At 44.2% G+C, this 70453-nt stretch overlaps 5 protein-coding genes across 8 annotated transcripts; 1 reads left to right on the forward strand and 4 right to left on the reverse strand.

Moving 5' to 3' along the window:
- Nucleotides 1–1319: 1319 nt before the first annotated feature.
- On the reverse strand, nt 1320–21938 carry si:ch73-366l1.5 (FILIA-N KH-like domain-containing protein). Of its 4 annotated transcripts, none has more exons than XR_015719008.1 (5): nt 21554–21936; nt 13445–14111; nt 10366–10465; nt 5618–5794; nt 4559–4941 (listed from the first exon to the last, which is right to left on the reverse strand). XR_015719008.1 is itself a non-coding variant. In XM_087840177.1 (5 exons), the coding sequence occupies exons 1-4, from the start codon at nt 21800–21802 to the stop codon at nt 8721–8723; spliced, it is 1050 nt and encodes a 349-aa protein (XP_087696303.1). In that variant the 5' UTR covers nt 21803–21936; the 3' UTR covers nt 4559–4941; nt 8684–8720. The 4 variants fall into 4 exon arrangements, 3 of the variants coding, with proteins under 3 accessions (XP_087696302.1, XP_087696303.1, XP_087696304.1); XM_087840177.1 differs by lacking the exon at nt 5618–5794 and adding an exon at nt 8684–8754; XM_087840176.1 differs by lacking the exons at nt 4559–4941; nt 5618–5794 and adding an exon at nt 1320–2185 and having other exon boundaries at nt 21554–21938.
- Nucleotides 21939–24305: 2367 nt separating this feature from the next.
- jmjd6 (jumonji domain containing 6, arginine demethylase and lysine hydroxylase) lies at nt 24306–34101 on the reverse strand. The gene is made up of 6 exons (XM_087840179.1): nt 33687–34101; nt 32330–32718; nt 30997–31283; nt 28004–28139; nt 27716–27854; nt 24306–26596 (listed from the first exon to the last, which is right to left on the reverse strand). The coding sequence occupies exons 1-6, from the start codon at nt 33813–33815 to the stop codon at nt 26465–26467; spliced, it is 1212 nt and encodes a 403-aa protein (XP_087696305.1). The 5' UTR covers nt 33816–34101; the 3' UTR covers nt 24306–26464.
- A 150-nt stretch (nt 34102–34251) lies between these two features.
- Nucleotides 34252–38565, forward strand: mettl23 (methyltransferase 23, arginine). The gene is made up of 5 exons (XM_087840180.1): nt 34252–34530; nt 35228–35332; nt 35656–35893; nt 37150–37234; nt 37933–38565. The coding sequence occupies exons 1-5, from the start codon at nt 34426–34428 to the stop codon at nt 38126–38128; spliced, it is 729 nt and encodes a 242-aa protein (XP_087696306.1). The 5' UTR covers nt 34252–34425; the 3' UTR covers nt 38129–38565.
- A 3707-nt stretch (nt 38566–42272) lies between these two features.
- Nucleotides 42273–48366, reverse strand: LOC148103054 (GTPase IMAP family member 4-like). The gene is made up of 2 exons (XM_087840389.1): nt 48312–48366; nt 42273–43102 (listed from the first exon to the last, which is right to left on the reverse strand). Exons 1-2 carry the CDS (start codon nt 48364–48366, stop codon nt 42273–42275), a joined length of 885 nt encoding a protein of 294 aa, XP_087696515.1.
- A 4188-nt stretch (nt 48367–52554) lies between these two features.
- LOC102797206 (GTPase IMAP family member 9-like) lies at nt 52555–54324 on the reverse strand. The gene is made up of 2 exons (XM_006805309.2): nt 54267–54324; nt 52555–53300 (listed from the first exon to the last, which is right to left on the reverse strand). The coding sequence occupies exons 1-2, from the start codon at nt 54322–54324 to the stop codon at nt 52555–52557; spliced, it is 804 nt and encodes a 267-aa protein (XP_006805372.2).
- Nucleotides 54325–70453: the final 16129 nt, after the last annotated feature.

Raw genomic sequence — 70453 nt, forward strand, 5'->3', positions numbered from 1 at the left:
CCGGACGAGCCCCCACATTGTTACGTCCCCCCAAAGGGGTCTAGGCATGCGAGTGAGGGGACCAGTAACAAATGAGTCCAGAACAGAATGAAAGGAAAACAGACAGGTGTTTTTAGTAAATAAAATGGTCTTTATTATAGATAATCTTAACATAAAGAGCCGGCAACGCCGTTTTACCAATAACACTTGGAAAAAGGGAAAAAGGTTACAACAACAAAGAACACAACAACCAAACAAAAACTCCACACCACGAGGAGGCACTTCCAGGGGCCCACAAGCTCACCCTGTCACTAGCAGCAGCTACCTTTACTGCTGCCGAAGCCCACACTACTCACGTAAAGCAGCTATGCTGTTTCCACAACTCCACACTTCAGGCAGGATAACTACACACCAAGAACACCCCACACTGCTTATATGATCTCAGAGAGGTGATTGCTGACTGGGCCCAGGTGGTAAACGAGTCCAATGAGCAGCAGCTGTGTCCTGGGGAGAGAGAAGAGCAAGAGACAGAGGGGTGGAGCAAGAGAGGAGGAGGCGGAGAAAAACACCACGCCACACAAAGGCAGTATCAGGAGGCCCAGCTAGGGCTGTAACACCAAAGGGTTGGATTTGGTCCTTCAGTTTGAGATTTTTATATCAAACTCTTACTTGACAGCTTAAAAATACTCAAATCAAACGAATCACAAAAATATCTTTGTTTTTTTTTCGCCTCTATCATGGAGAGTCCCAGGTATTTAACCTGCTGTGGGGACGTCACCTTGGGCTGCGTCGTAGCCTAGCCTAGACGTAGCCTTAGATGCTGGGGAATCAAAGGCAGAAGGCTCTGCTGAAAAATGAAGTAAGGGAGGGTGAGAGGAAAGAGCAGAGAGCTCGAACAGGAAGCACAGCGTGTTTCTGCTACAGTCTCAGAGGTGAAGCCCTGAAGCTGTGTGGTTTAGTGAAATGCTGCCCTCTGCTGCTCACAGGAGGAAACACAGCCTGCAGCTGCAAACAAACAAGCCTCTGCTGCTGAGCCTGTTGTTCTGCAGTTTCACCATTAACCACTAGGTGGCACTGATGTTTCTCTCTGTGAGTTGATCCAGCTGCCCCGACACGAACTCAAGTCTCCTTTTCCAGATCAGTTTCCACACAGTGGGAAAAGGCCATGGAGTGAAGGAAAGGTGTGAAGGAGAGACTTAAAAGGACTTAGGAAAGGAGAAGCAGACTCCTTAATCATGTCTGCACTGCTGAAACTACACTGTCTACAGGATGGACTACAAAAGCCGGCCTTACGTTCTGTCGTTTCCTGCAGGAAATATAACGCTTCACTCAACTGCGAGAATTCAAACAGCTTTATTGTGACTGCAGATACTCCGGGGTCAGTGTAGAAAAACAGCGACAGAAGAAGAAGCAGCCAGACCTGAGTAGGAGGCCAATCACAGCTCGGGGGACACTTGGGGACGTTTTTATTATTATTATGAAAACTAATTAAAAATACTATAAATAAAAAATGAACGGTGGAGGGAAAAAAAGTTGTTTTCATGACAATCTTCATGCAAAAATGTTCCATTAATATAATTTTAAAATAACAATATTTGCAGCAAATATTTGAAAAATGTTTGTTAATGAGCACTGAAATGTTTTTTTTTACTAACAGAGGTTAACGTAGAAAAGAGTTCAGTGAGCTTTGAGGCTGAAATCCTCCCACACTGTTTCTTTGTTTAGTCTTTGGTGACGTCAGAAGCTCTCAGACGAGAGCCAATGAAGCGGTTTGAGGGGAAACGTCATGAGGACGCCGCCGCACTCACGTGTCTGCCATGAATATGAATCTGAAGCCTGCCAGCTTCCATTAGCGCGTGCTTCAAACTGCTACTAAAATTTAGCCTAGCATTACTTTGGCAGGAAGTGATGTCCCTAGAGTCTGACAGATGGCGAGCTGCAGTCTGGAGACTGGTGATGGTGGTCATGGTGATGGTGGTCATTGTGATGACGGTCATGGTGATGGTGGTCATGGTGATGGTGGTCATGGTGATGGTGGTCATGGTGATGGCGGTCATGGTGATAGACTTCCTGAGTGGACAGATCGATGGCGTCTCTCGTGGTTCAGAGGGAGTAAAGCTTCAGCTGCTCCTCTATGTCGGCCTCCGTCACCTCCTGGTTCGCCTTCAGCAGCTGGAAGATGGCCGCCAGCTGCTCCTGTTGCACCCTGGGATGTCAACACACACACACACACACACACACACACACGGTTAACAGTTTAGCCTCCAGGATCGTTTTTATTCTCGCTCAGGTGTTTTCAGATAGTGGATTTGGACGTTCACTGAATGATTTCAACATGAATGAACCAGATTCTTGCAAACAGCTGACAGTCTCACCATCTGCTAATGTGTTGATATGAGCCTTACACAGCTGCCTGCAGCTAGCAACCAGGTAGCACATCATTAGACAGTACTGCGCTGAAGTCTTCAGCCAACGAGCTTGACAATGAATGTTTGGTGTGAGCACCTTCATCCTTCAGCTCTCTGAGGATCTCTTCTCCAGGCTTCTTGAAGGACGTTCAGAGCTCTTCTTTGGATGTTTCTGCCTCCGGATGTCCCAACCAATGTTCCCTCTAATGTTTCATGTGTCTGAGCGACACACAAACTCCTTGAGCGGACACTTGGACCACTGTGAGCAACAGCAGACGTGTGCACTGTGGTCACGCCAACATCGAATCATCCAAGTTACATGTTTATTAAAGTAATCAAATTACAGCATTTATGTTAGACTACGTTTAATTAACTGCTTTAGCCCACTTACAATGAAAATTAATAAATAAATCTTGTTGATGACCTGTAGCATGTTAACACTATTGACTCCAATTTTGAAAACACAACTTTTCTTTTCATAAAGCTCTGACTTGTATGATGAGTCTGTGGTCTGGGAGAGAGTCTGTAACTCTGTCTGCAAAATACAGTAAATAATGACCAATGTTGGGAAATTAATTATGTAGTTACTTCTTCAAGAAAGTAACTGAGTTTTGCAAACAACAAAGTTTTTTGCAGCTGTTTACCTACAAATGCAGCCAAGACGTTTTTTAAACAAACATTTCAAACTATTTCCAGAACAATCAGCTGTTCTGCATCAAATCTGATGCCACACAAATTATTTGTGCCACTCCAAAAATAATTTCTGTCCACTATGAGATGAAGGAGAACAACAGCCTGATACCTGCAGGCCTGACAGCAGCAGATGTGTCACTGCTGTAACACCTGTAACATTCAGCAGTCGCCTCATTGTTCTGACACACAACACTATTAACTACACTCAGTTAGCAGAGCGATGCTACTGTGAACTGAGGAGCTGTTGTCTTGATGTGAGCTTCTACTCAGGGTTTTTTCTTCCAGTTCAGAGCAGAAATGTTTTTGTTGTGTTTTTCTCCACAAATTTAATTATAAGCTAGATATATTTCTACTAATGAAATCAGTTTGCTAACAGCAACAGGGATGAGTCAGTGAGTCAGTTGGGCTCGTGAATCATGATTCATGAGTCAGTAAAGTGATTCTCGAGTGTTGAACGATTCGTTCATGATCATTGCGCATCACTACACGCCACTTTGCTCGCCAAAACACCGGTGTCAGCAGATAAGGACGCTGTCATAGCTGCATTTATACGAATGTGAATCGCATCATTGGCTGGACTCTGGGATAAGGTGGCATCGTTCTGATCCCATACAGGAGCAGCCAGTCACTGACTAACACTGCAGAACAGAATTGTTAAAGTATTTATTTTAATTTCAATTCAGGTCAGATTTTCTTCTGTGTGCAGAGACCGTGCAGTTTAGAGGGAACGTTGGTCCCACACTGCTTCAGGAATGCTGAGGTCCAGCTCTGGGGAGGCCCATCCATGATTGATCGTGCTCCACTGTGTGCTGACATGCTTTGACTGTGCTGGCAGTGTGTATGGGATCATTGTCAGGCTGCCAATCAGAATCTTTCAGATGTTACTGCATGTGGATCAAAATCTGATTTTCTTCATTAATCAGCAGTTTTAACCCCAACACACATCCAGCTAATGAAACCAGTCCAAAGACTCTGGCACTGCAAACGTCTCTGTTTCCACTGATGATTCCCAGCAGTGGCTGTGAGCTGACATTGACCTAACCCTCCTCTGTGTTCGGTGTTGAGATAAAACAGGAGCGTTTCATCATCTGCATCTTGATATTTTGAAACCAGACTGGTCACTCATCACTTTTGATCCTAAATCCTCAGTGAGAGAGAGCGAGGAACAAAAGCAGCTCCTCCTGCGTCCGGCTCCTTTGCTACTCTCACGGGAAAATAAACGTTTTTATTGAAACCAGAGACTGAGACCATCAACCCGACAGGCTGGATGAGCTCAGAGATCAGCTGAGCAGCAGCTCTTACAGCCAGAGGAGGTCTTAATGCAGGTTTGCCATATTTGGAGGGACTTTTTATGTCGTCTGTGGTTACACTTTTAGTTTTGGCTCTAAACAACCACCTGATGGTGCTGTTGTCTCTGTCAGCTCCACCTCAACTTTGAAGCAAAAACAGGAAACAGGAAAGAATAAACAAACATCAAGAAAGGGCAAAAGTATTTTTAATAATCCAGAATTTACAAAACAAAGATCAGAAAGAATCAACAACATGTTTCACGCTTTTATTTCATGGTTAACTTTTAAAATCACAACTGAACACTGAAGCACGAACGTTTTATTGCAGCTTGTCGTCTAATTTTCTTTTTTCAGTTGAAACCAGCAGTGAGAACCAGGTTACACTGAGGTTAACTTCACTAACATTCACTCACATAAGTAATTTGTTTGCTTCAGAAAAGCTGGACACGGAAAGCAGACGGTAAAGAAACTCCTGAAGGCACTTTGGTGTGAAGACATTTCACAAGCAGCTCAAACCTCAAAACTCAACAAGAGAAGAAAGCAGGCAGGACTTCCTCATCCTCACAGATCAGCTGTAAGAACACAAAGAAAACAAGTTTGAGATCACAACTACAGGAAAACTTGTAAAAATGACTCAAACCGTCTGAAAATCTAAACCCGGTGACGCTAAAACGCCACAGAGTTAGCGCAGTTTAACGTGACGTTCTGGAGTCACCTCAGCTCTGAGATGCTAACGCCAACACTGACTCTACTCGAATATTCAGGTTTGTAGATGCTGAAGTTTTTTGGGCAGAAAGTAAACGGTGCTGCACCGAAAACCTCGTAGTTTGCATAGAAGTCGCCGACTTGCAGTGAGTCGTCAACGACTCACTGAGCTGCTGTGACAGAGCTCGCCTTCAGAGTAAAAGCTGCATGAAATGTGTTGGCTACAGCAATAAGGCACAACTTTTACTTTGAAAGCAAAGGTTCTGTTTCCAGTCTGATCCAGTGAAGCACAGGAGACTGCAGAGCTCTGCTAACATAAAACACAGGTTTTAGGTGCAGCACTTTGGGACTGATGTAACCTAGGCAACAGTCACCCTCCAGTCGGTCACCGGGAAGCCTGAGCTAACATTTCAGTGGAAAGTCCTTCATGAGCGACTCCAGCTGTTCGTCAGAGGTCAGTTAGGTTAACTAGTTCATGGAAAACTTTGCCTAACATGGTTAACAACGGCTGTCCTGACAGGTGAAGCAAAGGGCGGCACTCACCGTTAGCTGAGCGGTAGCAGGCAGCATGCAGGGTTAGCAGGCGAGCAGCACAGCTGGACAGAAGCTGACAGATGTGACGAGAGCGAAGACAGAAATAAATGAGGCGAGCGCTCGATGAGCAGCCGGTCCACAGCGACGCTTCACCTGCACAGGTGAGACAGCAGCTGCTGCCTCAGGCTACAGCGACAAAGCAAAGTTCTCAGAACACACCCGGGAATTATTTATTCACCTGGATCAAAATACAGAAAACTCAACAGGAAAAATGTTGATGACAGTCGTCCAGCTCCCACACCTCTAACCCACAGGTCACGATAAAGATGGCGAGTCCGCTGCACGTTCACCACGACTGAAGCAATGAAACTGTCACTACCCGATCCGTACCGGAAACCCGATCGGTACCCTGCATGCGCAAATCTTACGTCACTTCCTCTCTTTGCCAACATTGCGACATTCAGTATATTTGAATGACACGGTTAGCGCCCAGTTAGCTCCTAGCATTTCTCAACAGCTCTGCCTCCTTTTCGACTGCCCGGGACATTTAAACTATGGATAATCCGTATACAAACAAATTCATGCTTTTCTCCTCAACAGAGAGCGTTCCCCGATTGAACAACAGCACCATAAAATAAGAAGAATGGCGCCTAATTACAGACTTAATAATATTGACTTAGCAATGTGTCACATGAAGATTCATCAGCCAGATTAAGTGTTTACTGACAACTGACAGTGATAGCGGACATCATCATCACTATTCCAACAATCTTCTCCACACAGACAAGCATAAACACACTCGACTATCACTAAATCAAATTTAACACACGTTTGTAATGACGCCAATTCATTTTACAATAGGGTTCATTCGCTCGGTCAGCAGGTGGCAGTATCCTCGTACACTGGGGAGTACACTGCCATTAAACGTACAGAAGAAGAAGTGTAACTATCTTTTTATTTTTTGTTTTTGTCTACATTGTACTGAAATGCTTCATTATTGGAAACATTTTAAGAGATACTTATTATTCTTAACATCTTAACCGATACTCTGACCTGTAACTATCGTAAAACGCTTCGACCGGAAGTAGACACCTTTCGCGCATGCGGGGTACCGATCGGGTTTCTGGTACGGATCAGGTAGTGACAGAAACGACCCGCGCTTCATCCCCACAGGGTCGCGACAGGAAGCACATCGAACATGTGGAGCTTTAGGTGGAACAATAGAAAAAGTGAAGCTTGTATTCTATTTTAACAGCACCTGAACATGCGCCACTAACACGTTTAGAAACGCGTCACGGTCGGCGTGGAATAAAACACTCCATACGACAGGGGTGGGGAACTCCACAGTGTCCAGGCTGCCTCTGACTGTGTGACAGCTGATTATATTAATATGATGTTATTATGGTTCTTTTAAATGTGTGGTGTGTTTGACCAGAGGAGGGCGCTGGTGAGCTCCACGCTGCGCGTCATGTTTTCTCCATAACAGCAGCCGGTAATTATGGGCCACGGTTTCCTGTGCTTTGGAGAAAGCGCTCAACTGTTTGGCTTAAATGATTCAGCCTCTATTTTTGTGTCTGTAAGCGTCTGAATCATCGTCACGCTGCTCTGACGCTGCACGCCGAGTTTCTGCAGGAGGCTGATATGAAGTCTGGCAGCTCGCTGCTAGAATCACAGCAGCAGTGATATCAAATCCACACCCAGAAATTAACCTGCTCAGCAGCTGTGACGGCGTCTGCTCTCAAAGTTTCAGCTCCACTCGTCTGGGAGGCAGACGGACAGTAAAATCAAGTTACTGTGGCCTCTGCAACAAAGTGCTCCAGTAGTTTGTGCAGGTCAGGAAAATGTGTGAAAGCTGGAGACTGAACCAGAGATGACCGGATACTTGCAGGACAAAGAGACGGGCTGGCAGGAAACATGAAACAGGAATAAAAACCAAATGATTGTGATGATGCTGAGTCACAGCTCTGCCTCCACAAACGGGCAGGAGCCCTGAAGTAACGCAGATAATGGAAGCTGTGTCTCAGCGGCTGCACTGAAGAGGAGCAGCAGAGTCTGAGGACGTGTCCACGCTGTGACTGTCCCATCACACTTCTGTGAAAATGCTCCCAGAGCTCGTCCGACCCTGGAGCCTGGGAAACGTCAGTCCCAGCGTGGTCACGTGACCCCGGCGCTCTTTTCTTTTAGATTAAAAGCTTGTGAAGCCTCAACACTGAGCGTCTCCTTTATCCCCACAGAGAACATGTGACCCACATCGGCCGCCTTTTGTCCCTGCTGGGTCACACTCAGTTGGTACACTGGTGCATGCTGGGAGGTTAAAGGGGCGGGGCTGAGCTTCCTGTTAACAGACGCTGAAGGACATGATAAGAGGATAAGCAGCCGCTGTCTGGGGCGGTGGGCTGGGTGTAAACACAGACCATGTGACCAGCAGTGAGGAGTGAAACAGGGAGGAGCATCAGCCGCAGGGATAAACCAATCATAATCAGTCATCAGCACCAGCAGAATATCTCACTGCAGAGACAGGAAACGACTAAAAGTTGGGACACGCCCACCAACCAGCAGCTGGACTCGAACGTCCACAGGAGACACAAACACAGACCCTCCCCACGGAGGAGAGTCCACGGTCACAGTGAAAGAAACAACATGATGGCGGCAAACGCACGGCTTCAATATTCCTGCAACTCCTTTTAAATTTGTTTTCTTTTGATGTTGCAGCTGAAACGAATCACACGACTGCGTCTGAGCTTCCATGAAAGCTGATTCTCAGAGTTTATTTTCATCGATTGAATCAAATAATCAAATCAGATGTTTTGATTATGTTCCTCCACACATTTAACATGTTTGTTCTGAAGAAACCAGACTTCAGATGAGAGACGTGAACCTGCAGCTGCTGTCGGCTCTGCAGGAGACCTTAATCAGGTTACAGCTTCTTATTGGACGCTTCGGTCTAACTGGCTGCATTTGTCCCACCGGCAGCTCTGTGTCTGTGAACGTCGGCGTCAGTCTATCTGTGCTGCAGCGTTAGGGGTGATTAAGGAGGGGCGGGGCTGAGGGTTCAGGGGAGGATGTTCTCCTTACCATCTCCTTCCCAGCACACTGAGTCTGCTGAGGCTGATTACAGAGAGGTAAAATCAGACGTGAGCTCTATCCTGGAAAGATAAAGGTGGAGGCTGTCAGACACGGCACTCATACAGAAAAACCTGCAGAAAACAAAGGCTGGTGCATGCTGGGATACTCCAGGAGGGACGGATACGAAAAGAAGCTTAACCTCTTAAGCCCCAAGCCTACCTGATCTCCTGCTTTTTGCCCCCGTATCAGGGGGCGGTGGGGCTTAAGAGGTTAAATGAAAAGTTTTATGTCACTTAAAAAAAGCCTGATGATCACGATTCTGTGTATAACTGAACACGGCTGTCAGACATGCAGGCGGTGTGAGAGCAGCACATCACAGGTGTCACATGATGATCCTCCCAGTGTGCACGACATGATGAATAAGGATGCAACAGTCCCAGTACAGGACGCATCAGGCTGCTGCTGCAGGACTGAGACCAGTCAGGGATGAACTTTGACCCAAACCTGTGCAAAACAAAATCATGCACTAACGTAGATCATTTATATTGCTGATGAATGCACATGATCACATGATGCATGACAGCTGATGAAGAGGACAGAAAAATGACTGTTTGTGGTCAGTTAGCAGCTTTCGTGCAAACTGTGTCCCACAGTGAGGAGCGACCTTTCCACGCTTCAGTCTGGAGGGACTCGCCCTTTCTCCAGTTTCTCCTGACTCAGAAGGTTTTGGCCTCCAGGTGTTCGACACCCTGCCTCAGGCAGGACGAGGCTGCGGTCAGACTGAACACAAAGGTAAGGTCAGTGCGCAGCTGGAAGCAAACGTTCAGAGTTTAACAGATGCTCGGCGAGGATTCTGCACAGGCCTCCCCTCCTCCGCCACACAAAGCTCCAGTGTCCAATCAGAGCGCTGCACACGTGCACTCCCCACACCGACAAGAGTAGAAAATAAAAACGGTGAAATGTGCCAGACTTTCATCCGCAGGCTGCGTCTCTACTTAACTGTGATTCAACAAAGAAGAAACAGGAACTGCAGCTGCAGGCTCACAGACGGGCACAGACAGCACGCAGCAGCGGTTACGTAACACTGCGTTCAGACAGCGTCAGCCTCAGGACGTGTAGACAGACACGCATGTACGAACCAGAGCGCTCTCTCACTCCGGCGAGGACGGACCGAGGCCTCAGCAGAAGTCTCCATTTGAATAATCAGTTAAATTTCTGCTGGGATGGAAACACAGGAGTGAGCTGCTCCCAGCACAGGTACGACACAGGTGCACCTGAGGAGGTGCAAAGGGAGGCCATGGTTCTGGCTCCACGCCGAGCCCAGTCTACACGAAGCAGCCGTTTACTGTCGGTCTCCACCTTTCCTGCTTCTCCCATTCATGGCGTCACGCCCTTCCCTGTTCCCGCCCACTTTTAACCAATCAGCATTCACACTGAGCCGCGTGCCGTAGAGACAGCTCTCTAACCACATCCATACAGCTGGTTAATTAAACCCTGATGAGTTCAAATGAAACCACAGATGTTTGTTTTCTGAGCTCTTCCATCAAATCTTCCACGCCGAGTGTCAGAAAGCTTTAAGGAGCCAATCAGCTGCTCTGTGCAGCCGACCCGTCCATGCAGGAGAGAACAGCGTGATCACGGCACCAGGGTCAGTGTTAGCATGCAGTGAACCTATCAGCCAGGACACCAACCTCTGCTCCTCCTCCATGTCCTCCTGGGTCATCAGCGCTGCCATCTTACTCTGTTTCGCTCCCGGGGTGAAGCTCAGCACATCAGCAGCTGCAGCCACATCTGGAACAGCAGAGGCAGCGCAGACATGTTAGCGTCTGATGTCAGCTCTAACTCATCAGCTCAAACTGACCTGAAGCACATTTTACAAGATTTTTCTTTTTTTATTCTTTATTTTAAAAAGTTCTTCAGCTCAGGCGTCGCGTTCATTTGCTGCGTCACTAACAACTGAAGTGCATCTGTTTCCTTTCTTGAAATAACGAGAGCAGCAGGGCTCACAGCTGTGGTGAAAAGTTCTTACTGCAGATTTAAAAGTCCAAGCGGTCACATCGCTGCACTCTGGTTCATCATTTCATTATTGTGCAGCAACAACCTCAGAGCACAAACGCACCTGTCGCTCCAGCTGCTGCGTGACAGCTTGGAGGTCATATGGCGAGCCGTCAGCCCGCACGCCAAGAGCTTTGCTGCCTGTTCAAGATTAGGTATCATCCTCCTGCAGCAGATGGCTGCTTCACCTCTACGCACGCCGGCCGATACAGTAACCACGCTCTGGCTCAGCCGGCGTCGACAGAGCGCGGTTACGCATCATGCATGAACCTGGATACTGATCCAGACTTGCACACAGTGATCACAGGGAGCCGGATTTCCTCCTTGCTGATTCATTAACAGCAAATCAGCTGTTCTGAAATATATTCCTCCAGGTCACACGTTGTATTTCAGTAAGCGTCTGTGTTCACTCCTAATGTTTCCTGGAAGTGACTTATCTGTGACGCGCAGCTGCTGGCCTCAGTTTTCTGCTCAAAGATTGTCTCAGTGTAAACAAAGCTGACACATAAACCCAGAGCACGTATGTGAGCCTCAGTGTTCACAGCGAGTTCAAACTTTCAGCAGCAAATATACTGATCCTGAGAATCAGCATGACCAATGTCATTGTCACATACATGTTACACCACATGTGTAACATGTATGTAGAGATATGCAATGCCTCTCTTTAACAGGTGTGGTCCCTACGTTCTGTAAGCTGCTGTTGTTGAGCCGATATTAAAAAAGAGCAGTTTGGATCCAACTCAGCTTAAGAGTTACAGGCCTTTCTCTAAGCTCCCATTATTATCAAAAATCCTGGAAAAAGTAGTTACAGATCAACTTACCACTTTTTTAGAAAAACATGAAATTTATGACAAATTTCAGTCGGGTTTCCGTAAAAGTCGCTCAACAGAAAACGCATTACTTAAAGCCTCTGGTGACATCATGATGTCAGCTGACTCCGGAGCATCCTCAGTCATGGTTTTGTTGGACATCTGCCTTTGACACCATCAGTGTTGGTCAAGTTACTTGAAAAAAGTAATCAGTAACTAATTACTGATTACTTCCCCAAAAAATAATCCAGTTACTTTACTGATTACTTATTTTCCAAAGTAATTAATTACTTAGTTACTTAGTTACTTTTTAAAACCACGATTCACAACCTGAATAGGTGATAAAGTGATAGATCTTTCAGCCCAATTCTACATTTTCTACATAATCATCATACAAAATGTAATCAAATGGAAAAGTCTCTTTTTAAAACTTGTTTTATTAGTTTTAATCTTTTAACTTTATGCATCAAGCAAACATTTAATTATCTGCAACATTCTCTGACTGGAAGAAATTAGTTTAACATTTAAACCTATTTTCTGCACATTCCAGCACATAAAATAAAATATTTTGTGTGTTTACACTCAGTCTTTCAAATAGATGCAAGTAAAACACAGCAGAAAATAAATAAAGTCAAAGACTAGCGGTCCTGTTGCTCTATTTTCACCTGTAAAGCAGGAGTGGGGTAGGCGGAGGGTTACCCTGGTGCAGGTGTGCAGCGGTCAGTGGAAGAATCCGCGAGTTTCTCTGTGAGTTTCCCATTACGTCGTAGCTACTCGGTGCTTGTTTGGAAGTTTAGGGGTTTTTCGCTGTAAAAAGAAGTTTTCTTCCCACGCACAACGGACACTAATGTTTTTGTCACTTTTTATGGAATCAAACTCAAAGTAAGGTCAGTACTTCCACGCTTTAAACGCTGCAGCTCATACTCTCTCTGCACTCGATATATGATCCATTGTTGATCTGCACACAGCTGTTGTCACGAACGTCGCACTCGCTTACGTCACTGTCATGAGACATTCTCGCAAAAAATCACGGTTTTAGTAACGCAGTAACGCAGCGTTCCTACGGGAAAGTAACGGTAATCTAATTACCGTTTTTGCCATAGTAATCCCTTACTTTACTCGTTACTTGAAAAAAGTAATCGGATTACAGTATCGCGTTACAAGTAACGCATTACTGCCCATCTCTGGACACCATTGACCATCCTGATTAACAGGCTCCGGGACGTAGTCGGTGTGTCCGGTCTGGCTTTGAAGTGGTTTCAGTCGTACGTCTCCAACAGATCTTTTAGAGCGGCGCCCCCAGGTTGTGGAAGTCTCTCCCTCCATCATTACGTTGCCTTGATTGTATTTATTCTTTTAAAAAGCAACTTAAGACTCATTTATTTAGATTGGCTTTTAATTAGATTTCTGCTGTGTGTTTTATTATTAATGTATTTTATGTATTTCTGTTTTATGTTACTGTGAAGCACCTTGTGGTTTTTATCCTGTGAAAAGTGCTATACAAATAAATTGATTTGATTTGATTTGATGTCACTGTTCAAAGATGTTTTTGAGGTGTTGGCATTGAGGCGTTCAGGAGTCTTGAGCCAACGGTTGTCGTGATTTGGGCTAAATAAATAAAGTCAAATTGAGGAACCATCATTCTTCACTAAAGAAATCAGTTCACAGGCTGTACTGAATTATTTAACAGGTTTGGCTTTTCAAATTGATGTTCAACAGAAGAGGCCCCAGGATAGAGCCTTGGGGTGCTCCCAATATTTAATTACTGGAAACTTAGACACCTGGCAGTCCTTGGCCAAAAATAAAACCAGTTCTGGACTCATGTGGTCCACCGAGGTCAACTGAGACCAAAACCTCTCTGAACAGAGACAGAAGAGTAGAAGTGCAGTCCAGCTAGCAGACTTACCATCATCCAGGATGGTCTCTGGTTCTGGTTCCTGCTTGTGCGATGGTTCTGTCAGACCTTCATTGGGTCCGGGCATCTGCTCAAGCAGTTCTTCAGGTTCAGTCGCGAGTTTCTGGGCTGCCACTTCAGACACGAGCACAGGTTCTGGATCAGTCACAGGTTCTGGGACAGTAACAGGTTCTGGGACAGTCACAGGTTCTGGGACAGTTTTGGGTTCAGATACGAGTTCAGGGGACATGTCTGGTTCTGATAAGGGCTCTGCTACAGGTTTGGACTCTGGGGTAGGTTCTGCAGCTTGTTCTGGGCCCGGTACCAAGCCTGGTATGGGTTCAGACACTGCTGCTGCTTCTTGTGCTTCATCTGGTTCGAGAACAGGTTCTGGGCCTGATACAGCTTCAGAGACAAGTTCTGATACTGTGACTGATTCTGGAACAGACTTTGGTTCTTTGGTTGGTTCAGGGACTGCTTCTGGTGCTGGTGGTTGCTCTGCTCTTGTCTCTGGCACTTTTATTGGTTCTGCCACAGGTTCTGGTGCCTTGACTGCTTCTGTGACCTCTGGATCTTCTGCTGCTTTCGGCTCAGCTTCTGATATCTTCGCTGGTTCTGGGACGTGTTGTGGTTCTGGGACAGGTTGTGGTTCTGGGACAGGTTGTGGTTCTTGGACAGCCTGAAAAGAGAAAGATTATGAAAACAGCTCACAGCAGTGGACGTCACAGTTGAACGAGCAGCTCGCCGACTGTCAAAACTGAGATAAACCTTCTGGTTTATCAGGTTAAGTCTGGAATCTGCTTTGGGAAAGTTTATGAATGATGTCATTCTGTAATTCAAAGTAATTTTTCCTTTTGAGAAAACTAAACAGATTTCTTGAAGGCTGGTTTTTGATAACTTTAAAGACCTTTTCTTAGGATTAGAGACCGTTATTACACAGTAAGAGTTAACCTGTCAACGTGCAAATATAGTCTTGCTTGTTCAAATCTCGCTGGCGCTGGATTTTGCTGACTCGGGGAACCGAACCCAGATGCTTTGAATCTGGGCCGCAGAGGAAAACCAAACAACCGCAATGAAAAGAAAATTTCATGAAGCAGAGAAATGTAACATCAGCCAGACTTGAAGGAACAATGAAAAACACCTGGACACATGTGGACTCCCTGTAATGACCTCTGCACAGACCAACTCATCTGGAGGTCATTGCTGCTCGCAGCACCTCCACAGCAACACTGGGACAAATAAAACTCCTCAGCTAACCTGTTGCTTCCTCGACACCCAGCAGCTCATCCATGCAGCTATATGCAGTGTATGTACTATATATACCCAGGTATATATCTAGCGGCTGACCTCCCTATTTGGCTGTACTGTTGCACCTGTCTGTCTCTTTGAAGTGCTGAGGTTGCACGCATCGACATCCGAGCAGCAGATCTGGTTTCTGCCTCAGCCTCTCTGCTTTACCACCATCCAAACGTTCCTCCTGTCCTCGTCTTTAGGAGGCGCTTATGGCCTTAAAGAAACCAAACACTTGGAAGGCTTTATGGAGACGAAGGAACTTCTATTAAACTGAGATCTGTGACTGCGTACAGCGAGCTCATTGCCGAGTTCTAGAAAGCAGTCCAAGATGATCTGAGCTCTGAGACCTGGAGCTGGCCTGAGGTCATACAGGGATGGGCACGGCCAGCAGCAACACTCGGGCAGTGTAAACATACTAAGCTGGTACTGAAACCTCCCCACACCATCACACGAGCAGCGGGTGGAGGCAGGATGGATCCATGCTGTCACGTTTATTCCAAACTGACCATCTGAACGCGACTCATCAGACCAGCAAACATCTTCCTCTGTCGGTGTGTGAACTGAGTTTCCTGCTCTCTCTGACAGAGTGACAGGAGTGTGTTCTTCTGCTGCTTCGAGGTTCAGAGATGCTCTTCTACATACCTTGAATGTAATGAGCACCTATTTGAGTTTCAGTCTGTGAAGGTTCTCAGTCATCCAGGTCTCGAACATCTAGAACTGAAGAAGCTTCTCGGATGAAGGTGAAACGTCTTCAAGCAACCTAAAGAAGTCCAGACGCTTTTCTTTCCACGCTCCTTAGACTATTAGAGTTTCCATTTCCTCCCTATCAGTCTGTCCATTCTCTTCTGACCTCAAAGCTTTTTCACAGAGAGGCGTCATCAGGTACATCAAGTTTATAGGATGTTAAATCAAAATGACAAAGTAGTAAATCAAAGATTAGAAAGTGAACGATGCTGTTTCTCCAGCAAACGTCAGTCAGACAGTGATGTCACAGTGATGTCACAGTCTGACTGTTGTAATGAGGCGGACCATAACAGCCCCTGAACAGGACGTTTGGCTCATATGTAAAAATGTGATACGTCTTCTAGGAAATGTCCATATTTATGAGTATTAACCGATCTCGAGCCCAGAGAAATGGAGGCAGAAATCTTTTTTTGAAAAACGAATAAAGGTCTGCTCTGCTGCATCAGTCTCGCCCTGACCCGGAGAGACCCCACAGTCTGCTGCTGGTCTCACCACCGAGACAGCTGGTGCATGCTTGTCTTAATCCCACAGCAGCCCTCCATCACAGCCTCAGACTGGCATGGAAACACGGGTCTCTTCCTCTGAATTCCTGAGCTCTGAAACACTGAAATACCCACAGTGCAGCTCATTAAATCGCTCTGTGAGTCAGCAGAATGATGACGGGCCCTGTTTGGACTCCGGGCCTAAACCGGAAAACAGTTTGTTAAAGGAGTCGTGATGAGGTCATCGTGTGCAGCAGCGTCCTTTCATGCAACAAACATCCACTTCCTAATTTGGAGAATTTATCTACCAGGCAAGTTAATGTGAGACCAATTTACCATCAGCACAGAAACCATCAGACTTACACGACTTAAAGTCTATCGACAGATTATTTTTGATGTGAATATGCAGTGAAGGAATGAGACGTTTGCTACGGGAGATTTTCTGCTTTCTGTTCGTAGCCCAACTTCAAACCAGCGATTGCAGTCAGTCAGAACAGTCATTATAAGATATGATTGCAAGAACTTAGAAGTTACAAAGGCTGAAGCTTCTGGAAAACAAGCTCTTCCACTGTGGATTAGGCTCAGTCACAGCACGTCCTGCTAAGCGTATCTGTAACATTACACTGAGTGCTGTGCTCCTAAAAGCCATTTCAGCTCCATAACAGGCGCAGAGGAAGCATCAGCTCAGCTGGCATGTGGGGAATTCACTGAGCTACCTGAGCAAACCTACAGATCACTCAGCCGTCGGACACGTGATGCAAACGTTTCTTAAACTCTGTTTCTTACACCTGCAAATTACAAACAAGCCTTCAGGTTTTCTTTGAACAGCAGACGAGGAGCTCGGTGAGACAGGGAGGAGGTCGGGGTGGATGGATGGGTCAGCTGATTACAGCTTTCAGGTAATCAGCTGACCCATCCATCAGCAGGTAAATGTTAATGAGGGCTTATTGGTGTTTGAAGGCAGCTGGACGCTGTGAACACAGCTCTGCTCTTCTGTTATCCACCAGCTGGGCCACGTGGATGTTGCAGACTGCAGGTGATTTGGTTTCATCTGATATAAGAATTCTTGCTCCTCTGATTTTGGAGACGGTTGCTTGGCTACAGTTATCATTTGCAGGTCTTCCCATAAATTTCATCCCAGTGTGATTCAGCTGAGGGCAGCGTGCCGAGGCGAGCGCTCAGCCTCTGTGTGAACAGACTCTTTGTTATCCTCCTGCTCGCTGCCCTGTCTCCACTTCAGCTGCTGACTCCACCTCCATTTACGACGGAGACGCTTCCACCGTGTCCTCTCACAGATCATCTTACTTCATCTCATACAAACCAACATCTGTGAGACAGAAACATTTAGATTCAGAGTGCGAGGCCGATCGCTGAGACGGCCCTTTCACATCCTGTTTCAGGCTCTGGTGGTGCTATAAAGAGCAAACTCCTCCCCAGCACCAGCAGCTACAACCAATAAACACCAGGAAGTTCTCTCGGAGGCCGGGTGGGGACAGGGTGTGGTTGTGGTGGTGGTGGTGAGGGTGAGGGTGACGGTGCCAAGCTCAGTGTAATCACCACATTGTTTTGTCCCGGATTTGATGCCCAGCCAGCAGCTCTGTGGAGCAGAGGAGTACTGAGCCAGAGCCGAGCCTCAGAGGGAGGAGGAGGAGAGGCAGGAACGGCGCCAGGCCGGGGGAAATACCAGCAGAGGTACGTCAGGCTGGAGAGAACGGCTCACAGCCTCCACGACTGCTGCTCAGTTTGATAAAACCCAAAGAAGACGAGAGTCCCACGTGTTTGATTTCATGCATAGTTGTTCCTGAAACACTAAACGTTGTTTCCTCCAGGAGTTCATGCACATCCTGTTAAAACCTCGGCTCCTTTTATCTTAATGACCTTGTAGTACCATATCACCCTATCAGAGCACTTCGCTCTCGCTCTGCAGGCCTACTTGTTGTTCCTAGAGTATTTAAAAGTAGAATGGGAGGCAGAGCCTTCAGTTTTCAGGCCCCTCTTCTGTGGAACCAGCTTCCAGTTTGGATTCAGGAGACAGACACTATCTCTACTTTTAAGATTAGGCTTCAAACTTTCCTTTTTGCTAAAGCATATAGTTAGGGCTGGACCAGGTGACCCTGAATCCTCCCTTAGTTATGCTGCAATAGATGTAGGCTGCCGGGGGATTCCCATGATGCACTGAGTTTTTCCTTTCCAGTCACCTTTCTCACTCACTATGTGTTAACAGACCTCTCTGTATTGAATCATATCTGTTATTAATCTCTGTCTCTCTTCCACAGCATGTCTTTATCCTGTCTTCCTTCTCTCACCCCAACCAATCACAGCAGATGGCCCCGCCCCTCCCTGAGCCTGGTTCTGCTGGAGGTTTCTTCCTGTTAAAAGGGAGTTTTTCCTTCCCACTGTCGCCAAAGTGCTGCTCATAGGGGGTCACATGATTGTTGGGTTTTTCTCTGTATGTAGGGTCTACTTTACAGTATAAAGCAGCTTGAGGCGACTGTTGTTGTGAATATTTTCACTATCAGCAGGTCAGTTTTTCTAGGAGTGAGCGGCATATCTGGCCGAGAGCGTGGAGTCATGAACCATCACCTGGTTATGGAGCTGCGTGCAGACTGAATGTCAGGTGTTCACTCAGCGCTCAGACTTAATGAGCAGCGACTCGTTTGAAGCCTCCGGACGTTAGAAGAACTGCAGCTCGTGTTTTAAGGAGAAATCTGCTGCTGTTCTCGTCACAAACTGATGTTTACAATGACAGGAAGAAGAAGTCGGGGATTCTGGCAGCAGATAAAAATGTGTTTCTGTTGTTGAACTTTAACTCCTGAGTCTGCTGATAAATCTGAAGCTTCTCCAAACACGCTCAGCTGTTTTCATGCGTCTTGTTCAGCCGGTGAGACTCTGTGACGTGTTTCTTAGCATGTTGGACTCTGTTAACGTTACTCCGCCTCCATCCAGCCTAGATAAGGCAAACACAGAGAGAGCAGCGCGTTGTACCCAGATTAATGCAATAAAGAGTTTTTATTGTCGCTGACGTGCTCGGGCTGGAAAAAGTGCTGCTTCTCGTTTAACACGTGGACACAGAAGAAACATCTTTAGCTCAAAGTCAGCAGTGAAAGTTGTTTGTTCAGAGCTGGTTAACATTTGCTCTCCTTCCTCGTCCTTTGAAAGCGTGTCGCTCGTGGCGAAGCAGCTCTCCATTTATGGAGATGTGAGTGAGCTCACGTCGTGCAGCTGTTTAGTCTCTGCATCAACATCAGAAGCAGCACAAGCATCAGCTGACAGGGAAATAAAAATACATATTTTTAAAACTTCTTCATGGATTTTCTTGGAATAAGTCTAAACGTCTTAATTCTTTCCTTTGCAGCAGTAAAATGTTAAATTAATATTTAAATGATTCTAATTAGAATAATTATTTCCCAAACTTAATGTTCCTTATGTTTTGGTCTCCAGCTCTAACACACCACAAAATGATCATTTGACTAATAATAATCAAACTAATCTGAGTGTTTTATTCCAGCGGTCAGAGCAGGAAACTCTCCCGCAGCACATCTGTGGAGCAGGAAGGTTGAGGGTTTGATTCCCGACACTCAGCAGGAGCAAACTTTCTTCCTTCTGTCTGAATGTAAGTTTTAGGTCAAATAGAAAGTGCAGTCAGTGTCCCTTTGGCTGTGCTGCTGTCACTCCCACACAGAAAACAACACTCGCTGTGTTCCCGCTCTGACAGACGTCCTTTATGAACGCTGTGAGACGGCCCACGATGCATTGCGGTAGTCGTACAGTAAGCCTGACAGCTGCAGCTCGCTGTGCTTGGGTAACGTTATCAGAGACTCAGCAACTCAGAGTCGCTGGATTTAAAAATTCGGATCAGCAGGTTGAGCTCACAGCTGTCAAACATGCACATACCCACGCCACGGCGCCACACCCACCTCCTATAGGTGGTGTCAGTGTGGATTTATTGTCTGGCACCAAATATAGACGTTAGTCGGAGTTGCAGCAGCGCTGAGCACATTCTGCAGGCTGTTTGAAGATGGCGGGCAGATGGTTTGCATGTTTAACAGCTCTCACATCAGCAGGTATTCAAACGAGTCCAACGCCACAGCTCGTGTGTGCATTTCACTCCACCCCCCCCAAAAACAGTTCAACATTTCCATAAAGACGAGTCAGAGTGTGCACAAGCAAATCCACCAATCACAGGGAAAAGGTGGTGACCATGTTTGGGCATCGCGCCTCCAGTCGTCAGCAGGAGTCGGTCCAGAGTGCACCCGCCGGTTACTGCTGGACGGTTATCAATCACTCAGAGCAACACACACAGGTAGCTCGATGAGAGCAGGTGGTAACTCGGGGCAACCAAACATCCAAATGAGCTCTACAAGCTGCAGTTCCTCTCACGTCCACTAGAGGCTCCCACTTTAAACCTTTATTGCAGAAATAAACATGTTTACAGCTCGATGCACAAACTGTGGATCGTTTCCTCCTTCACAACCTGATTATAGCTCACCTGTTTAAACTGTATTTAGATTCAAGATTCTTTATTGGTCACATGCACAGATATACAAGTATAACCTGCAGTGAAACGCAACCTGACACGCTGCTCGACTTGTGCAAAAGGGGAGAGAGAGCTTAATGTTTGCATTAAGGCTCCTGCATCTGCTGGCTTCACCTGAGCTGTTGGTTAATGTTAATGACATCATGTGACCAATAACATGTCTGCTGTGAGGTCCCTGTACCAACAAACTGTCCAATAAGACTGAGCTAGATTTTGATTGGCTGTTTGATTGTACTGATACAGGTTGCTATTGTTAGCCTTCTTTTATTTCTGGTTTAAAAAACCAAGATGGCAACAGTCAGTAAGCTCGACGGCCGTCTTCCATATACAGTCTGTGATAACTGCAGTTTCACTGAGAGCACAAAATGTGTTAGTGATTAGTTATTAGATTATTATTATAAATAAAGGTGTAAAACAAAAACAAACAGGCACTAAAATAAACTGATTCAAGCAGGAAGTAAAGGAGCACCTGTCATCACCTCCAATAATCAGACTGATTAAACAGCAGCTTCCTGTCATCTCTGTCTGATCTGCCAGTTATGCTTTCAGCCAATCACCGTTAACCTGCTCAGACGTCTCAAAAACACACGAACGCAGATCGATTGCGTTTGGTCCGAAACTGTTACAGAGAATCATCATTTTACCTTAAAGAGAAAGTTTATCTGAACTTTATCCGGTGAAAGAGGAGCCAGAGAAAGAGAGGGGGGGGGGGGGGGGGGGGAGAGTATGTCTCCCGTGGACAAACAATAACTTGGTGTTTGCTGTTGATCGTCTTTTTAATCATCTGTTTATATAAAGTGACAGTAATGATTAAATATCTGTCACCACCTTCTTTAGAAACAGGTGATAAAGCTGAAGGACTGTCTGACAGGCTGCAGTTACAAACTGCGTCTCGTTTGTACTTCTTACATCTTTTATTGCTTATTGATCAGTTTTGGAACAAACGTTTATTTCCCGGGTTCGTAGATCTGCGTTTTATCAACTAAAAGTAGCCGCCTCTTAAAAAACAAAACAAACAAACAAACAAAAACCAGTCTGATCAATAACAGCATCGATGGAGCTCACCTGGATCGTCTCGGCGGCCCCAATGTCCTCCACGCCCGGAGCTGGGGGCTCTGGTCGCAGGGGGGGTTCGGGCTCTTCTTCCAGAGCTCCTTGTGGAAGAAGGTCGTCTCCGTGCCCGAGTTTGGACCTCTTGCTCCCGGCAGACGAGGAGGAGACATCGGGCTTCCTGCTGAGGAGCGATGTAGCGAAATAAATGGCAACGACGGTGAAGAGGATGGCGGGGATGATGACGGCGGGGTCCAAGTCCATGATGAAGAGCCGAGAAGTCACGGAGTGTGTTTGTTCAAGGCTGAGGAGCGTGTGTGTTAATCAGGCTGCGATCACACACACTGAGCCTCATCCCGCCTCCTCACACAATCTGACCTCAACAGCTGACACACACACACACACACACACACACACACACACACACACACTGGGGCAGCAGCCGGATCTGCTTCAAAATAAAATACTCCAAGAAAAAAAGTCATTTCTTGCAAGTGTTCAAAATAAAAGCCTCACATTCAGGATACAGGGCTTTTCGAAATTAAAGACCTAAAACTCAAATGCGGAGTTCAGAGTCAGTGTTTAATACAAAACGGTCTAACGTTTGTTTAGCGTTACTTTTCAAAATAAGAGACCTGACATGTAGGGCACAATAACTCGGGCTTCTTGTTCAAATGAACATGACTTACACAACTTTAAACTTTCAAAATAAACTACCTGACACACAGGCTACCACAGCATCGAAGAATGGTTTCAAAAATTAAAAACCCTACAAACAGCACGTAAGTCCAGTTAGAGATATTTCAAAATAAAAGTCGTTAACAAAGGGGTAAAAGAGGCATCGAGGGCTAATTTTCAAAGTAAAGTTCCCCATGAAAGCAGATAAGCTGCTTACCAAAGCAAAGCCCCGAGCCTAGTGTCTGCGTGGGCATTTGGTTTTCTTTTCTTTAAAGTGATTCAAAGGCACCGGAAGCTCTGCTCGGCCTGCAGCCCGACCGTCAGGCTGAACAACCCGCAAGAAGCTTTAAGCGGTCACGTCAGAGTCTGAAATCCCTGTTAGGATCTGTTCCGCTGTCTATGGAAGCTGCCATTATCAGAGTTATTATCTATTCTTTTATTATTTTTATTTATGACTGAATGTTTTCTTCTCTGTGGCTCTTTCATTCTAATGGTCTGACATCAGGTTCGTGCTCACGATGAGAATAAAGATCAACTTGTGTTTTAACCAAATAAACCTTTAAATGCTTTTTGTTTCCCACATTTAAAACACAACAAGAAGCCTGCCAACCAGCAGACATGTCAAAGGTCAGAAATGGTGTGCGTACACTTGTTGGCCACTTCATTAGGCACACCTAGTTATCTGCTTGTTAAATAATGAACCAATAAGCCAATCACGTGCGAGCATTTAGACACGCAGGTGAAGACGAGCCGCTTAAGTTCAACCTGAGCATCAAGGTGATGTGACGGTGGGGTTGTTGGTCCCTCTGTGGGCGGAGTCAACGACGTGTACCTAATAATGTGGCAGGTCAGATTTTAACAGACAGGTCTCCCACCTGCAGAGCACGTTTTTAAAATCTGATTATTAAATTCTCCCGAAACACTTCAGAAAACGAGCTTCAGGTTCAAGACCAGAGAAACGACGTATTTTATTTTATAAAATATATTTTTTATAATCCTGTTGAGCTGCATGTTTATTGTCGTGTGTACAGAAGAAATTTCTCTGTGCGATGAAACTCGTCCTTTGCTGTCCACACACAAACGCCAAGTTTGGTTGAAGGAAGAAGCTAAATGAGGATAAAAATAAGACAAGTTATTAAGATTAAATAAGGTAAAAATAAGGATAAAAATAGTGAAAGATAAATAAGTACAAAATGTGTAAATGAAGTGAGGTATGCAGTTGTCAGTGTAAAGGGATGTACAAAGGAGCTTAGTGTGCAAATTGCAGTTGAGGAAGGTTCAAGAGTCTGATGGCTGTGGGGAGGGAGGAGTTGAGTCTGGATGTTCTGGACTTCACACTCCTAAACCTTCGTCTCAAGAGGAGAAGTGTGAACAGTCTGTGTTGGGGGTGTGGGGTCTCTAATGATGGAGGCAGCTCTCCTCTGGACTCTGCGATGGTTGATGCTCTGCAGAGAGGCCAGCGGGTCCTGATGATCTTCTCCTGTTATCACTCTGCAGGCGTTTGCGGTCCACAGCAGCAGTGCTGCAGCTGGTCACTGTGCTCTGCACAGCGCAGCTGTAGAAGCTGCTGAGGATCTTGGCCGGCATCCCAAATTTCCTCAGCCTCCTCAGGAAATACAGCAGCTGCTGAGCCTTCTTGACCAGCTGTGTGGTGTTCAGTGTCCAGGTGAGGTCCTCACTGATGCGAACGCCCAGGTACCTAAAGCTGCTCACCCTCTGCACTTCACTCTCCCGGATAAACAGCGGCTGGTGAGGCCTCCTCTTCTTCCTCATGTCTGCTATCATCTCCTTTGTTTTATCAGTGTTGAGGGTGAGGTTGCTGTCCTCACACCATGACAGACCGGCCTCCTCTCTCCTATAAGCCGCCTCGTCCCCACCAGTGATGCGACCGATCACTGCAGTGTCATCTGCAAACTTCGGTATGATGTACAGGGTGTAGAGGATGGAGCTGAGGACGCAACCCTGTGGAACTCCAGTGTTTGTGGTGATGCTGGCTGAAGGGTGGAGCGCAGGCGGAGTGCAGCGTTAAAAGTAAATGAACGTGAAGGTTTTCAGTCATTTTTACAGGAAGAGAAAAAACGAGACGATGTTTCAATCATAGAAAACTTTTATTGAACAATGAAATCAATCACACGTCTGAGCTTCTCGTCATCAACAGACCTTCACTTAAAGGCACCGCGTGACGGCGTCACAAAGCAGCAGCGTGCCTTTGAGAACAGCTAAAACAGCGCCCCCTACAGTCAGTCACAGCACTGTTAGGCACTTTAAAGCGACAGGTCGGCAGGAAGCGAACGCACAGCCGGCGATCTGACTGGTTTATTGTGTTTGATGACAGGAAATTAAACAGATCTGAGCTTTAATGAGACGTTTCTCTGATTAGAAAAAACATTTGATGAGGAATTAAAACATCTTTAGTTTCTGTTTGCTGACGTTTATATTTCGTGTCCAGTGTAGTGACAGGTGCCTGCAGTCACCTGCTGTGCCGCGGTGGCAGACATCTTTGCTTCTCCTGAACGTTTAAAACCTCAGCAGCTGCAGACGTTCAGACAAATATCAGACGGCATGATTACAGATCGTTAAACTCAACAGTGATTGGCTCGAGATCTCTACAGGTTTTTTATGGATTTTTGGTACTTGGAGCGTCACTGCTGTCATGGTGAAGAAGACAAACCTCTAAAAAAATATACATAAATAAAAACTCACTTTGCTCTGAGGACACGTTGGATCATTGGGGCGAAACTTTAAGCAGCCGCACGCGAGCCCGTTTTCACTGTTACGATTTGAGTTGCTGTGGTCAGAAAGTTTATGAATAATTAAAACGAAGCCTCAGCTGATACTCAACAACAAACTAACAGGCTCCTCCCACACGCCACCGCCGTCCACGACCTCTCGGCTGTTCGTCTCTTGATTTTGGCACAAAGTAGAAACATCAGCTGGGAGCTGCAGAGGTCCTGCTCTAATGTCATTAGTCTGTTTGGCTCGAACAGGAAGTGTCAGACAGCAGGCAGGAAGTCTCCGTCTGGCACGTTAAGGCGCTAAGTTGACACCTCCATGACGTCAGCGTCAGGTGGAGAGGAGAGGACCGGGCCTCGGGTCACATCTGGTTCTTAAGACAGTTTGCAAACAAACGAACAGAAACGAAGCGCCAACCCGAGAGACGTGGACGCCGCCACCCTCGTCTCTCCGGATAACAGGAAACAGCTGAGACAGAACGTTGTTTCAGCTCGTGCACAAGAGGGTGTGAGAAACCTCCCAGCCTAAAAACATTCATTAACGGTGTGATCTGAGCTAACGGACGAGCTTTAACACCGTCAGAACAAAACACGTTTAAAAGCGCTGCTCACGTCCTCCAATCAGGAAACTGTTTAAAAGGCATCACGTCAGAAACTCATCGACCGCATCAGCGCACGAAAGCCAACACCAAAGGACCGCACTCTTATTTTGAAAGCTGAGTCCTTACCAACTAGCTAGGCCTGTCACTTCCTGTCTTGCTGTTGTGGTCGTTTCGACTTCTTTCAGCTGCTTCTCCAGAGACGATCTCGCCCCACAGCTGCACTCCACCTCCTCCATCTTGGACCGCAGGTGCCCGTTGTTTCCTCAAGCTCCTCTGAGGGGGGGCTGGGTGGGGGGCGGGTCACCTGTGCACACCTGTGCACACCTGCAGCAGGTGGAGAGTGGGAGTCTGTCCATGAGATAAGAGCTCACTGGAGAGGCAGCTGATTACTACATGTTTCACAAAAGGACATCGGTTTGTGTCACGCTGCGTTCGGGTCAATCAGGATTTTAGAAACTTTCTCTCCTACAAACTCAAACTGCAAATGTTCTGTTATAAAAATGTTCCACTGGAACCTTTGTGAAAACGTCACAGTTCCTTTAAGACGGCGGCTCAGGAGGCGTTCCCATGTACACCGCCCAAAGCACCAAAGAGCTCAGATTCACGTAGACGATCGGCGAGTCGACGGCGAGAAACCGAAGACGCTATCAGAGTTTGAAAAGCAGAAGTTGGAGAAATGGTGGAAAAGCTGAAGTGCCGGTGAAATCCTGCCCGGCTGCAGTGACCTGCTCAAAGTGCCGGCGGTTCGTTTACAGTTCAACCCGCCCAGCTCCATGAACGCCTCTTCACAGCCTCATCCTCACAGAAGCTACAGAGAAACACAGTGGTGGCAGGTCTCCTCCTCCTCAGGGTCTCACACCTTCAGCGAGACGAGAAGCAGCTGGAGCCACAGAGTCGCCGCCGCCGGGCGGAGGTCACCGCGACGAGCTCCTCTCCTTGCTGACGCAGTCATCCTGGCTGCTCGTGTCTCCGTTGGCCGCCGTGCCACAGGTGCGTCTCTTCTTCCTTCGGTGAGACATGGCGTCGCCCTCAGAGCCCGACCCCGCCTGTGGGAGGAGACAGAGTGCACATGCTCAGACGGGTTGCACAGCGGCGACAAACTACAAGTTTTTAACGTTTTCCAGAGGAAGTTTGTGTGTTTCCTGTTATAAAAATGGAGTATTTGTCAGGCACAACTTTAAGGCGTGCGTGCACTCCCACAGACGCACCTGCATCAGTAAGAAGCTGCCAGCTCAGGTGTGATGTGACAGCTGCGATTAATATAAGCAGGACTGCACCTGAGCGGTCACACTTTATATCCTGCAGCCAGGTGCCGGATCTCATTTCGGCATTCACCTACGTCTGCTGCTGTGAATGTTATAAACACTCTGCAGGACGACCGACCTTAGTGATCTGGATTTAGGTCTCAAACTTAAACGCTTCACATAAACGTTGAGATGAGGAGTGATATCGTTTTCTTGCTGATGGAAGTTCACAGATGTTTCACAACAACATCTGGAGTAAAAGTACTGCTGGATGCTTCGTCTCTAACAGCTCCAAGACCACTACTCCCCCTGCTGGTGGTGGTGAGTATTACATACAATAAACAGGAGAATACGTGTTAGCATAAATGTAGCTTCATAACTGTTTTTATAATTTCTGAGATTATAAACTAAGGAGCACTCATCGTCACAGCTGGTGATGCAGCTGTGACAATGAGGCCACACGCAGCCCAGCCTGGAGTCTCTACAGGTTTGTCTACAGTTCTGTGCAAAAGCCTCAGACTTTCTCCTGCTCTCTGAAGGTCTTTGGCCGCTTTTTCACTCATCTTCAGTCCAGTGTTTGTACCTGAGCGTTTTCAGACGAATGTTTGTTTGTAAAGACTCCAAACTCGAGAATGAACCAGAGCTGAGTCTACACAAAAAGGCAGAAACATCCAAAGAAGAGCTTGGAATAATCTGGAGAACTATTCCTGAAGATCCTTACAGAGATGAGAGTTCAGACTGAGCTGACGGTCAAATATTCAAAGCTCATCAGAACTACACACTCTGTGTTTACTGCATTTCCATGTTTCAGTAACTCGCTGCACATTTTCCTGCAAAGACCTGAGGTGCAAGACTTCTGCACAGACATCTCTGTACACCTCCACTGCTTCCATCACAGGAAGTGTGTGTGTGAGCACATACGTCAGAGTCCGAGTCGGACGAGCTGGAGGACGAGGACGATGACGAGTCACTGGAGCTGTCCGATGCGATGCCCGTGGACTCCTGCAGGTCCACTTTGTCTGCCAGCGCCGCCAGGTCGGGCCGCTCCTGCTTCAGGATCCTGAAACAACAAAAGCACCGTTAGCGCAGCCTGGAGGAGTCGTCGCTCCACCAGCTACAGCTCACATTCTAGTCCCCCCTCAAACTCAGACTGGGACCACAAAGAGATAATTCACATCTAAAGATGTCGTCCTCCTGACCCGTCCTTACCGGTACCACTTCCTGGAGAGTTTGGGACGTCCTCGAACCGTTTTGTGCCACACGATGGGGAAGTTGACTGAGCTGGCAAAGTTCTGAGTGACGGCGATTGTCGTGTCCAGGTTGAGGACCACGTGCCACCATCCGCCTACAGAAAGACGAAAAAATGGTTCAACAGCAAAAAGCAAAAAGATCTGAACAACCCGAACGTGGCTCGATGTCAGCTGCCCCCACTGGGACATCGACCTCGTGTCTGCTCATCTCTGTCTCATTAAATTCAGTGTTTGGCACTTTGGCGAGGTGACACTACGGTCGGTGGTGACCTTTCAGGGCGATGTGGGCTCTAACAGACGGCGCCTCCCTCCTGTCTGTGCTGTCTGTAGGACTAAAACCTGGAGCGGTGCCCAAGGAGCAGCTGAGGGTTTAATCCCTGCTCATCACCATCAGCTCTGTTGGCATTACGTGAATGTAGGTCAGCGCGTTCTGAAAGGTCGGCGCCGCTGTCGGGTCACGGCTGGGTCAGTGAGCTTTCCCACTCAACACCAGCCCAGAGTCACTGACCGTCAGTGACATCACTGTCATCAGCACATGAGTTCCTGGATGGAGCTGACAGTGCTCAAAACAGGAAGTGTGTATCAGTCAGCTTAGCTGCCCGACCAGAGCCTGTGCAAAATACACCAGCTGTGGATGAACAACGTTTTATTCACCTTGATCTGCTGCGTCTGTTTGAGCCGACTGCTCCACGTACAACGGGAGTTTCTCTTTCCCACGGTCACCAAAGTGATGGTTTCTCTAATTACCGTCGTCCTTCACGGTGTAGAGCACCTTTAGCTGACTGTTTGTATGATTTGGTGCTACATTACAAAACTGAATTAAAACAAAGACCCCCACATACTCACATACAGATCATATGAGGATAAACACGACTCACATGCATACGGATTAAAAGATGGATGGAAGCGAATTCTTTTTAATGGAGGAAGCAAAACCCTGACGAGAGGTTGAAGTGCTAAACAAAAACAATCAGGTGCTCTGAACGTGTTCGATTCAGTTTCACTTATAAAGCATCAAATCACAGGAACAGTCACCTCACGGTGCTTTATGTCAGATACAGTGATGCAAAAGTTTGAGCAACCTTGTTCATAGTCATGATTTTCCTGTATAAATCGTTGGTACAATAAAAAATGTCAGTTAAATATATCATAGACACACACACACACACACACAGTGATGTTTGAGAAGTGAAGTGAAGTTTACTGGATTCACAGAAATTGTGCAAGAATTGTTTAAACAAAATCAGGCAGGTGCATAAATCTGTTGTCATTTTATTGATTCCAAACCTTTAGGACTGATTATTGTCTCGGTAAGCTCAGTGACCTCTGACCTACACACACAGGTGAAAACAATAATGAGAAAGAGTATTTAAGGGGGTCAATTGTAAGTTTCCCTCCTCTTTTAATTTCCTCTGAAGAGAAGCAACACTGGGGTCTCAGAACAACTCTCAGATGACCTGAAGACAAAGATTGTTCAGCATCATGGTGGCAAGGACACAGAAAGCTGTCTCAGAGATTTAAGCCGTCTGTCTCCACAGTTAGGAACATACTGAGACAATCAAAGACCACAGGCTCAGTTCAAGTTAAGGCTGGAAGTGTCAGACCAAGAAACATCTCAGATAGACAGAAGTGACGGTGAGAACAGAGTCGACCCACAGACCAGCACCAAAGACCTGCAACATCATGTTGCAGCAGATGGAGTCGCTGTGCAGCGTTCAAACACTCGGCGCACTTTACACGAGGAGATGCTGCATGTGAGAGTGATGCAGAGGAAGCCTTTGCTCCGCCCACAGCACAAACAGAGACGCTAAAGCACATTTGGACAAACCAGCTTCATCTGGAATAAGCTGCTGTGGACGGATGAAACTAAAACTGAGTTATTTGGGCAGAACAAGTTATGCATGGAGGAAACAGAACACAGCAAGAAACACACCTGCTGCCTCCAGTAAAGTATGATGGTGGCTCCATCACGCTGTGGGGCTGTGTGGCCAGTGCAGGGACACATGGAGTCCACTCAGTGTCAGCAGATTCTGGAGAATCAGTGACAAAGCTGAAGCTGCGCCGGGGCTGGATCTTTCAACAAGACAACGACCCGAGACACTGCTTTAAATCCACTGAAGCAGAGGAACAAGTACAACGTTCATCTCAGTCCAGACCTGAATATTATTGAACATCTGTGGTGTGAGTTAAAGAGAGCTGTTCATGCTCGGAAGCCATCAAACCTGAATGAACCAGAGATGTTTTGTAGAGGAATGGTCCAAAATACCTTCAACCACAATCCAGACTCTCAGTGGAACCGACAGGAAGCGTTTAGAGGCTGCAGACGGTGGATCTACTAAATATTGATTTCATTTCTTTTTTTGTGGAGCCCAGATATATCACCTGCCTGATTTTGTTTAAACAATTCTTGCACACTTTCTGTAAATCCAATAAACTTCATTTCACTTCTCAAATATCACTGTGTGTGTCTCCTATAAGATATCTTTAACTGACATTTTTTATTGTACCAACCAACGATTTAAAGGAAAATAATGACTATGAACAAGGTTGCCCAAACTTTTGCATCCCACTGTATCTATAATAACTCAGAGTAAACCCAACAATCATGTGACCCCCTATGAGCAGCACTTTGGTGACAGTGGGAAGGAAAAACTCCTTTTTAACAGGAAGAAACCTCCAGCAGCACCAGGCTAACAGGCTGGGAGTTCGAGGGTTTAAACAGCATAAAAGCAGCATGTAAACACACCGACACCACTTTGTAGAATTGACTGATCTTTCGGTATATTTTCTGCGTTTTGTTTTCGTTGATAATCTGAATTAGCCCTGCGACAGACTGGCGACCTGTCCAGGATGTACCCCGCCTCTCACCCCATGGTAGCTGGGATAGGCTCCAGCCCCCTCCGTGACCCTGACGAGGACAAAGAGAACGGACGGATGGATAAACTCACTGACCGGGCACGAACACCGTCTCCCCGGGTCTCTGCAGGATCTCCAGCGGTCTGAACTCTGCGGGCCAGGTGGGCTGCTGCGTGCGGGGATAAACCACGCTGAACCAGGTGACCGCCTCATCCTGCTGGTTGCCGCCGTCGTCTCTCGTCACTTTGATCAGCTCCCGTGGCGTGTTGGTGGGGAACAGACACCATCGCTTGTGTCCCTGAACCAGGGCGTTCCAGGCGCTGGTGCCCAGCGGGTCAATGTGGATGCCGGTGCCGGACCGGGCCGGGCCCATCACAAACCATCTGTGGGGAAATTAAGCGAATGAAGTCAGACGTCACAAGCTCAGAGAAACTAAAGACTGGCAGTTGCTCATGACTGCTACAACACACCTTAAACTCCAGGCCTCTGGGCCGGTGTCCTGCAGGTTTTAGATATCAGCCTGGTTCAACACACCAGAACCAAATGATTAGTTCATTATCAGGTCATTCAGCCATTTGAATCAGCTGTGTTGGAACAAGGACACGTCTAAAACCAGCCCTTGAGGCCTGGAGTTCCCTCAACCCTGCCTTAAACTTTCCCCCGTTTCCTGTTCCAATTTCCAATCTCAACTCAAGCTTTATTTAATAAGACCTGAAACCATAAACTCATCAGGAAAGTCATTACAGAGCTCAGACACATTTCCTCAGACCACAGGAGTCGTTCCTGCTGGACCTGAGAAAGAATGTAGGTTTGAGCCCCTCGGACCTGGACTCTTGCTGGATGCAGGAAGCTGCCTCCTCTGTCTTTTTCTAATCCCTTTGCCTCAGTGGAAAACATCATGAGGTCAGGGAAAGGGCTGAAGGTATCCCGACTTGCACTACAAAGCCCTCCTCTTTCATCTTTCACACATCAGCTCTTCCTACTTTGCTTCATTCAAACTGAAAAATATTTCATTAAAAACTTCTAACCTTTGTAAAAGCAAACAAACTGAACTGAAGGTGTCACGCTGAGCCGAGAAGCCTTCACATGAAAATATAAGAAGAGGAAATAGGCTGGAGAGGCCCAGTTTACGCTCTGCTTTAGAAGGTAATAAAAGAACAGCCGTGGTTTCGGCTGCAGGTGCTTCACAGCCAATTATAGAAGTTAAAGACGCTGATTTAAGTTTAATTTGCCTCCAGCAATCAAGAGGGTTCATGTGGGTACTGGGTAAATCTGAGGGCTCAAAAGCCAAATGAAACTGAACATAAATCAAATAATCCATCAAGAGGTCAAATTACAGCCAACAGGGTTAGAGATCTGACCAATCAGCTGATCAAATGAAGAGCGAGTGCTCCTGATTGGACAGAGACGGAGCAGACAGACCGCTCACCTGTAGGGCGGCCTGCGCTTCTCTCCTGCAAACTGGAAGAGGTCGTCCCTGAAGAAGACGGGAACCTCGTAGTCCTCCAGCAGCTTCCGCCGCTTGGCGTGTTCACCGTAGCTGCTGTCAAAGATGTAGAGCGGGCTGTCGTCACGGGTGGACTCCAGGTACTCCACGTAGTACTTCATCTTCATCTTCACTGAGTAACCGTCGTTATCCTCGCCACACTTGAACTTCTGGTTGCGGTATTTGCGTTTTAAGCGCTCCAGCGTCCATTTTTCCCGTGCGGGCCAGGTCTCCTGACAGTTAAGGAGGACGACGGGCTTGTAGGGCCGCTCGAAGCGCTCGATGAACTCCTCTGTGGTCAGATGGAGGGTGTCCACGCGCTCCACACCGTCCTGAAACACAGCACAGAGCGGCGTTCGATGTTTCTAATGTGTTTTCCAAATGTTAAAAAGCTAATTTAACCACCACAATTCAGGAGAAAGAGGAGTGTGTTGGTTCAACAGCTCTTTGATGCAGGTCACACCTTCACAGACTGGTTTGCCCTCAGTCTGCTACCTGTTTTCACTCAATCACGGCTGCTTAAAGTTCATCTGGTCTGTATTCACATAATCTTTCACCTCCTTCCAGCCGTGATGATGCGTTACATGTTACCATTATGTCTTTTATAACAGCTGTAATACCCCGAACGTCACACAGCTGCAGCTCAGTTTGGTGTTTTCCTGCTTTTCATGAGATCAAACTGTGAAACCTTCCCATGTTTAAATCCTGCACATCGTTAAAATTTTAATATTTAATGGAGGGAAAAATCTTCCTGTGGATGAACAAATAGAGTATTTGTGCCCAATATACTTCATTCTATTTTGTATCGTGAATATTTTAGTATTTATCTTTGATGCATTAATCTTTTTACATTATATTACGGTGTCGTTATTATAACACGGTTATTTTAGGTCATTACCAGTTTATTGTCTTTTACTGTGTTTTGTGTTTCATCGTTTATCGTTTTCGGCTGCAGTGGCCACTAAATGTCTGAATTACAGTTTGTAAAAGTGCTTCATGAATAAAGTTTGGTCGTAACTTCTTCTTCGCAAGTACTTTTATAAAATGTTAACAAAGTTTATTAAGAGAATATAACCGTCTGCAGCTGTGATACACCTGCTGTGTTACTGATACTATCCCCGGGCTATCAGTGCTTTTACTTCGTGTTGGCTCTCGGTGTTACATGTGTGATGAAGGCAGACGGACATTAACAGGAGCTCATATCAAACATCTCACGTGCTCGCGCCGCCGTCTCACACATTGTGTACGTGACAAGCTGCACTCCCCTGTTAGCCACTGTTAGCTTAGCATCAACAGTTACCTTCACAGTACGGTGCGACACGTCGAAGGTCTCATAGTAGCCGTGTTTTATCCAGTCCAGCGAGTCCTTCAGTTCGGGTCTGGCGCTGCGTTTCGCCTCTTTGATCCTCTTCTTGCTCTTGTGGTTCATTCCTCCGCCCGGCGTGTTTATCTTTGCTCAGCTAGCTGTCAAGCTAACCCGGTGATACCGCACAAACACATCCAACAGCCTGCGCTCTCACCCGGCTAACTGCGCTGTTCTCACACCTTCGCTGTGTCTCTCTGATAAAACGACACAGCCACCCGCCGGGTGTGTGATAAACACGTCCTCCGATGTGAGATGGTGGATGAGACAGAACTCTTAAAACCTGCCGGGCGGATAAAGTTTGATAAACAGCTAACAGGAGCAGCTAGCTGTTAACTGTGTGACACAATGCTTTCGCAACTGATTACGCAATTAGCCACCGCCCCTCTGGAAATATTGGTAGTTTATTGGCTACATAAGCTACCGGAAGTTAAGTGTCAATTGGTTGGGCAGTCGAGTGAACCTTCCCGCCCGTGATTTTCATTGGCTGTTTTAAGGCCCTCCTTTCTGTTTTGGTCTGCGCGGAACTGGTTTCCAATGTGGCGTTAGCTGTGGCGTGAGGTTTTCATGGATACCAATAAAAAGCGTTAATATGGGTTTTATACCTAAAAACAAAGAACTGGACTGATGGCAGGTAGATGTAATAAGGTCAGTTAAAAGCGTGTATGCTTACAGGATGGCCGACAGTGGAACCGAAACGCCGAGCATAGCTTATAAAGTGTTCACGTTTGAAGACGAGAGGGAAAACGCGCGGGAGTCCCTCTGTGTCTCCATACCAGAGGTCTGTTCAATCCTGTAAATGTAATATTATACCGAGTGTATAGCAACAGAAAACACACAGAGTGAGAAACTAATGCTTTATTATAAATTAAATTCGTTGTTGTGCTGTTTAGAAATCGACGTGTTAGCTCCTTAAAAGTGGTCAAATTTTTGTACAAATCGAGACTATTTTCACATTTTAAAATCCTCGATTTAATACAGCATACAGGCAATACACAAGCATATTTGGGTTTAAGTAAAATTTATAACCATTTAACCGGCGTGCTGTTGAATCATGCTTCATTGAAATTAACCATAGGTACATAAATAATGCTTAAGTTTTAATAATTCGAGTCCTCTGTTTTATTCGGCCTAATATATTTATTTTTGTAAACTGGACCATCATTGCTGTTTTTCCTGGTGTCCTCCATCAGTTATATCACAGTAAGTGGAAGGCAGGAGGTAAATAAATGAATCCATAAAGTCAGGTTTCTGTGCGCACACGTTGGATCGACTCATTTGTGATTTGAAAAGCCAGAAACTCTAAAAGCCTCGAGTTTCTTAGATGTGGAATCAATTAGGACCACAGCTTTCTGTCACTTTAACAACTGATTAGTTCATTTTCTCAACTTAACAGGATATCAGAGGATAACCGTTAACAGATGAGTCTGCATGTGTTAATTTTGTTCCACAAAACCAAAACTCTTTTGGTGCCTCAGGTCCTCGACCCGCAGTTCGGCATGTATGTGTGGCCGTGTGCGGTGGTGCTGGCTCAGTATCTGTGGATGCACAGAGAGGAGCTGAGAGGGAAGAAGATGCTGGAGGTGAGGAGCACACATTCAGACTCAGACATAGGTTACACTGATCCAAAGCATCGATGTCAACGATCGTCTGAGGAGTCATTTGATGTGCAAACATAGAGCAGTGGAACCGAATGAGGGTTCGAGGTTATTTTGATAAGACAAACCTTAAATTAATATTTCAGTGAAGACAGTTTAGTTTAAGGGGTTTAATTAATATCAGTAAAATCACTTTAGGTGCCAAACATAAACCTGAGACTATTAGTAGTGTGTAAGCCACTCTCGTCAGCATCAGAGGAACACGTGGTTTAAAGCTGCCTAAAGGAGTTGCGTTAACGCTGTTTCAGCTCAGCGCAGGCGTGAGTCTGCCCGGCGTGGTTGCGGCGCGCTGCGGTGCCGTGGTGATCCTGTCAGATGCCGCTGACAGACCGGCATGTTTGGAGAACTGCAGGCGCAGCTGCGAAGCCAACGACCTCGGCGACGTGCCGGTGGTGGGTGTCAGCTGGGGTGAGATCTCCCCGGACCTCGTCCTGCTCCCCAAGTTGGACGTCATCCTGGGCTCAGACGTCTTCTACGATCCCGAAGGTTCGCAGCACATTTTCCTGTCAGAAAGCAAAACAAAGTATTCAGACGCCGTCACGCTTTCAAACCTGATTGATAGAAATTTTCTAAAAACATGTTTTGGATTTTGACAATATAGTTGACTTGAATGTAGGTCAAAGGTCAGCTGCATAGTTTGGTCTCCAAAAGTTGATTCTGTTCATCTGGACGTAGCGTAGACATCATAGTTTGGTATTTCTTCATTATTTTTATGTAGTTTTCAGTTGTTCGGTTGATATTTCAGTGAAGCTGGGCGTCTTTGTAAGTCAGGTGTGAAACAGCTCAGGCTGCGTTCACACTGCATGCGAAAGCGCATCAAATCCGACTTTTCTGACCCTCTGCGGCTCATATCCGATCATGGTGTGACAGTGTGAACGGCACAAATCCAATATTTTCAAATCCGATCTGGGTCACTTTCGTATGTGGTCCTGAATCAGATACATATCTGATGTTTCAGAAAGCTGCTGTTTGATGGTCATGTCGCATTAAATCCGTCTTTTACGTCACCGACACAAGACAGACGCCGATTATCAGCGCCAGAGAAGACATCGCGAACGCTTCCTGGACATCCAGTGAAACTGTTGGGAAGTCAACGTGAACATTTTATTTGTACTGTATAATCTGCAGATTCTGACAGAAATCTGCAACTATCCTTTGAAGCAGCGCTCCTCTAAAACAGCAATAAGGATCATTATTAGGTTATTTACATTATTATGTAAATAACAAAATAACTTAAAGCAAAAATTGGGAAACGTAAAGTCCGAAGTCTTTATATTAAGGCCATCAGTCAAACATACTGTTGCTCTGGGTCTAAACAGAGCGCGTTGTGTGTGACGTCTTCTTTTGCGCATGCGGCCGCTTTGAGCGTTCACACTAGAGCGCGTTTGCTGTCACATTTTATTTGTAGTGTGAACGAGCAGACAAAAAAATCAGATTTGATCAAAAAATCAGAATTGAGCATCAAGACCTGCAGAGTGAACGTAGACTAAGTCACCTCCTGGACCGAGTCGATCGTCTGTGTTATCAGGGAAGAACAAAGTGCAGTTATTAATATTACTCCACTGTTTATAAAGTGCTCTGCTCCTGTATCAGCTTCTCTAAAATCACACTCGTATCTGACTCGACTGTTTTTCTTTGAGGACGTTTGGAAATGTGAAATCTATTTCCTGTTGATGCACCAGGATGTAAAACGATTGTACAAACATTGTTTATGGAGGATGACGAGTTGTTGCCTGTTACAGATTTTGAAGACGTCCTTGTGACCGTTTTTTTCCTGCTGAGAAAAAACCCCAAAGCCGAGTTCTGGACGACGTACCAAGTACGAAGGTACGACTGCTCCTCTGTGGGCGTTTCAGTCTGTGGACGAAAACCTTCATCGCTCTGATCGCCACACGAGCCTCAGACCCAGGCTGTGTGATGTCAGTGATCAGAAAGTGGCATGAGATTTAAAAATGTTCTTTTAAAAATGATTATAATCATTTTAATTCAAAACTACCATTTGAATCATTTTAATGTATTTAGATATTTTAAATAATTTGTTCTTCCACTGCCCACCAGGGGGCAGCAGCTCAGGAATCACTGACATAAACAATCACATTTTACATTTTCATCTTTACACTACTTCTGTAGTGTAACACAGTCACGTAAGGAGCTCTGAGAGACCCAGCACACGCTGACACCCAAAATGTGTCTCATTCATAATAATGTGCGCTCCAGGAACATCCAAAAATGACCATATTTACTCTTTTTTATTCTTTTTAGTCCATTTTAAAAATATGTTTCATTAAAATGTGCAAAATGACATAAAGTCACCGGACTAATTGTACGTAATCATGAAAATAAACACTCGGTTGCAGTTATTTAGTGTTTTGTGTTGAAAAAGTCCTATTTTGGTTAAGAAGGAGCCAAAGGCGCCGTCACAAAGTCAGACACGTAGCCTGAGGGTTCGATACCGGATCTCTTCTCCAATGATGACAAAGAGCTGCAGCAAACAGAGGTCACAGCTTCTTCTTCGTGTGTTTCAGCGCCGACTGGTCGATCGAGGTGCTGCTGCACAGGTGGAACCTGAGCTGCATCGAGGTTCAGCTCGACCAGTTTGATGCCGACACACCTGAGCTGGCCGGGTCGAATCTGCCCGGCAACCACAGCATCCAGATGATGAAAATCACCCTGAAGACGGAGGATGCTGGACAGAAGGCCGTCCACAGAGCGTCACCATAACCTCAACCACACCAGCAGCACCCAGGCTAACCAGTGACTCATGGTGTCTGGTCAGAGCTGCTTTTCCAGTCCTGACAGGCTGAAGCTGGAGGCTGTGCTTCCTGCTGTGAGCAGCAGAGGGCAGCGTTTCACCGAACTTGACACCTGAGGTCACAGTGATTAAACGTCCTCTAAGCGAGCGTTCCTGTGTGTGGTTTCTTTGTCTTATTCATGAGTTTAACTCTAAATTCACACATTTGTAGTGCAGCAGCTGGTTTTGCAGTTTACACACACGTGTGTGGATGATTCTGGTGGATTTCTTAATCTAACCCTCACTGATGCAGATGTGGAGTCCAGGCCTCACACTCGTGTTTGCTGTGAGCTAACGTTCACACAAAAGCACATTTTAATGTCTCGCACTGTGCCTGACTGTACGTCTATATTCAAACCACATGTGATCCGCACATGGATATATATGTTGTATGATAATAAAATGATGTTGTTTTGGATTTTCTGTCCAAACCAGAATGAAAACATGTCAGTTAATCTGTAAACTGCTGAGACGATGTTCACTCACCTGACTGCACGCTAACCCAGAGCCGTGTCAGCAGCTCACAGTCACACTTTAGCTATTACACCAAACTGGAGCTAAATGAGGAAGACTGCAGCCCTTCACAACCAAACAAGTTAATCTGCAGCAATGCTGTGCTGGTCTGTTGAACAGAGAGCTTGCTGTTCATCTACGTTCACCTTTGGTCACAGACACAGTGACTGAAAGGCCGTCTGAGACGGGATGGGGGGGTTTGGGAGGGACAGAGCAGCACCACTGCTCCTCCATATCAGCAGAAAGGTGTGACCTGAGCAGAGAGAGCACATCAACCTGGAGTCACTGAATTAACCAGACCCTGATTTCTCCATCAGCCTGTTTTATACCACATCAGTGCCCATAGCAACCACTTAGCAACCACATTTCCTGTCTCCACATCTCTGATCTCGGTCCACAGACATATTCCTCTGCTAACACAGGGAGACGTCTGCAGACACGTCCCACTGTCTGTCTGCATGTTCACATGTTTGCTGCTCAAAGGCACAAAGTCAGGACTTCCTGTACAAGTTCAGGCACAAAATCCAAAGCAGAGCTGGTACTTAATGCAACACAATAACAATAAAAGTCATCATTTAGACTGTTTACCAAAATCCTCAGCACGAGCCTGTGGGTTCACATCAGGACAGATGTGGCTGTGTTATATGTGCTCATGCTCTGGACTACAAAACATGCTGTAACATATACAAGAGTACAAATACTGGATTAGTCCTCCAAGTCCTCCCATGTCACACTCCTGCTGATCCAGCTGCACTGGCTCCCCGTTAAATTCAGAATCCACTTTAAGGTTTTGACCTTGACTTTCAGGGCTCTGCATGGACAAGCACCAACATATATCAGTGAACGTCCAGACATTCCCAGCAGGTCCCTGAGGTCATGTGATCAGGGCTTGCTGGTTGTCCAACACACGAGGCTGAAAACAAAGGCGACTTTTGTAACTGTGGCCCCAGACTGTGGAAGTCTCTCCCTTTGAGCCTGAGATCTGTGGATCTGTGGTGGAAGAATGAGTTCAGTAAAGTTTGACTTGTTTTGATTTGTTTTGTTTAGCTTAATGCGCCTTATAATCCAAAAAATACAGTAACTTCTACCTTGCTTTAGCATGTCCAGAAGTCCAACTTTTTGTGCGATGGTTAGCATCTTCCTCTGCCTTTTGAGTGCTAACGCAGGTCCTTGCAAGGCATGGAGAAAACGTCAGTACTGCACTTCAGAGTCACACTGCTAAGGATCGATGTAGTGATTCTGTACTGTACAGGAGAGAGGGCACGCAGGAGATGGACATGGTCTACAGTCGATCAGGACGCAGAACACAATGATACAAAAAAACAGCGAAAGGTGAACCGTGTTATAGCGAGTGACCACAGTATGAGTAAAATTAGCATTGCCATAAGAGTGCATATTACATATTAGAGTATATGTAATGGATTATATATTTCTATACAAGTTCAGGCACGAAAACAATATATATCATACAGTCGGGCTGCCACGATTAGTTGACTGATTTAATAGTCGACGCGTCGTTTGAAGCTTTGTAAGATCACAAAAGACGCAGGAATAAGTAGTAGGATTTAAGAGTGTAATAACGGACTGAAACAGAAGATGGCAGCACTGCATGTACAAGGATGCCAGCTGCCGTTAAACCCCGAAGAAGAAGTAGCTGTGTCCCAGAATTCATAGCGCAGCCCAGCTCAGTTTCCAACAATGGCGGCAGCTAGTTAGTTTTAATATTACTCTTATTATTCTTTCTGGGTCACAAAATAAACGTTTAACATATTTTCAGGCGAGAATGTAGCTGTGTAAACCTCAAATATCTGCTCAGTTTATCAAGACACCACATATTTTCAAAAGCGCGCCGACGTTTTCGGAGACGTCTGTTAGCCACTAGCTCGATAGCTAGCCGGGGGCTAGGCTAACTAGAGCCGTGAGAACACCGGACTCCCGGCTAATCGTTTTCAAACCCACCGCCGTCTTTTGCTACTCAGGTTAAACATGATATATAAGTCACTTAGATAACTTAAAATGTTATTGTTTGGCTTTTTTTTAGTATTTTATTTGTTCCTGAGTAAATCGGTTTGGCTGAGATTAAAGTTATAGTTTTTACACAGCTGAATAAACATCAAGCAGACAGCTGATTATCAGAAGTGTGAGATGCTCGAGAATTTACTCAGGTGTCCTGTTATATTTTAGATAGCAAGGAGTTTATTAAACTTCACCAAAACAATCTGCAAATTTCATTAAAATTTAATAAACTATCATCTTGTCTTTATTTTTAGTTAGCACATACCTTAAACACTTAAAGCTGTAAGCTAATGATAGTTATATAACAGCAGATGCTGCTGGTGCAATAATCTATGTTTTACGTCCAATGGATGATGATCTGATTAGTCGACTATCAAAGTAATCGTTTGTGGCAGCCCTGTCATATATACAAGTTTAAGACACCGAAGGTTTTCCATCCACAAACGTGAAAACCGTCTGCACTGAAGCTGAAGCACACATTTGCATTTGTATCAGGAAACAGTGAGAACATGGAGTTTATCCAGGAGAACAAACACAAGAAAACCCTGAAACCCAAAATCCTTTAAAATGAGAACAAAGTGTATGAATGTAGAACAGAGTCTGTGACGGCCAGCAGGATCTAATCTGATCAAACTGATAGATTACCGATCTGTCCAACACACAAAAAGACATTTAAAGACATTACTGTGTGTTATCTCACAGATCACCACTGGATGTGAAAGCAGTCACAGGTTAATGAAGATAAAAGTTCACTTAACATCCAACAGGTCACTGCAGCAGATCCAGAGTTGGGCTTCACCTGTTTTTATCCTGTTTCAGTTGTTTCAGACTCACAAAAGGAAACATCGTAAAGCCAAAATATTAGAAACATCATCTGAATCTGACATCTAGTTTTTTATTAACATGTGGCTCCTACAAAACCTGAACCCTAAACTCTGGTGACCTGGTGAATGTTCAGTTGTAAATAATAATGTTCATGTACAAAAAGCTCCCATCTGGCAGGCTGGTGGTGGTGGAGTCCCACAGCGTGGAGCTCAGAGCCTCCAGTCATTCAGCTAGTTTTGGAAACTCGTACAATCGAGCTCTGAGACGTCAGCAGCAGATCCAAACATCGCGGTCGTTCTCCTCCTCATCACTCTGCTGAGCGCCTCACAGACTTTCTTTTAGATGCTCCAACACATCTGGTTCTGGTCAGGTTTCCAGACTGTCCACTTCCTGTGATATAGTCACACCTGACATGAGTCATTATTATGAGACATTGTCTCCTGTGAGTGGTACTTTCATCAGGTGGAAACCTGCTTCCAAATGGAAAGTGATGTTCTGTTTGAGGTTTGTTTCCCAGTAATGAAAGTACCCAGTAATCATGTTGCCCTCCCCTCCACCAACACCGACGCGCCCATGGTAGTTAGTACTTATTTCACTGTAAACTACTCTGCAAACCACCGACTCTGTCTTAAAAAACCTTCCTGAAATATGAAAATTAGATGTGGTTAACTCAGTTTGAGGAGCTTAACTAAATCAAAATCCCCCAGTAGGACTAAAAACTCACTTTTTGCAGCATTTCTCAGTGAGCATTTTGACCTTCATCGCTAAAGCTGTTGTTCCCATCGACAGTACTGAACCCCCTAAAGCTCCCAGTAAAGCTCCCGATGTAGACGTCAGCTCACCACCTCCAAGTAAATATCCCCCAACAGATCCCAAAATGATTCCCACCAATCCAGTCCTTTCCAGAAGCGCACGCCTGCCTGTTGTTTCTTCTGTTTTTGGTTTTTCGTCCTGCTCGTCCAGTTTTCCAGCCTCTTGGAGCATGTCAGGAGTGTAGAAGTAATCTTTTCCCATCGGTGTTATCTTCTTCAGCAGCTCGGTGACCTGAGCAGGACTTTTGTCTTTAATGTTAAAAGCAAAATATCTCCACTGGCAGTACTCAATGAGTTTTCTGAAATCCTTACTCTCGATCATAGCCTCCTGTATGTTAGCTTCATACTCTTCATCTTCATCTTCATGGGTGAACACCACTGTTGTGTAGGCCAATGCACGTCTGCCAAAGGTGCGTTCAAAAACCTCCAGTACCTTTAATTCTTCAGAGGTGACCACACCGAACCTCAGCACCAGCAGGAACACATGAGGACCAGGACTGGCAAGATCAATGGATCGCTTGATCTCGTTCACCAGCTCATCTTCATGTTTTCCAGGTTTAAACAGACCTGGAGTATCAACAACAACCACTTTTTGACCTTCGACAGTGCTGTGGGATTTCTGTGTGCGATCTTTGGACGAATCCTTTGAGGTGAAAGTCTCTGTGTTCCCCATGATGATGTTTCCTAGAGTACTTATACCAGCCCAGGTCTTCCCAAACAGCACGATCCTCAGGTCATCTGTTGGAAGAATATTAGTATGTGAGAACTGTCCCAGTCACGATCTCTTACAGCACTGACATAAATCATAAAGCAGCTGCGAGGAAGGAAATATCAAACATGACGGCAGCAGGAATGAACAATCAGCATTTATTAACAAGGAAACACAAAGTCTGGGAGCTTAGAAATCCTCAAAAGAGGATCCTCTCTTTCGAGGATGCCAATGTTCACATTTTGGACAGAGAGGACAGATGGTTTGAAAGAGGAGTGAAAGAAGCATCTATGTCCACTGTGAGCGACCATCTTTGAACAGAGGCGGGGTTTACGACGGATGATCTGATATCGTCGTGTTGGTGTTGTTCCCAGATCATCATGAAAATGTTGTTCCAGGTTCAACATTGCAAGTGACCAATCACATTATTGTGATGTTATTCTTTTGCGCACCAACCCATTCGTGCATTTATGAAATTCCAATGTTGCAAGGACAATATCAATTCTGCTGAGCGTTTATTAAAGGGTCAGGGTTAGGGTCCGTTGCTCGGCGGACAAAGGCGGTTTCTCACAGCTTAAGTACAGTTTTTTGTTTTACGCCGGTTTTTCCCGAAGTCGCAAAAGTATGACATCACAACATTCTGATTGGTCACTTGCAATGTTGATCCTGGAACAACCTTTAGTATGATGATCTGGGAACAACACCAACACGAGGATATCAGATCGTGCGGTTTACGACACCAACTGTTCTTCCATCTATAATCCAGTTTTGAGATCCCTCCCCAGACGCCTGAACGCCCACTCACATCCTGGACCATCTGACCTCAGGAAATCACATGATAGGGTGGGGCCAGGTTTCACAATGAGCTCACCTGAAACCCTGGCTGATTGTGACCCACACCCAGTTTCACACCTTGGCTCATGTGATTAGGTAGAGGATCATCAGGTCACTCCCACTAGGTTTAAATCTGGGACTCTCCACCATTTGACCTTAGAACTGAAGAAGCTTCTCGGATGAGAGGTGAAAGGTCTTCAAGCAACTTAAGAAAGTCCAGAAGCTTTTCTTTCTAAGCTCCTTAGACTACGATGACTAAGAACTTTCACAGACAAGGAAACTCTCCTTTCAGCAGAGACACAAAAAAAGATTCCCCAAAATTCAGAGTGGGAAACCACAGAGTGCAAGATGAGGATCAAAGATCAGGATACGTTGTTCTCTCTCGTGCCATCTCATGTTTCGGAAGAACAACCTCTTGAATCTCAAATGTACCTTCTAATATCTTTGGGTCTGTTTTTCAGATCCGAGACTGAGGAGCAGACTGAGAGATAAATGGATATATGATATCATATGGTAAAAGACTGAAAAAATATTCTCTTAAAATGTGTAAAAACATCAGTTTGTGCTGAAGAGAAGTGAACAACCTGTAGCTACAGCTGGTAAATAAATGTAGTCCTTGAGTAAAAGGTAGAGAAGGGAACATTTAAAGGGGTCTTTTTTACATTAGAAACACAGCTAATAACCAGACGTGTAGCACTGCTGAGCTCATACAGGGGTGTGAAGAAGTCTTTGCCTCCTCCTTGATTTCCTTGTTTTTTTGAATATTTATCACACTTGAATGTTTCAGATCATCAAACAAATTCAAATAGTAGACAAAGACAAGTGAACACAACATGCAGCTTCCTAATAAAGGTGTTTATTATTAAAACAAACCCAAACCCATATGGCCCTATGTGAGGGGGCGATGGACCCATAAACCCAACACTTGGTTGGGCCACCCTTAGCAGCGACACTGCAATCAAGCCTTTGTGATAACTGGCAATGAATCTTCCAGCACTGAGAGGAGTTTTGGCCCACTCATCTTTGGAGGGTTTTTGAGCATGAACCAACTCTTTAAGGTCGTGCCACAGCATCTCAATCGGATTCAGGTTGGGACTTTGAGGTCACTACAGAGTCCTGCTGCAGAACCCAAGTGTGCTTCAGCATGAGGACAAAAAGGTGTGGCTCTAATCAGGAATGGATATAGTTTGAGTTTGGAGAAACCTGGAGTCGGGATTAATCTCCTGGTCAAGTAAAGTTAGCTGACTTAAAGCTAGCAAAGCATGCTGCAACCAGCAACTCTAAGCTGCTGATTAATATTCTGATGTTTTGGGGTCCAACCCGGGCTTACTGGGCTTAAGCCCGGGTAATCTTATCAGAAGCCGGGGTCTTGGAGTGTAATTTGTTTCATAGTTAGATGCCTGACTGACAACTGTATAAAACAAAAACTACTTAGTGCACAGTCGTAAATTCCCCCTAATTTTGGTATGATCCGAGCTCAGGCACTGGGCGACTGAGCACTTACACATGTGAGCGAGGGGGGAGGAGCTGCTGCAGACAGAGGAGAGCTTAGTTTGAGCAGGTACCAAAGCAAATCATTCGTACTGTACAAATAATGTAAATATGACGGTGATCACAAAAGATTGATATCAAACTGATCACTTGACCCATATTAGGTTACTTGCTCTTCGAGGGAATCAACAAATGGCGAAATGAAAAGCCAAAAAACAACAACGCTGTTTTTTAGAGAGTCTCAGCTTACATGTGTGTTTATTTCATATTTTCTGTTTCCCTCCACGACTAAACAAACTCTCTAAACCGGTTTCAGTTATGTACTGATGAACACAAGGGAAGTTAGCTCGCTAGCTTCCATCTAAATACAATAGAGCATGTCCTGGGCTGTAGTTACATCCTAAGGTTTTAAAAACTGAGCTTAAATAAATGATTAGCGGTAATAAAAGCCGAGGGAGGTCAACAGTGATCACTGACTGTTTTAGGAGCTTTTTGATATTAAATAGAAGAAAATACAAAACATTAAACATGTTAACAACACAAAAGCATATTAAACGCAGACTACTTTAGGCCCGGAAGCAGGATTCGTCACGTCATCACTTAAAGACCGGATAGGGCTAAGCCGGGTGTATAAACTGGCTGGCTCCGCCTCCTGGGGTCCTGTTGGTTGCAGCCTGGACCCTGAGGGGACCGGGCATGCTCTGGTGCATCCTGCAGATGTAGAGCCCAGTTTAGGCTCCCAACTCTAACCAAAAATCCCAAATAAAATATGGCACATGGTTTGGCAAAGATGGGACAGAGATGGCCCAAAGTTCAGTATTTATCACATGACCTGTTTCAGAGTGACATCCAGACACAGCAATCTGTCTACTGAGTGTCTCGTCCTGTAGACACTTCGTACACTTCGGCCATGAAACAGTTTATGGAGTCCCGCTGTGGCTTAAAAGACAAAACAAAATGAGAATCAATAAAAATGGTCATAAAACCATGAGCATTTCTAAGGCAGAACCTTTAGACTTCATGGGATCGCTTTTGTTTGAAAATAGAACAAATTTTTCTGTAAAAAACAGACCCGAGGCATATGAGGACAAATCACACTCATTGTTTCACATGGATATCATCAGTTTTATTCATAAAATATAAAAATGAAGGGATGTAGTCACTGTTTGAATTCAGTATTATTCAATAAAACTACAAAATGTCACTGTTAGGATTGAGATCAACATTTGAAGAAAGTCTTTTGGACTTCATTATTTTTATGTCCTCTGGAAACCTGAGTAAATCGATGGCACACAGATTTAGCTGGGCGATGCTGAGGTGGAGCACAGGTGTGCAGCTTCATTCTGGGTTCATCAGTACAAACAGCTGCTATGCCAGCAGGTAACGGCCACTCGTGAAGTTTAATGGGAGGCCTGGGTCTCGTCTGTGGACAGCTACCAGCTGTTTAACGTATCTGTGATACACTGAAATACTGGGAGTAACAGATTTAACAGGAAGTGTTCATGTTTCAGAGAAGCGTCAGAACAGGAAGCATCACTGTGATCCTGTTTTATATAACCTGTGTCTGTCATAAAACCTCCATATAAGTTTGTTCATGTCTGAAAAAGAGCTTTGAGTCACCAAAGGAGAATTATTTCAGACATCACTGCAGACTGAATCTGACAGAAGCTGCAGAGGATTAAACATGAAGACGAGTCAGGACTTTTTACATGAAACATTTAGTGTTTACACAAATATTCAACACGTGATCTGAAAATTGTTGCTGAAAAGAAAGTCTGCATCCTCACCAACGAGGAGAGAGCTGCATCTAAAGACCAACAGACACAACAAGTGAAAACGAGAGACCTGGACCAAAGCCAGGTTTAAAAGTTCATTTATAGCATTTGCATATTACAGTTTATTAGCTGGATTAACATCAACACAAAAGCTACTGATGCCAAAGTAAAGCTGGTTAACTGCTCGCTGTCACCCTCGTTTATTTCATCACATTAAAAATCAAACTGTTGTTAATAAATCAGTTTACTTACCAGGAACAGAGGTGAAGAAGTCCGAGTGTCCAGATTTGAAGAAGCTTCAGCTTCACTCCAACAACAAAGACTTCAGTGAATCCACAGAAACTGATTTCATCACATTTATAGTTTAAAGTCGTAGATGTGATTTAACCGCAGAGGTTCGAGACGTTTAGAGGACGGCGGCGAAATGCTCTCACGTGCGCAGATAGATTTGAACTGACTGAAACAGGAAACGTCCAAAGCAGCAGAAATACCACAAACTGAATAAAAATCATCTCACCATCATAAAGCGTCCTAAAACATGAGGACTGAACATAATTTGAGTCCAGATTTCTTTATAATGACCAACGAGAGCTGACGTTTACTGTCAGATCACCTGATGATGGTTTTACAGCTCATCAATAGTTTTTCTATAAAATGAAAGGATCTGATTATTGAACAACTTTGTTTTAAAAGTCGATAAAAATATTCACATTAAAAAACAGAAACTGTTTTATTTCATGAGCAGATGATACATTTAAAACTTTTATTAATATCAACTCATCAGGTCAGAGTTTTATAAAACTTGAATATTTATAATTTCTATTATTGACTCAAATATTAAGAGCCATATGAGATTCATTTGGTTATTTTCCTCTTATCTGTGATATAAAATTTACAGCTTAAAAAAGTTATAAATGCTTTCTTTGAGTGCAGCTTGGTGCTAATCAAGCTTTAAACTGAGAGTAAATGAACAAACCTCACATGTGTGAACTAAAAACACATCTCAGACTGAAACTGAAATTGTGTCCCAGTGATTTAAGCAAAGAGCTGCTCCTGTTTTATGTTTCAGGAGACAGGAACGACTGTCCCAAAACTCCAAGCACCAGCCGGAGGATCCCTGCAGGACAAATACACTCACCCGTGGGCTGTGGATCAATCAGGACCTTGGTCTCCACTGCAGCACCACCATCCATGTCTTCTTCTGACTGTTTACATTTCCAACTCACCTCTATATTCAAGTCTGCTCCTGGTTCCCTCCCCTAAACGTCAGCTGTCCAATCAGACATCTGGCTGAAAGAAACCAATCAGAAGGCTGAAAAAAGTGCATCATCAGAGTGCGTTTCCACAGGTCTGCCTCCTCACACTTAACCTTCTGAAGACAACAGGAAACATCACGATAAAACAGCATTAATGTGTTTGTTATTCAGATCAAACATGAACCATCAGCACTGAAGCACCAAAACCTGCAGTTCCTCTAATGTCCAGCAGAGGCTCCTGCACTGAGCTTTTTACAACGCACCTGCTTCAACTAAGGCTTTAAGTCTGCATAATTAGGGGCGTGGCCTATTTAACTGAGAGGTGGATGGTGACACAGGTGGCTGTAGCTGTTAGTGAAACGTAAACTAAAAGGCGAGGAGGAAAAATAAACACCAGAGAGCACGTGCACTCGGTAACCCAGGTTATTAACCACAGCCAGTGTCCTAACGCAGCCTTTTCACAGCATTTATCTGTCAGCGTTGGATAAAACCATGTGGGAGACTAAAACCTTGCTCAGAATCAGAATACTTTATTAATCCCAGAAGGAATTATATGGTTATAGTTGCTCCAAGACAACAAGAACAGACAGACTGAACTAAATAATACAAATATATCACAAACAAACTGACAAAATTTAAGAAATTGCTCCAAAATATTACAGAGTAAATATATATGATTGACATTTTAAACTGTAAAACTTTGTTATTTGTTATTTTTACAGTCGAGCATGTGGGTGTAACTACTGCTCTGTGTGCTGTGCATTAGGTGGACTTTACAGCTTCCCTACAACATTACTGCCTTTTGATCAGTTTATCGAGTCTGTTAGCATCTGTGACCCTTGACCTGCTTTCCCAGCATGCAACAGCACAGATGATGGTACTGGCCACCACAGACTCATAGAAAATCCTCAAAAGACCTCAGAGACGATTCTGGCTCTTTCTGTAAAGTGCAGTGGTGTTTTAACTAGGGATGGGCATCGTTTAGGTTTTATTCGATACTGGTGCTCAAACCGGTGCTTAAAGAATGGAGAACACAAAATTGGTCCAAAAACCTCTCATGTTCAGCTGTTTTTTTGTAAAAACATAACAATGTTAGCCTTTTCTGCAGCTATGGGGCATATATGGTATCACTCTTGGCTGGAAGCAGCTTAAACAATGGAAAAAACACAAACTTTGTCCAAAAACCTCTCATGTTTAACTGTTTTCCACTTTTTCTTTGGTCATTTTAGCCTTTTTGTCCAGGGTGAAGGGAGTATCTGCCATCAAACAAGAAGACAGCCGCATGTAGCTATGATGGTGTTTGCTAGTTCACCTTACATGCATTAATGTAATAACGTGGTTAGCCTACTCAACGTAAATTACACACGAACAACATGAAGCTACTCACGCAGAGAAGAACGGCTGCTGCTGCATCATCATCCTCATCATTTCTGCTACACTGGCAGGGCTAGGGGCCAGGACTCTCCTCTTCGGGTTTTTGGGGGATTTTGCTAACTCCGGGTCGATAACAGGCAGCACACCATTTCTTATGTCTTCAGGAGCAGTGTCCTCGTCTGCCCAGGTGTCTCCTTTCATATGGACACACAGGAAGCTGCCAGAAGCATCCTAGTCAGGTGCTGCTGTTGACTGAACTCCTGACTGCATCACTCACTCCAGAGCAAACTCATTTCTGCCACGTGTATTCACACTTTCATTTCCTCACTACCCAAAGCTCGTGAGCACAGGTGAGACCAGGAACAGGTAAACTGACAGCTTTACTTTCCCCTCCTTGCTTCACCACGACAGACTGTCCACATTACTCCCGCCCTCAGTCATTAACAATACTCCAACATAATTAACTTTTGTTATGTGTATGAACAGAGACATCACTGACTCAGCAGAGGTGGTTCTCACAGACCTCTGATGCATTTTAGGACCTGAGGCATAAACATGGAGCACTGAGGCTGTTTCAGGTCACAGCAGGAGGACAGGAGCTGAGTCAGAGCCTGAATGTCAGTGCTGATAAACTCCACATGATTAAATCTCAGCTGCTGCTGACTCTGAACCGCAGAGCTGAAGAGGATTCGTTGTTTGTGTGTGAGAATTGTTCTTTACAAAATGAATTAAGCTTACAGAAGTGAGGCTAAGGATCCAGTCTAATGCATGCCTGTGTGTGTGCTGAGCTATATGAGCCGTGGACAAGAGGTGAAAGAGGGGCCGTATCAGTGCTTTTCAAAATAAGAGAATGTTACAGCTGCAGCCATAAATACCTGCACATAAAGAGCTCGTTCCTGTATACTTACATCCCAACTAATGCTGGAACAAAGTTGCAGCACTCGGCAATCGAACGTTATAATAGAAAAAAACAGAACACGAGTAGAAAAAGAGACAGGTGACATTCAAAAGGCCAATTTATTTTAGTTTGGACATTTTATCATTGTTTCTGCAAATTTAACAAACTGTAGAAAAACATATAAGGAAACAACTTTAAAAAGTCCTGCAGCAGCAGTGGAGCAAAAATGTTCAGTTTAGAAATAGTTAAGAAAGAAGTTTTAATCGATACGAAAGCATGAAAGTACACTCAAAACAATGAAAGAGTGGTTAGTTGCCTGGATCCAGCCACTCTTACTAGATTGTATGATGTCATCTCAACAAGAACAAATTAAGTTGCTGAATTTCATGCAGATGCTACATGATTTAATTACATTCACCATAGAAACATGGAATTATTTAGTTCAAATTACAAGTTTGGATCTTATGCATGCAACAACCACCCAATTTCATTTTTGTGAGTCGACTCACGAAATTCAAAAGATCAGATTAGATGTCAAACCACAGGAAAATCAGTGGGGTTACAAGAGGCAGACAACCACACCACGTGTATGCTGTTACTATTTCTTATGGTTTAACTTGTCAAGGACAACAACATAAAGCATCATCAAGCATAGCTTTCCTGCTTTTGTTAAGTCTGTGTTGACAGATTAATGCCGTGGTGGTTCGTGCTGTTGCCTCAGAGCAAGAAGATCCTGGGTTCAAATCCACAATGTGGCGAAGTTTGCAGTGGGTTCTCTCTGCGTACTCTGGTTTCCTCCACAGTTAAAAGTCATGCAGTTGTAAGGGTAACTGGTTATTCTAAATTACCCAAAGGTGTTAATGTGCAAATGGTTGTTTGTCTCTGTATGATAGACTAGCGACCTGTCCAGGATGTACCCTGCCCCTCTTGCCCGATCACTTCCACAGCCCAGATAAAGATAAGAAGATGGGTGGATTGGAAGTTGCTGTAAATCCATTGATTTTTTTTGTTGAACATTACTTAATATGAATACAACATGTACTACAGACATAAGTTACATTTCATTCATTCAACAAGATTATCATTGGTGTAACAAACAAATATTTTACTAGTTCATGTAACAAGACTGACTTTTGATGTGCCAAAGTGTTTAAACAATATGAGATGGATTTAAATAAATCTAATTAGACTAATGTGGTACAAACATGTTGATTGAACAAAAGTCAAATTAATTGAATGTTAATGTTAATATTATGTTAAACCTACACACATATATCGTGTTGACACAACACGATTAAGATGGATTAATATAACATGATTTGTTTAGATGGAATATAAGTGGCAAGATAAAATTACGTTCATCCAATGAATTATTTTTTTGAGTGTAAACTGCCAACGTGTCCGAACCCAACTCCAGAAACATTCAAATGTGAAGAAAAACAGAACATTAAAAATCTCATGAAGAATACATATGAAATAACATTTATGGATATTTTGTGTTTGATGTCAACACGTCTCAGAGGTACTGAGAGGAAACCGCTGGTCGTCTCGATCAGGGTAAGAGACGCAGCGTCAGCTCACCAATCAGCACAAACTGGAGAACATCATCAGCTCAGTGATATCAACACTCAGAGACTCTCTGTGCAACAACATCGTTCATCAGGTTTGGACGCTCGTGATCTTCGGGCAGCATTAAAAGCAGCTGAATGGGAGTTAAAGCATCAAAGGATGTTTAATGTCGTTTCTTTCTTCAAACTCAGTCTGAAGGCTTTAAGTCACATAATCAGTTTAAGTCTCATGACCTTCGCGCTGCTGTCATTTATTTCCTTTTCATCATGCTGGCTGTTGCACTGCTACAGCCTCTCATCAAACTCCTTCGACAGTGAAGAGTTATATTTAAGCACAGACAGAGTCAGCTCTTTACCCAGCACAGGAGCTAACAAGCCCTCCACCACCGAGCTCAGCTCCCTGTTTGCAGCACTGACCTGATATGTTGGTTTCAGCCTGTTCTTATGTTCTTCCAACATTTCCTTGGTGTAATAATCTTTGCCCTCTGCCTTGTTAGTTTGCACCACCTGGTTGATTTTGTCCACCAGCTCCTTTACTTTTTCAGCTTTCTGCTCTTTTTCACCTTTGTTGTTAAGGACACAGTAGTTCTCTGTTTTAAAACCGACTCTCTGAGTAAGCTTTGTTATCTCATCCTCAGCTCCATCTACATGAGTCATCAGGAGGAAAAAGTAAGGCCCTGACGCGTCGCCAAACATCTTCTTCAGAGCTTCCACTCGTTTCTCGTCTTCTGTGTTGTCTCCCTCCCATTTTTGCACATACAGGAACACATGAGGACCCTGATCAGCCTCAAACACGGATGCAGTGATCTCGCTCAGCACTTCCTCTTTTGTAAACTTGGTGTGGCACAGACCAGGAGTATCAACTAAAACCAGTTCTTGGTCTCCAAACTGTGCCGTCTCCGTCTTGCACGGTGTTGTACCTGAGAGAAGCCGGTTCTTCTTCACAGCAGGTTTACCCAGGAACGTGTTGATGGTTGAAGTCTTCCCAGCTCCAGTCTTCCCAACGAGGATAATCCTCAGCTTCGTTGGGCCTGTTTGAGAATTCACACGACATTCATCAACATCAGCACTGCAGCAGTCACAGTGTGACAACAACAACTGACATGAGCTTAAATTGTTCCTATTTGCTTACTTTGCTTTTCAAAGACATGATCAGTTAGTCTGGGTTGAACAGCTGACTGCAGCTTTATAGTCTCACTGATCTAAACGCTGCTTTGCTGACGACTCGGTGCTCTTTATGTCTAAAACTGCAAAACACCCGAAAGGCTCCAGATGGTTTTTAAGGCGTCTCAGTCCTGCAGCAGTCACCTGCCATGTGAACCAGGCAGCCATCTATTTAAAAAACACCTTTCAGTATAATAAATGGATAAAAATGTAAAAAGTAAAGTTTTCTTTAAGTATGAAAATAATTTTAGGAGCATTAACGATGTTCACGCCTCCTGGAGCTCTGCCCTAAGAATACAGTTAAACTGAAACTGTAACTATTAAACTACAACCAATGATAGTAAAGCACTCCATTATAAATATAAATAAATAATGTAAATGACATCATGTCAGAAACAAAATGACTTTCTATTGTTGCTGAAACACCAAGTCAGTAAAACATCTGTAAGGGAGACCTTTGAATGAAACTCTAAACTCTAAACATTTAGTTTAAATCGTGCATCTGCAGCTGTCACCACCTGAAGTCTTTAAACTTCACTGAATTCTGCTGTTCTCTGTGTTTTTGTCTAATAACATGAACAGTTTAACGAGCAGCTGTTGAAGTCAGATTTCTGTCACTTTTGCCATAAAAATATTTTGATGGTTTGTGACAAGAAAGCTGAGTTTGACTAAAACACCAAAGTGTGTGAGAAATGTAAAGTTACTTTCAAAGTTACAGGTAACTCCACAGGCTGACAGTTAACATACATGAACCTGGAAATATTAGTCTGAGGAAGAGGACGAGTCCTCGCTCTGCTGGTTCATCCAAAAGCTCAAATATAAAACGCTCTTACCATCATTTGCATGTTTGCCGGCCATCCTGCCTGCCAGATGTGGTTGGTGGACAGTCATGAGTGGGTCCTCTTCTTTGTAACTTCATGTTTTTATAATAACGTCTGTATAGTTCCCTCCCCTTGAACACACATCACCAAACCGGTTTCCGAAAGAGCCGTCCAATCACAGAGCACGATTCAGAATGAGATGCAGACTCAAGGACCAAAAAAAGAAAGGTTCAACCAACAGGGTGCTGGCATTTTTCACTTATTAAAATTAGTTTAAGTCTTTTTAAGAAAGTGGGACGTGGTATCTAAACAGTGAATACAAAAAAGATGATGCAAGGACCTGAAAATAAAATGAAACAAAGATCCTGCGTAGAGCAGGATGCACATCAGTATGACTACCTTTGATAGAAAGGACTCGTCCTTTCTTTTACACAGGAATCAGAAGTATCTATTCAAAGATGAAACATGTTAGGCGACTATTTCTTGTCTTGAAATCTGCATCTCTCCTTTGCGGATGTTCCAGGTCAGTAATTAGACCAGAAAATGCTCAGACAGGTGGACGGTGACACAGGTAGCCGCTAGCTGTCGTCGAGGCTTCACCTCAGCTAACTGGAGTCCCTGAACTAGACCTCTGCACCGTGTTTGTGCTGCTGGAGCATTTTCATTGTTGTGACACATCGTCTGTGAGGTTACTGTACTAACAGACCTTCTAAGAAATCTGAGCTTCAGTTTTGTGAGTGAATTTCCAGGACTTTTATTGGAGGTTATATGTTATTGTAAGCTAACAGCTGCAGCTTCAACAATCAAGCTGCTCTCAAACCCTTAAACTCTTTCATCATTAATGACTGAGAAACGTTGTGGGTTAGCTACAACTATTTTGGCTTTTGAAGTGAAAATCTTTGACAACCTCTGATTACAACAGCAGCTACATCAGTGTGGTTGAGGTAACACGTTAAAAATCACAGCTTTAAGGCAACGCTTGAATCACACATGCTTCCCTGTGATGCTCAGAGGAGCAGTGAGCCGTCCTCTCCTCACTTCTGATAACCCCCTCCTCTCTGATGGTCCAGCTCCTCCCCAGCACTGAGCCCGCCTCCTGGTTTGAGGATGTTGGACTCTGAGGAGCAGTGCAGCTGTTTGCTGAACGTCTGCCTTCTGGTGGCTACAGGAGAAACTACACCTGCTGGACTGTCTGGGTTTGAAACGTCTGACACAGGCTGAGGTTAAAGTGACCTGAAGTGTCTGCAGCCACGATGAGAGCTGTAAATAGCTGTAGATAGTGTAACTTTGCCTGGAACCCTTTAAACTGTACAGTAGAGCCAACTGTAAAACACAGGTATTGATACAGCACTTATTAGAGTCCTAAAATAATTTCTTCCTCTCTACATTAGTAGAACCATGAAGTTCTCACTTTTCCCAGTTATCCACATCGCTGACTTTCGCTAATTAGCTAGTTAGCAGTCACAGCTGTGTAATACCCAGAAGGACGCAGACAGCTAACTATAATATTTATGAAAACTGGTTCAGCCATTGAAGGGCAAAACTGGTGGTATCACAGTAAAAATTATTTTAACATTAACTAAAATAAAGCTTAAGTCATGTTAAACCTAAATAACGATTATTTAAAAAATGAGTCAGCAAAATATTCCTGACTTGTCTGGAGACAGCCGAAACCAGTTAACAAATAAATTAACAATTCTTTCTAAATAAAAACGTGGAGTCTTTTGGAAAACATTATTTTAATAAAAGGAAACATGAGTTTTAATACTTACCACGGAAATTTGAAGGCAGTTTCTCCAACTCCAGAGTCCAAAATCCAGATGAAGCCTGAAAGAAGCCTAATGGCTGCTCTTGCGCTTACTTTTCCCTCCTTTTCGGGTTCTTTTCCCCACAATGCATTGCAGTAGTTGAGAAATACAGAAAAATACCTGTAGATGACTAATACGGAAAATTCCTTCACATTTATACAGTAGATTGTACTGTATTTTTACAGATTTATTTTACAGTGTAGAAGTCCATTACTGTATGTTGTAACTATTAAGTCTAATATATACCCCAGTCAGCTATATTACTTTTTCCTTTAGGAAGATACGTTGATAATGTTGATACGAACACTATTGTCTCTACCCACACCCCTGCCGAGACTGACTTTGACCCTGACACTGTCCCACTTTTCATGGACCAGAACTCTTTCCACAGACTGCTGACATTGCTCTGGAGACAGAGGCGTCTACTTTAAACAGGCCTGGAGTGTCAACAACATCATATTTTTGACAGTCAATGATCTTTCCTTCCTTATGGCACTTCTTTAAGTCCTTATCAGAAGTGAATACTTCTCTGCTGCCCATGTTGATGCCTCCTAGAGTGCTTTTACCCTGTCCACTCTGTCCACACAGGACGATTCTCAGCTCACTCGCATTTGCACGTCAGAATTTTCCCAGTCATAATGACTTCAAACTCATCTCTCGCTCTCAAACCTGATTCAAACTGTGGAACATATTTCATCATTTACAGTAACGTATCCAAAAATGTATTCATCAAGTCGTTAAACTGACTTTATAAGTACAAATGCTGCAGTCTAAGTAGCTCTGAAAGAAAAGTGTCTGGACTTCTTTAAGTTACTTGAAGACGTTTCACCTTCATCCGAGAAGCTTCTTCAGTTCTAAGGTCAAATGGTGGAGAGTCCCAGATATAAACCTAGTGGGAGTATCCCCCCACAGAGGGACAAAAGGACCCCTGATGATCCTCTAATCGCCTGAGCCAAGGTGTGGAACTGGGTGTGGGTCCCAATCAGCCAGAGTTTCAGGTGAGTTCATTGTGAAACCTGGCCCCACCTTATCATGTGAATTCCTGAGGTCAGATGGCCCAGGATGTGAGTGGGCGTTAAGGCATCTGGGGAGGGAACTCAAAACTGCTGCACCAGCTCACATACACATATTTCTATAAATTAAATAATTTGATTTTATGTATTTTTTTCTGAAACCTAAATCAGTTAAAATGAAAAATAGGAATATTCTGAATATCTATTTTCTATATCTATCTGGGTTTGCGTCACAGCTGCAGCGGTCAGAGCAGAGACTTCAGCCCAGCTGCCTCTTCCAGTTCATTCAGAGTCCAAGTTCCTAATCAACCATCCCAACAGGAGCAGCAGCTCCACTACAAGTGCCTCTCAGATGGCTGGCCTCCTCAGCCTGCCTCATTCTTTTGGTCACAAAACCACATCAGAGTTGGAGGCCACCACCTGATAAAGCATGAACACATAAACAGAACCACATCATGGTAAATGTTAGCTGCAATGGTTCAATGCAGCGCTCCTGAGCTACAGCCACTGCTCATCTGCAAAAAGTAAAGATGAAATCCTGAGGCCACCAAACTGCAGTCCTTCCACCACCTATGCTATTCTGTCTATAAAGGTTATAAAAGTTCAACACTCTGGGTCTACTTCTGCTGGATCGATGGATGTGCACCGCTCTGCCTCTCCTCTGTTAGCTGACAACACTGGTGAGACTGTGCTGAGTAGACATACTGGACTGTGTTAATGGTGAAAACATTTTAATAATTTAACCATCATAGAAAAGAAGAGCTTTCTTTTGCCAGACCTTTGTGTTATTAATGTGCTGATGTTCAGTGAGCAGTTTGCTGCTACTGACTGACTTGGTGATGGTTGAATTTCACGTGTGTTAGCTAATATCGTCTAAAAACCCCCCCAAAAAACAATTCAGGGTCAGATCTGCTCTGAAAAACCAAAAGATTCGTCCAGGAATCGAAGTTTAGATGAAACTGTCCTTCTTCTGTCTAATGCTGTATAGTTACTGTACTGCTGCTGTATAAATGTGTTTAAATGCATATGTGAGTGAAGCACCAAAGAGTGAAATGATATCTGATCTGTTGTTGCCAAACGGCTGTTTCTAAACTCCCTGAATCATTGCTATGGTAAATGGACTGATTCTTATACAGCGCTTTTCTACTCTCATGGAGTAGTCAAAACGCTCTATACAACATGCCTCATTCACCCATTCTCACAAGCACTTTATCTACACTTAGTGCTTTCTAAAGACATTCACACACATTCATACTCCGATGGACGCATCGGAGAGCAACTTGGGGTTAGTATCTTGCCCAAGGATACTTGACATGCAGACTGGAGGAGCCAGGGATCGAACCACCGACCTTCCGATCAGTAGGTGACCTGCTCTACCTCCTGAGCTACAGCCACCCACTTGTGTGCTAGAGAACATTAGTGCCTGTAAGACGAACACGCGTGTCACTGAGACGTCGTCCTGTTGTGTGGGCACTGAAAGAAGGAAATCTGAAGATCTGCTGGAAACAGAGCAGTCTGGATTATTCTGTATGAATTTACCTCATTATATAAACTATTAGTCACTTTTAGTCAAATTTGACCTCTGACCTTTCTGATAGCAGGTGTGGTTCCTACATCACCGTTAAAGAGAATAACTTCTGTATCTGCTTTGACGTGTAGCGAGTTCGGTTTAGGTGTGGACAGCTGTTAGAGGCAGAAACGTTTCAGGAACCTGAACCTGCAGGGAGATCAGTCTGCATGACTCAACAAGACCATAATTATTAGCTGGATTTATTTTCCCACAAAGACTCTCTGAATAAGCTGAAATACTTTGATGTGTTAGCTCTTTGTCTCACCGTGTTCACTGTGACATGAACTGTGGTTTTCCACGCTGCGTATGGAAGTGTCATGTACGCAGACACACCATCGGTGAGCTGACGTGATGGTTTTAGACAAAAGTATGAAATAGTAAGTTTAACACAATCCAGCTTGGTCAGCAAGCTGCAGCTAATCAGATGATCAGATGACAACACAGTTCATCACTGACCCTCCAGCAGTGGATAAATAAACTTTTACTGCTTTCTGCAGATACTTAACTTTTAACCAGACACATCACACCTTAACATATGTAACCAGGTCATAAATTACATATTGTTATATTTACACAAAATATGTTTTAAACCCCAAACTGTCCCTGGTAAACCTTACTGTTAGGACCTCCAAGTCTGTAGTTATCTTCATCATCAGTTAGAGCCCCTCCTCATCCTTTTCTTCTTCTTTGGTGCAACCCTGTAAATTCAGGATTCCCCTTTGGCCCCTCCCCTTTCCTACAATCCCCCTGTGGGAGAGGTCGGTGTCATTTCTTGTCCTGCACTAATAATATCTTTATCCACCCTGATGTTTCTGATCGTGTGTTTTAGTTCACTATTGTCATCATTGCACCTGTCTTTGCTAAATGCTGTGAGTGTGGTACGTGTGTGCTGTGTATAGGCGCTGAAAGTGAAAGTGGTGAAAGTGACGTCTGTCAGAGTGAAAGACGGATCCTAGATGAGTCAGTAGGTTCCTTTCAGCCCCCTGTACTTTCACTTTCAGGGTATAAAAAGAGGACTGCTTAGTTGAAACAGAATGAGAGAAAGAATCTGAACTTTGTAATCATGACTTTCAAAGATGGAAATCATAAAAACATAGAAACATTCAGTGAAAAGCAGCAGAGGCGGAAAATACGACCACAACCTGATCGTAGTTTCATCAGCGGTGAAGCCGGAAGGTTTTCAGTGGGGTGTCCAGGATGGATCTGTGATCATTATGGGATGCCACACATGTCTCACAAAAACACAGGGCTGTTTGATCTAGACTATGTTTGGAATGCAAATAAGATTCAGTGTTTCTAACTTTTTCCTTATTCTGAGATCAAGAGACAAAGAAGCACAAGCTACACACAGTACTGTAGTACTGTAATAATTCAATTCAATTCAATTCAATTTTATTTATATAGCGCCAAATCACAACAAAAGTCGCCTCAAGGCGCTTCATAGATACAGAGAAAAACCCAACAATCATATGACCCCCTATGAGCAGCACTTTGGCGACAGTGGGAAGGAAAAACTCCCTTTTAACAGGAAGAAACCTTCAGCAGAACCAGGCTCAGGGAGGGGCGGGGCCATCTGCTGTGATTGGTTGGGGTGAGAGAAGGAAGACAGGATAAAGACATGCTGTGGAAGAGAGACAGAGGTTAATAACAGATATGATTCAATACAGAGAGGTCTGTTAACACATAGTGAGTGAGAAAGGTGACTGGAAAGGAAAAACTCAGTGCATCATGGGAATCCCCCGGCAGCCTACGTCTATTGCAGCATAACTAAGGGAGGATTCAGGGTCACCTGGTCCAGCCCTAACTATATGCTTTAGCAAAAAGGAAAGTTTGAAGCCTAATCTTGAAAGTAGAGATAGTGTCTGTCTCCCGAATCCAAACTGGAAGCTGGTTCCACAGAAGAGGGGCCTGAAAACTGAAGGCTCTGCCTCCCATTCTACTTTTAAATACTCTAGGAACAACAAGTAGGCCTGCAGAGCGAGAGCGAAGTGCTCTAATAGGGTGATATGGTACTACAAGGTCATTAAGATAAGATGGGGCCTGATTATTTAAGACCTTGTATGTGAGCAGCAGGATTTTGAATTCTGGATTTAACAGGAAGCCAAAACAGAAGAAATCTGCTCTCTCTTTCTAGTCCCTGTCAGGACTCTTGCTGCAGCATTTTGGATTAACTGAAGGCTTTTCAGTGAGTTGTTTGGACATCCTGATAATAATGAATTGCAGTAGTCCAGCCTGGAAGTAATAAATGCATGAACTAGTTTTTCAGCGTCACTCTGAGACAGGATATTTCTAACTTTAGAGATGTTGCGCAAATGGAAGAACGCAGTCTTACATATTTGTTTAATATGTGCGTTGAAGGACATATCCTGGTCAAAAATGACTCCAAGGTTCCTCACAGTGTTACTGGAGGCCAAGGTAATACCATCCAGAGTAAGAATCTGGTTAGATACCATATTTCTAAGCTTTTCAGCGCCGAGTACAATAACCTCAGTTTTATCTGAATTAAGAAGCAGAAAGTTAGCGGCCATCCAAGTCTTTATGTCTTTAAGACATTCCTGCAGTTTAACTCATTGGTGTGTGTTATCTGGCTTCATGGACAGATAGAGCTGGGTGTCATCTGCATAGCAGTGTAAATGTATGCTATGTCTTCTAATGATGCTGCCTAGGGGAAGCATGTATAATGTAAACAGAATTGGTCCTAGCACTGAACCCTGTGGAACTCCATAATTAACCTCAGTGTGTGAAGAGGACTCTCCATTTACATGCACAAACTGGAGTCTATTAGATAGATATGATACAAACCACTGCAGCACAGTACCTGTAATACCTACAGCATGTTCTAATCGCTCTAACAGGATATTATGGTCAACAGTATCGAATGCTGCACTAAGGTCAAGAAGGACAAGCACAGAGATGAGTCCACTGTCAGAGGCCATAAGAAGATCGTTTGTAACCTTCACTAAAGCTGTTTCTGTGCTGTGATGAACTCTGAAACCTGACTGAAACTCTTCAAATAAACCATTCCTCTGCAGATGATCTGTTAGCTGTTTGACAACTACTCTTTCAAGGATTTTTGATATGAAAGGAAGGTTGGAGATTGGCCTATAATTAGCTAAGACTGCTGGGTCTAGAGATGGCTTTTTGAGTAAAGGTTTAACTGCAGCCACCTTGAAGGCCTGTGGTACATAGCCGATTATTAGAGATAGGTTGATCATATATAAGATCGAAGAATTAATCAATGGCAGGACTTCTTTGAGCAGTTTTGTAGGAATGGGGTCTAAAAGACACGTTGATGGTTTGGAGGAAGTAATTATTGAAGTTAACTCAGAATGATCGATTGGAGAAAAAGAGTCTAACTTAACATCAATGGTACTAAGAGTAGCTGTAGATAATATTACATCTGTGGGATGATTATTGGTAATTTTTTCTCTAATGATAAAAATGTTATTTGTGAAGAAGTTCATGAAGTCATCACTAGTTAACGTTAAAGGGATGGTTGGCTCAACAGAGCTCTGACTGTTTGTCAGCCTGGCTACAGTGCTGAAGAGAAACCTGGGGTTGTTCTTATTTTCTCCAATCACTGATGAGTAGTAAGCTGTTCTGGCTTTGCGGAGGGCTTTCTTATAAAGCAACAAACTATTTCTCCAGGCTAAATGATGATCCTCTAAATTTGTGACACGCCATTTCCTCTCCAGATTACGAGTCATCTGCTTTAGGGTACGTGTTTGAGAATTATACCACGGGGTCAGGTACTTCTGATTAGAGACCTTAGTTTTCACCGGAGCTACAGTATCCAGAGTCGTACGTAGTGAGGAGGTGAAATTATTAACAAGATAATCGACCTCTGTTGGGGTAGCGTTCAGATAGCTGCTCTGCTCTGTGTTGGTACAGGGCATTGACGATGATAACAGTGGCTGGATTATATTCTTAAACTTAGTTACAGCGCTTTCAGAAAGACATCTACTTTGATAAAGTCCACTCTCCACTGCTGCGTAATCAATTATTGTAAATGTAAATGTTATCAAGAAATGATCAGACAGGAGAGGGTTTTCAGGAAACACTGTTAAATGTTCAGTTTCTATGCCATATGTTAAAACAAGATCTAGAGTGTGATTAGTGTCGGTGGCGCTGTCACTTGGTGTTCGCTCGCTCTGTGGTATAGTATCACTTCCTGTTCCTGCTCAAACACAGTGGTGTTTCTGAGTAGCTTATTTGCTTAGCAGTTTAATTAACAACTTCTAAATACATTCTTTTTTTCACAGTATAATCTTCACGTGCTTCATCCGAAGCACACTTTCTGTGTACTCACTACCTAATTTATAGCCACAGTATTCACTCACTGTCACTCACTGTCTCTGTACTGTTTCGCTAGCTTAGCTCGTAGCCGACCCGTTAGCACCATGGCTACTTCACCTGTCCCTTCTGCACTTTCTTGCTCATTGTGTCAGATGTTTAGTTACTCCTCGGCCTCCTTTAGCGGTAATGATATCTGTAACAAATGTAGCATATTTGCAGCTCTGGAGGCCAGGATTACTGATCTGGAGACTCGGCTTCGCACCTTGCACTCACCCTTAGCTAGCCAGGCCCCTGTAGCTGGTGCAGCCGAAGATAGCGTAGGCCCCGCTAGCTGTTCCCCGGCAGACCCCAAGCAGCTGGGGAAAGGCTGGGTAACGGTGAGGAGGAAGCGTAGTCCTAAACAGAAGCCCCAGGTACACCACCAACCCGTTCATGTGTCTAACCGTTTTTCCCCACTCGGTGACACACCCGCTGGGGGTCAAACTCTGGTAATTGGTGATTCTGTTCTCAGACATGTGAAGCTAGAGACACCGGCAACCATAGTCAATTGTCTTCCAGGGGCCAGAGCAGGCGACATTGAAGGAAATTTAAAACTGCTGGCTAAGGGTAAACGTAAATTCAATAAAATCATAATTCACGTCGGCAGTAATGACACCCGGTTACGCCAATCGGAGGTCACTAAAATCAATATTGAATCGGTGTGCAACTTTGCCAAAACAATGTCGGACTCTGTAGTTTTCTCTGGTCCCCTCCCCAATCAGACCAGGAGTGACATGTTTAGCCGCATGTTCTCCTTAAATTGCTGGCTGTCTGAGTGGTGTCCCAGAAACGATGTGGGCTTCATAGATAATTGGCAAACCTTCTGGAGGAAACCTGGTCTTGTTAGGAGAGATGGCATCCATCCCACTTTGGATGGAGCAGCTCTCATTTCTAGAAATATGGACAAATTTATTAAACCCCTCAAAACATGACTATCCAGAGTTGGGACCAGGAAGCAGAGTTGCAGTCTTACACGCCTCTCTGCAGCTTCTCTCCTCCTGCTACCCCCCCAAAAACCCATCTCCATAGAGACTGTGTCTGCTTCCAAAAAGACAAAAAACAAACTAAAAACCAGCAACAAACAACTTAAACATTTACAAAGAAAGAACAATACAGTATCCACATCTGAACCAAAGAGTAAAACAGTGAAATGTGGATTATTAAATATTAGGTCTCTCTCTTCCAAGTCTCTGTTAGTACATGACTTAATAAATGATCAACAAATTGATTTACTCTGCCTTACAGAAACCTGGTTGCAGCAGGATGATTATGTTAGTTTAAATGAATCAACACCCCCGAGTCATTCTAACTACCAGAAATCTCGAAGCACAGGTCGAGGGGGCGGTGTGGCAGCAATTTTTCACACCAGTCTATTAATTAATGAAAGACCAAGACAGACTTTTAATTCATTTGAAAGCCTGATGCTTAACATTGTCCACCCCAGCTGTGAAACTCAGAAACCAGTCTTACTTGTTATCATCTATCGTCCACCTGGGCCTTACACAGAGTTTCTGTCTGATTTCTCAGACTTTATATCTGATTTAGTTCTGAGCTCAGATAAAATAATTATTGTGGGTGATTTTAACATCCATGTAGATGCTAAAAATGACAGCCTCAACATGGCATTTAATCTGTTGTTAGACTCAATTGGTTTCTCTCAAAATGTAAAAGAACCCACCCACCACTTTAATCACACTCTAGATCTGGTTTTAACATATGGCATAGAAACTGAACATTTAACAGTGTTTCCTGAAAACCCTCTCCTGTCTGATCATTTCTTGATAAAATTTACATTTACAATAATTGATTACGCAGCAGTGGAGAGTGGACTTTATCAAAGTAGATGTCTTTCTGAAAGCGCTGTAACTAAGTTTAAGAATATAATCCAGCCACTGTTATCATCGTCAATGCCCTGTACCAACACAGAGCAGAGCAGCTATCTGAACGCTACCCCAACAGAGGTCGATTATCTTGTTAATAATTTCACCTCCTCACTACGTACGACTCTGGATACTGTAGCTCCAGTGAAAACTAAGGTCTCTAATCAGAAGTACATGACCCCGTGGTATAATTCTCAAACACGTACCCTCAAGCAGACGACTCGTAATCTGGAGAGGAAATGGCGTGTCACAAATTTAGAGGATCATCATTTAGCCTGGAGAAATAGTTTGTTGCTTTATAAGAAAGCCCTCCGCAAAGCCAGAACAGCTTACTACTCATCACTGATTGAAGAAAATAAGAACAACCCCAAGTTTCTCTTCAGCACTGTAGCCAGGCTGACAAAAAGCCAGAGCTCTTTTGAGCCAACCATCCCTTTAACGTTAACTAGTGATGACTTCATGAACTTCTTCACAAATAAAATTTTTATCATTAGAGAAAAAATTACCAATAATCATCCCACAGATGTAATATTATCTACAGCTACTTGTAGTTCCATTGATGTTAAGTTAGACTCTTTTTTTCCAATCGATCTTTCTGAGTTAACGTCAATAATTACTTCCTCCAAACCATCAACGTGTCTTTTAGACCCCATTCCTACAAAACTGCTCAAAGAAGTTCTGCCATTGATTAATTCTTCGATCTTATATATGATCAACCTATCTCTAATAATCGGCTATGTACCACAGGCCTTCAAGGTGGCTGCAGTTAAACCTTTACTCAAAAAGCCATCTCTAGACCCAGCAGTCTTAGCTAATTATAGGCCAATCTCCAACCTTCCTTTCATATCAAAAATCCTTGAAAGAGTAGTTGTCAAACAGCTAACAGATCATCTGCAGAGGAATGGTTTATTTGAAGAGTTTCAGTCAGGTTTCAGAGCTCATCACAGCACAGAAACAGCTTTAGTGAAGGTTACAAATGATCTTCTTATGGCCTCTGACAGTGGACTCATCTCTGTGCTTGTCCTTCTTGACCTTAGTGCAGCATTCGATACTGTTGACCATAATATTCTATTAGAGCGATTAGAACATGCTGTAGGTATTACAGGTATTGCACTGCAGTGGTTTGTATCATATCTATCTAATAGACTCCAATTTGTGCATGTAAATGGAGAGTCCTCTTCACACACTGAGGTTAATTATGGAGTTCCACAGGGTTCAGTGCTAGGACCAATTCTGTTTACATTATACATGCTTCCCCTAGGCAGCATCATTAGAAGACATAGCATACATTTTCACTGCTATGCAGATGACACCCAGCTCTATCTGTCCATGAAGCCAGATAACACACACCAATTAGTTAAACTGCAGGAATGTCTTAAAGACATAAAGACTTGGATGGCCACTAACTTTCTGCTTCTCAACTCAGATAAAACTGAGGTCATTGTACTCGGCGCTGAAAAGCTTAGAAATTTGGTATCTAACCAGATTCTTACTCTGGATGGCATTACCTTGGCCTCCAGTAACACTGTGAGGAACCTTGGAGTCATTTTTGACCAGGATATGTCCTTCAACGCACATATTAAACAAATATGTAAGACTGCGTTCTTCCATTTGCGCAACATCTCTAAAATTAGAAATATCCTGTCTCAGAGTGACGCTGAAAAACTAGTTCATGCATTTATTACTTCCAGGCTGGACTACTGCAATTCATTATTATCAGGATGTCCAAAAAACTCACTGAAAAGCCTTCAGTTAATCCAAAATGCTGCAGCAAGAGTACTGACAGGGACTAGAAAGAGAGAGCATATTTCTCCTGTTTTGGCTTCCCTTCATTGGCTTCCTGTTAAATCCAGAATTGAATTCAAAATCCTGCTCCTCACATACAAGGTCTTAAATAATCAGGCCCCATCTTATCTTAATGACCTTGTAGTACCATATCACCCTATTAGAGCACTTCGCTCTCGCTCTGCAGGCCTACTTGTTGTTCCTAGAGTATTTAAAAGTAGAATGGGAGGGAGAGCCTTCAGTTTTCAGGCCCCTCTTCTGTGGAACCAGCTTCCAGTTTGGATTCGGGAGACAGACACTATCTCTACTTTTAAGATTAGGCTTAAAACTTTCCTTTTTGCTAAAGCATATAGTTAGGGCTGGACCAGGTGACCCTGAATCCTCCCTTAGTTATGCTGCAATAGATGTAGGCTGCCGGGGGATTCCCATGATGCATTGAGTTTTTCCTTTCCAGTCACCTTTCTCACTCACTATGTATTAACAGACCTCTCTGTATTGAATCGTATCTGTTATTAATCTCTGTCTCTCTTCCACAGCATGTCTTTATCCTGTCTTCCTTCTCTCACCCCAACCGGTCGCAGCAGATGGCCGCCCCTCCCTGAGCCTGGTTCTGCCGGAGGTTTCTTCCTGTTAAAAGGGAGTTTTTCCTTCCCACTGTCGCCAAAGTGCTTGCTCATAGGGGGTCATATGATTGTTGGGCTTTTCTCTGTATCTATGAAGCGCCTTGAGGCGACATTTGTTGTGATTTGGCGCTATATAAATAAAATTGAATTGAATTGAATTGAATTAAAGTGGTGGGTGGGTTCTTTTACATTTTGAAAGAAACCAATTGAGTCTAACAACAGATTAAATGCCATGTTGAGGCTGTCATTTTTAGCATCAACATGGATGTTAAAATCACCCACAATAATTATTTTATCTGAGCTCAGAACTAAATTAGATATAAAGTCTGAAAAATCAGACAGAAACTCTGTGTAAGGCCCAGGTGGACGATAGATGATAACAAGTAAGACTGGTTTCTGAGTTTCACAGCTGGGGTGGACAATGTTAAGCATCAGGCTTTCAAATGAATTAAAAGTCTGTCTTGGTCTTTCATTAATTAATAGACTGGTGTGAAAAATTGCTGCCACACCGCCCCCTCGACCTGTGCTTCGAGATTTCTGGTAGTTAGAATGACTCGGGGGTGTTGATTCATTTAAACTAACATAATCATCCTGCTGCAACCAGGTTTCTGTAAGGCAGAGTAAATCAATTTGTTGATCAATTATTAAGTCATGTACTAACAGAGACTTGGAGGAGAGAGACCTAATATTTAATAATCCACATTTCACTGTTTTACTCTTTGGTTCAGATGTGGATACTGTATTGTTCTTTCTTTGTTTATGTTTAAGTTGTTTGTTGCTGGTTTTTAGTTTGTTTTTTGTCTTTTTGGAAGCAGACACAGTCTCTATGGAGATGGGTTTTTGGGGGGGTAGCAGGAGGAGAGAAGCTGCAGAGAGGCGTGTAAGACTGCAACTCTGCTTCCTGGTCCCAACTCTGGATAGTCATGTTTTGAGGGGTTTAATAAATTTGTCCATATTTCTAGAAATGAGAGCTGCTCCATCCAAAGTGGGATGGATGCCATCTCTCCTAACAAGACCAGGTTTCCTCCAGAAGGTTTGCCAATTATCTATGAAGCCCACATCATTTCTGGGACACCACTCAGACAGCCAGCAATTTTAGGAGAACATGCGGCTAAACATGTCACTCCTGGTCTGATTGGGGAGGGGACCAGAGAAAACTACAGAGTCCGACATTGTTTTGGCAAAGTTGCACACCGATTCAATATTGATTTTAGTGACCTCCGATTGGCGTAACCGGGTGTCATTACTGCCGACGTGAATTATGATTTTACTGAATTTACGTTTACCCTTAGCCAGCAGTTTTAAATTTCCTTCAATGTCGCCTGCTCTGGCCCCTGGAAGACAATTGACTATGGTTGCCGGTGTCTCTAGCTTCACATGTCTGAGAACAGAATCACCAATTACCAGAGTTTGACCCCCAGCGGGTGTGTCACCGAGTGGGGAAAAACGGTTAGACACATGAACGGGTTGGTGGTAGTGATGGTGAGATGAAGCCTCATGATGAACTGAAGCTTTCCACCCAATTGGTCGACTCATGGTTCGAAGCATTGTGATGATTCATTTGCTCTACTGCGCCATCAAGTGGACAATTCAAGTGAAGGCTCTGTGATTATAATGATGAGTAAACCTCTAAACTGAATAAATAAATTGTTTTCTTGGTTATTTATCCTGAATATTGTCTCAGTATGTGTGATACAAAAGAGAAAGTGGAAACTATCAGGACAGAGTTTTGGTATGTTTGTGTAACTGTTAGCCTCAGACAGTCAGTCAATAGTATAATTCAGATCATAGATTAGTACATTTGCATATTTTTATAACTATAAAAAGAAAGCTGACACTTTCGAGCATTTATCTAATGTGTAAGCATCACAGCAGATGCCTTAGATTAGAATCAGTGAGCTGTCGGCTTTCAGCCCCGACCGTGTCCGTGCTGTCTGGTGAGAAAGGCGACATCTCACTGATTCTGACGCGTCAGCGCTTTGTGTTTTTGCACGTCTGCACGTCTTTGTGCAGAATTGGTGTTTTGGTGGTGGTTGAAATGTAGTAATATTTATATTAAAAATCGATTCAGGATTTTAATGAATCAATATCACGTTATCCAAGCTAGAATCGATTTTAATCGATAATCAAAACCCGCTAGTACCTGTGTAATCATGCTTATGTACATCTGGATAATGACACAAAGTAGTATTTGGCGCTTCACTTTTTAATAAACTAAAAGACAGAAATCAGATTATAGGATCTGTAGTGTTGTTTATTTATATTATGGTGCTTATCATTTGTGATATTTATTACTGTGTGCATACTTTATTAGGAGAGATAACATAAAATAAAAAATCTCTTCCTTCCTGGTTCCATCGAAGAAGAAATGCTCAAGTAACTATGTAACACGTACACAATCTAATTCCACAACACAGTGTGATGGGAAATCAGCTGTGTTTTTCTGCCCATTTTATTTCGAATCTGGCGCGAACCGGTGAACCAGTCCCTGAATCAGTCACGTGGTACGGACTGCCCGCGAGGCCTCGAACGTCACTGCATACGTAATCAAAGCAAGCCTCGATACGCGCTTCACAGACACGCCCCCGAGATTACCCGACACACGATTCGACGCTTCGACACACAGGACACATCACTAGTTGGTGGTGTACCTGGGGCTTCTGTTTAGGACTACGCTTCCTCCTCACCGTTACCCAGCCGTCTTTCCCCAGCTGCTTGGGATTTGCCGGGGAACAGCTAGCGGGGCCTACGCTATCTTCGGCTGCACCAGCTACAGGGGCCTGGCTAGCTAAGGGTGAGAGAAGGGTGCAAAGCCGAGTCTCCAATTCAGTAATCCTGGCCTCCAGAGCTGCAAATATGCTACATTTGTTACAGATATCATTACTGCTAAAGGAGGCCGAGGAGTAACTAAACATCTGACACAATGAGCAAGAAAGTGCAGAAGGGACAGGTGAAGTAGCCATGGTGCTAACGGGTCGGCTACGAGCTAAGCTAGCAAAACAGTACAGAGACAGTGAGTGAATACTTTGGCTATAAATTAGGTAGTGAGTACACAGAAAGTGTGCTTCGGATGAAGCACGTGAAGATTATACTGTGAAAAAAAGAATGTATTTAAAAGTTGTTAATTAAACTGCTAAGCAAATAAGCTACTCAGAAACACCACTGTGTTTGAGCAGGAACAGGAA

Source organism: Neolamprologus brichardi, chromosome 4, assembly GCF_056152115.1.
Source record: "Neolamprologus brichardi isolate AB-2024 chromosome 4, ASM5615211v1, whole genome shotgun sequence".
In the NCBI taxonomy this organism is placed as follows: domain Eukaryota; kingdom Metazoa; phylum Chordata; class Actinopteri; order Cichliformes; family Cichlidae; genus Neolamprologus; species Neolamprologus brichardi.

Excerpts from the sequence above, each read along its gene's own strand:
- si:ch73-366l1.5 (XM_087840176.1), bottom strand. The coding sequence starts at position 21,802 with ATGGACTTGGACCCCGCCGTCATCATCCCCGCCATCCTCTTCACCGTC. Across the intron at positions 14,112-21,553 it reads GGGCCGCCGAGACGATCCAG|GCTGTCCAAGAACCACAACC; the intron begins GTGAGCTCCATC and ends TTCTCTTTTCAG. Across the intron at positions 10,466-13,444 it reads AGAGACCATCCTGGATGATG|ATGTGGCTGCAGCTGCTGAT; the intron begins GTAAGTCTGCTA and ends CTGCTGTTCCAG.
- jmjd6 (XM_087840179.1), bottom strand. The coding sequence starts at position 33,815 with ATGAACCACAAGAGCAAGAAGAGGATCAAAGAGGCGAAACGCAGCGCC. Across the intron at positions 27,855-28,003 it reads CTCTCCAGGAAGTGGTACCG|GATCCTGAAGCAGGAGCGGC; the intron begins GTAAGGACGGGT and ends TTGTTGTTTCAG. Across the intron at positions 26,597-27,715 it reads CGTCCGACTCGGACTCTGAC|GCGGGGTCGGGCTCTGAGGG; the intron begins GTATGTGCTCAC and ends CTCCTCCCACAG.
- mettl23 (XM_087840180.1), top strand. The coding sequence starts at position 34,426 with ATGGCCGACAGTGGAACCGAAACGCCGAGCATAGCTTATAAAGTGTTC. Across the intron at positions 35,894-37,149 it reads CGTCTTCTACGATCCCGAAG|ATTTTGAAGACGTCCTTGTG; the intron begins GTTCGCAGCACA and ends TGCCTGTTACAG. Across the intron at positions 37,235-37,932 it reads ACGACGTACCAAGTACGAAG|CGCCGACTGGTCGATCGAGG; the intron begins GTACGACTGCTC and ends CGTGTGTTTCAG.
- LOC148103054 (XM_087840389.1), bottom strand. The coding sequence starts at position 48,366 with ATGGATGGTGGTGCTGCAGTGGAGACCAAGGTCCTGATTGATCCACAG. Across the intron at positions 43,103-48,311 it reads GATTGATCCACAGCCCACGG|ATGACCTGAGGATCGTGCTG; the intron begins GTGAGTGTATTT and ends TTCTTCCAACAG.
- LOC102797206 (XM_006805309.2), bottom strand. The coding sequence starts at position 54,324 with ATGACTGTCCACCAACCACATCTGGCAGGCAGGATGGCCGGCAAACAT. Across the intron at positions 53,301-54,266 it reads CGGCAAACATGCAAATGATG|GCCCAACGAAGCTGAGGATT; the intron begins GTAAGAGCGTTT and ends ATTCTCAAACAG.